This window comes from Helianthus annuus, chromosome 10 (genome assembly GCF_002127325.2).
Source record: "Helianthus annuus cultivar XRQ/B chromosome 10, HanXRQr2.0-SUNRISE, whole genome shotgun sequence".
Taxonomy (NCBI): Eukaryota; Viridiplantae; Streptophyta; class Magnoliopsida; order Asterales; family Asteraceae; genus Helianthus; species Helianthus annuus.
In genome coordinates, this window is record NC_035442.2 from 137,510,621 (window position 1) to 137,582,709 (window position 72,089).

General features: G+C 38.0%; 2 protein-coding genes across 3 annotated transcripts; both read right to left on the minus strand.

Moving 5' to 3' along the window:
* Nucleotides 1-11,704: 11,704 nt before the first annotated feature.
* Nucleotides 11,705-21,759, minus strand: LOC110885681 (pleiotropic drug resistance protein 1). 2 transcript variants are annotated; one of them, XM_022133385.2, is made up of 23 exons: nt 21,168-21,758; nt 20,914-21,034; nt 20,698-20,786; nt 20,499-20,583; nt 19,842-20,001; nt 19,669-19,745; nt 19,256-19,309; nt 19,065-19,155; nt 18,659-18,960; nt 17,454-17,735; nt 17,049-17,365; nt 16,736-16,896; nt 16,546-16,649; nt 16,320-16,470; nt 16,075-16,238; nt 15,302-15,634; nt 14,825-15,115; nt 14,649-14,732; nt 13,914-14,047; nt 13,605-13,832; nt 13,343-13,514; nt 12,200-12,454; nt 11,705-12,114 (listed from the first exon to the last, which is right to left on the minus strand). In XM_022133385.2, exons 1-23 carry the CDS (start codon nt 21,527-21,529, stop codon nt 11,857-11,859), a joined length of 4,275 nt encoding a protein of 1,424 aa, XP_021989077.1. In that variant the 5' UTR covers nt 21,530-21,758; the 3' UTR covers nt 11,705-11,856. The 2 variants fall into 2 exon arrangements, with proteins under 2 accessions (XP_021989077.1, XP_021989076.1); XM_022133384.2 differs by having other exon boundaries at nt 16,075-16,470; nt 21,168-21,759.
* Nucleotides 21,760-38,004: 16,245 nt separating this feature from the next.
* Nucleotides 38,005-38,518, minus strand: LOC118482703. The gene is made up of 3 exons (XM_035978322.1): nt 38,422-38,518; nt 38,203-38,318; nt 38,005-38,157 (listed from the first exon to the last, which is right to left on the minus strand). The coding sequence occupies exons 1-3, from the start codon at nt 38,516-38,518 to the stop codon at nt 38,005-38,007; spliced, it is 366 nt and encodes a 121-aa protein (XP_035834215.1).
* Between the last annotated feature and the right edge of the window lie 33,571 nt (nt 38,519-72,089).

The window sequence follows — 72,089 nt, forward strand, 5'->3', positions numbered from 1 at the left end:
AGAACAAAGTGGACTTTCAAACGGAATTATACTCACACGGAATCAGATCTTCACACGAGATTAAGGTTTTTCAAACGGAATTAGCACTTTGGTGCGAAATTACCCAAACGAGATCACCTTTTAAATGAAATTAGCTGTCTTTCAAACGAGATAGTAATTCCGTGCGGAATTACCTCAGATTTTCAAACGAAATTAGGTTTTTAGATCATTTTTGTCACTTTTACTTTGAATTTAGATCTGATTCTCTCAAGGGTTTGTTAAAACAGTGTTTTACACACAATATCAGAAAATCGGTCCATTTTGTCCGTTAAAATGTCCAAAAGTCCAAGAAAGTGTAGAAAAAGGCACTGATTCAGGTGTATTAACTCATAACTGGCTCTGATACCAATTGTAGGATCGTTTTGACGATCAAATGAGTCAATCAGAGGCAATACACAACGGTTTGAGTGGCGGAAACAAACAAACAGCTTTGAATCAGTAAGAATTGAGTAGAAAACAGAGAATTCACATTAAAACAGTCTTCTCATTCAAATATCAACGAGATTACACAGTGGAATTTTGGCAGCACTTCGTGACAGTGTTCCTAATTCCGTGCCAAATGAGAAGATCACACACATATATATATCCTGCTTAATTCCGCATGAAATCATACGTGTCAGTTCATGCGGAATTACATTTAGTAATTCTGTGCGGAATTAGCTAAGCACACTTCATGCGAAATTACATAAGCATCTTAAACTTTACAAATTTGACACTTTAGACCCTATACATTATGACCTAGACATAAGACGTAGGCTTTAGACATCGTGCACCAACAATGTCTTATCAAAACCTTTTTCTCGTGATCCACTACGTCCTTTCTAATTGCTTTGCCAAGGCTTCATGATCCGCTACGATAAAGTCTTATCACAGTTGGTGTAATTCAATATCTTGACTCCTTCGATTGCCTGAAAATTTTCCCTTGTTTCGGCTTCTTTAGTTGAACGATTCTGACTATGATAGATGATACCACTTTGACTTCCATCAGTTCTTCGATTCTAAATCTTCGAACACTAGAAAAAGGTAGGAAAGGTGCTATCGAACGATCCAACATTCGATTAGGCCTTGATATTACTTGTTGAATTACCAAACGATTATCACGCACAAATTGAACAAACTCCTTCGACTTTCTTTCTTTTTCATAAAAAAACTGAGAATTACGATGCCTTGTATAGGCTAACAAACTTGACCAACAAGAAAAACAATTTGAAACTAATTCAAAACTAATCTATACATATCTAAACAAACTAAATAAATTAAAATAATAAATAAATCAAACTTTACTACACTACCCTTACACTACAAGAAATACCGAAAATTGCGGTGACCACTTTAGTAGCGACGTCTTTAAGTCGTCTCTAAAGGTTCTATCTGTGTCCCATCCATTTAATCAATCCCCTGGTCATTATATCATAAGGTAATATAAGGGTCGATGTTTTAGTAAAGCATGTCGCTCCTAAAAGGTTATTAAAACCTTTGGTGGGCGACATACTCACCCATTCCCTCCCAAATTACACCATGCTCCCCCAAACCCTCAATTGATGCCGCACTAGTTTGTTGAACCACCTCCTCAGCGCCGCTGCACCACCTTCTTAGTAGCATCGGACCACCAGGTATTTTTCCTCTTCTTCTTTAGTCTTGAATCTATATATTTAAACCATGTTTCAGAACATTAGGCTTGGGTGTGAGTAGGTCAAAACTTCTATGGATTAACAAATCTATAAAAAATAAACATTCGATTCAAGTTTGTAAATGTGCCATAAAAGTAATAAGGTAGTAAACCAAGTTTTTAAGCTTGAAATGTTCATGGAATGATAGTCTAAGTGGGTCTCGGTTTGGGGGCTTGGCGTGGGTGGAGGATTAGGCAAAGAAAAATATAAAAGAGAAACAATTTGGGTTCTAGAGTTGTAGGTATGGAGCTTCAACGGGATGATTCTGGTTAATTTATTATTTTCTTTAGGGAGAGAGAGAGAGTGTGTAATGTAGAGAGATAAATTTGATGGAAACTAAGAGTGTTTTCCAAATTACACCACAAAAGATAATGATCATACAGCTGTTTGATTATTGAATAAATTTTAGAGTAAATTACAATTTAACCCCATGGTTTGTCTCATTTTCCATAATAACACCTTATCTTTTAGATTTTGCCTTATGCCACCCCGAGCCCAATATATCATCACACTCTATCTCCAGTCATAAGTCAAACGTTTGTTTGACCATCCAGCTTAGGGGTAAAATCATCAACCCATACCTACTCTCTCCCTTAATAAAAAAACCCCACCTTCATTAACTAATTTTAACTTCCTCTGTTCTAGATCTTTCTCAGATCTCTAGAGAAGCTTGACAACTTCATCTCCCTCAACATCAATGGCGTTTAGAGCTGCCAGAGACTCCAATTTTGGCAACATATTCGGCGGCTGCATCTCCAGCAACAACATCGGAATCCAGCGCCTTCTCGCTGCGACGACTTCTCCTGGATCTTCGTCTCCGTGTTGTCCATCTTCTCTGTCTCTTGCAGGTTCTGTTACGTCGAGGTTGTTGTTGCATGTTCCACATCATGATTAGGTGTTGGTGTGATTAGGTTTGAAGATTGGCGCACTGGTGTTTGATTTACACACGCTTTGTATCCCTATGCGGGGGCGAAAACACCTACTGGAAACAGTTCTTTCTTTGAGTTGCATTGGGGTTTCTTGAAAGAAAGTCTACTATGAATTCTACTATGAAAATGAATGATAGGTTGTTGTTTAAAAATGGTATTTTGTCTGATGAGTCTGCTGTGAAAATGGAGGATAGATCTTTGTTTACTATGTTGTCTATGGTGAAGGGTATTGGGTAATGGAGTGTGCGCATGTTTATGATCGTTTGGTTGCATCAACTGGATGTGTAGTTGGTTAGTTATTTGGGGGTTAGGAACGGGCTACAGGTTTTGTATTCGTTGGATGATTTGTGGAGGCCGTCGACGTCGCAAGTGGAGCAGTTGTGTGTGAAGTGGCCATACATGCTTTCTTTAGCATATCCTAGCCATCTTAAGCTAAAAATTAATGAATTAGTGGTACTGTTGATTCAAATGCATTCTAGTCTGTAGGTTTTTTTTGTCTAATACTATTTTGATCGCATACATTCCCTTCAATTGATTGATTCTTGGCTTTTTCTTTAAATATAGTATTGTAATATAGTCATATAGATTTAACTTTTGGCATGTGTTGTTAGTAATCTGAACAAGAAAAGAATCTGAAATAGAAACAAATAAAGCAAAAGAGATAGTAACAGTGAACCAGACTTATGCTTGACACAATTCCCTTAAACAGATTCGCGGTCTATTTCCAGGGTACGTCGGTTCGAAGCAGCAATAGCGCACTGCCGGACTTGAGCACTTGCCTGAAATCAAACAGGAAATGTTGCAGAGATTGAGAGAGAAGGAGATGTTGTTGGTGTGTCTAAACTAATTAGCTTTGATCTAGTTTTACAGTGACAGAACCATAACCGAATTTTGGCCATTATTGCAGCAAATTAAAACCAAATAATGGTCTTTAGTACATCAGTTTTAAAACTGATAATAATAATCGTTCATTTAAAACTGATAACTAAATAATGATCATCAATACTGAATAATCATTTCAGTTTTAAAACTCATTAAAAAAATAACAGTTATGAGTCTCGAGTGCAAAAACTGCCTCACACGGGCTCGGGTTTTCGAAGCTGCGTTCGTGTCCCAGGACATACAGGCATGCACGAGTTCAATCAAATTCCAGTTCCAAAACTCAATTTTTCCACCCCCCCCACCCCCCCGTGCGCACGTGCGGGTAGGACTTGTGGTAAAACATGTTATAAAGCTACAATTGTTTGGTAAATGTTTTACCTTATAAACAACAATTCCCTTTGTTCCCACACCAATGTGGGACAAGGTGTTTTACCATTTTAAGACTTTTATTCACACACACCTAAAAGTTCCAACAATCCCCCACGTGAATGGAGGGCGATCTCAGAAACAACATTATTCCAATTAGATTTCAGTAGTTGAGGTTTGCATACGGTGGGTAGGTGTTACCCTTTGAACCTTCACTCATTAAATGCACTTAGCCCACTGGCTCTGAGTAGACATCGATGTCTTTGAACTCGTCTGCCGTTTGTGTGGACAACAATACACTTCACACAAAACACTCCCTGACAAAGTCAAGTCCTTATAGTTATGTTCATTATGGTCATGAACATGAGCCTGGTTCTGCGAAAGCCATTAAGTATTGTGCCCCAACAATACCTTTCGAAGTGACCACACTTCTCTCTCACATAGGTGATTCACTATCTATGGTTACCTTAGTCGAATCGTTAAAAGTCATAGGCTTAGCCTCAAACTTATCACTTTTAGGAATGGACTAGGAAGTTTACTAAGCTTTGTAATAAACTACCTTTTTAAGTACGTAGGGTTATCCCCCACAGTGACCTCACTTATTCATACAATTAGGTTTTCTTATTGAACTCAGTTCTTGGGATCTCCAGTCTATTGAGTTAGGTTTCCTTCATATGAACTTAATTTTTCAAGGGCTTCAGTCCCATTCCCATGGACGATTTCTGAACTAACTCTCTACTTAGGCCTTTTGTTAGCGGATCTGCAATATTATCCTTTGACCTCACGTAGTCAACAGTGATAATTCCTGTAGAGATTAGTTGTCGTATCGTATTATGTCTACGTCTGATATGTCTGTTCCTACCATTATACATTGTGTTACGAGCTCTGCCAATTGCCGATTGGCTTTCAAAATGTATACAAATGGCCAATGCCGGCTTAGCCCATCTTGGTATATCCTCAACAAATTGACGTAGCCATTGTGCCTCTTCACCTGCTTTATCTAAATTAATGAACTATGATACAATCATGGATCTAGAAATAACCGTTTGTTTCAATGAGTTCCACGATATCGCTGCACCTCCAAGTCTGAATGCATACCCACTTGTTGCTCTGGAATCATTCGTGTCAGATATAGAATTTGCATCATAGTGTCCTTCTATAACTGTTGGATATCTCTTATAATGCAACCCGTATTCATGAGTGTATCTTAAGTAACGAAGCAACCGAATCATACAGTTCCAATGAATTGAATTTCGGTTTCTCGTGTATCTACTTAGCTTGCTCACAGCATATGCTAAGTCTGGTCTAGTACAACTCATAAGATACATCAAGCTGCCAATAATTCTTGAGTATTCCAACTGGTTAACAGGTTCACCTCTATTTTTGGCTAGATGTTGACTTGTGTCAATGGGAGTTCTAGCTACATTAGAGTTATTTGTATTAAACTTCTCAATAATTTTGTCCACATAGTGGGATTGACTTAAAACAAGTCCACTTTGGGTTCGTGTGATTTTAACTCCAAGAATCACATCCGCAAAACCCATGTCTTTCATGTCAAATCTTGCTTTTAGAATGTTTTTCGTAGACTTTATAATTTTTTCATCACTTTCAGTAATGAGCATATCATCTACATATAGACACAAAATGACATATCCATTTGACGTGTCCTTCACATATACACACTTGTCATATTCATTAATTTTAATCCAGCATCAAGCATGACATGATCAAACTTTTGGTGCCATTGTTTTGGAGCTTGTTTCAATCCATACAAGGATTTTACAAGCTTATACACTTTCTTTTCTTGCCCAATGGCTGTGAAGCCTTCAGGTTGTTCCATGTAAATTTCTTCCTCTAGATTTCCATTCAAGAAAGCTGTTTTCACATCCATTTGGTGAACTTCCAAATTTCGAATGGCGGCAATGGCAAGCACCAACCTGTTGGAGGTTATTCGCGTAACTGGTGAATATGTATCAAAGTAATCTATACCTTCTCATTGTTTATATCCTTTGATCACCAATCTTGCCTTGTACTTATCGATGGTTCCATTTGGTTTCATCTTCTTCTTGAAGATCCATCGATATCCTAGTGATTTACATCCTTGAGGAAGATCCACTAGTTCCCAAGTATGATTGTGTAAGATATAGTCTATCTCATTTTTTTATGGCCTCCCTCCACTGAGGTCCTTCTGAGGAATTCACCGCTTGTTGGTACGTTTGAGGTTCCTCTTCTACCATATAGGTAAGAAAGTAAGGGCCAAAGGAATTTTTAGTCCTTTGCCGTTTACTCTTTCTGATTTCAACTTCCTTAGTCTTAGATTGTTCTCGAGGTTCATTATTTGTAACCTCATCCTCTAGAACAATTTCCTCAACCGGTCTAGTAAAACTCGGTTCACCTTTACCTAAGCATGGGAACACATGTTCAAACCATGATTCATCCTTAGATTCTATTATGGTGTCGTTGCATATTCCAGGGTTCTTAGAATCATGCACAAGGAAAGATATGGACCAAAAGGACGAGTGTATCCTATAAATACACAATCCACTGTTTTGGGTCCTATTAGTAGGCGCTTTAGTGGTGTGACCACCACCTTGGTTAGATAACCCCACACTTTCAATTATTTATATGGTGGTTTCTTTCCCGTCCATAATCCGTATGGCGTTACATCTTTCTTCTTATTGGGTATCATGTTTAACACCTAATTTGCTAATAAGATTGCTTCCCCACACATGTTTTGGCTTATCCTAGAACTTATCATCATGGCATTCATCATTTCTTTCAAAGTGCGATTTTTGCGTTCCGTTATGCCATTTGATTGAGGTGGGTAAGGAGTTGTGAGTTCATGTATGATTCCATTTTTTGCACACACATCAATAAAAGGTGAAACATATTCACCACCTCGGTCGCTCCTTACGCTTTGAACAAGATAAATTTATCAATAGCCTCGTCCTTACTCTTAAGTAAGTACACATAGCAATACCTTGTACTATCATCAATGAACGTGATGAAGTACTTTTTCCCACCACGAGTAGGAATTGCTTTTAGATCACACATATCTGTGTGGATCATCTCGAGGGATTCGGTGATTCGTTCAACCTTTTTGAATGACGATCTCGTTTGTTTTGCTACTACGCAAGTTTCACATTTGTTATTTGAGTCGATATCGAATGTTGGTATCTAATTAAGTTTAATTAAACGATGAATGGAATTAAAATTAACATGACCTAGTCTACCATGCCAAAGATTAGAACACTCAAGCAAGTAAGCAGAACTAGTAGAGTTTTCTTTCATTCCATTCACAACGATTATATTTAATTTAAACATACCATTGAGGGCATAACCCTTACCAACATACACACCATTTTTGGTCAACACGACCTTGTCCGACTCAATCACCATTTTGAAACCAATCTTGTTCAATTGCCACCCCGACAAAAGGTTCTTACGAATTTCTAGAACATACAACACATTGGACAAAGTGAGTTCCTTCCCAAAAGTCATTTTCAAAACCACATTCCCCTCGCCTTTAATTTCGGTCGTGGCAGAATTTCCCATAAAAACCTTTTCTCCGTTAGTCACCTCCTTGATGGTGCTAAACCGATTTTTGTCAAAGTACACATGATGGGTAGCCCCCGTATCAACCCACCAATCCTTGTGATTTTGCCCAACCAAGTTAACCTCAGTGTCCAAAATCCAGAGGTCCGTGATCATAACAATGTGGTTATCAACCTCACGAACCATGTTCACTTGTCTAGCATTTTCCTCCTTTGGAAGCTTGCATTCGTCGGCCTTATGGCCTTGCTTTTGACAATTGTAGCAAGTTCCTTGGAACTTCTTCTTCCCAACTCCCCCTTTAGGACTAAGGTTGGAGCATTTCCCATGAACCTTCTTTCCACCCTTTCCACCGTTCTTGTTTCCCTTCGAAGATTGGCCATGTTTAACAACATTGGCCTTTACTGTTTCAGGACTATCAATCCTTTTCAGAGCAACTTTGTTATCTTCTTCAATGCGAAGGCGAACAACAAGATCTTCAATGGTCATTTCCTTTCTCTTATGCTTGAGATAGTTCTTGAAATCAACCCAGCTTGGTGGTAGCTTTTCAATCATAGCAGCAACTTGGAATGTCTCGCTGAGCACCATTCCTTCTGCATGAATATCGTGAAGAATGACTTGCAATTCTTGGACTTGGCTAATGACAGTTTTAGAGTCTTTCATTTTAAAGTCCAAGAACTTATCCACCACGAACTTCTTGGTGCCCGCATTTTCTGTTTAGTATTTGCGATCCAAAGACTCCCATAATTCTTTGGCAGTCTTGGCTTTGCAATACACATTGTAGAGCATACCATACCATTCAAGATATAATTTCGGCACAAGAAATCCGAATGAATACACGCATGAACAGCACTCACTGATTGAGCATCAATATCCCCTTCATCAACATAGGGAACAGTTTCACTAAAGAACCTTGCTAGGTTCAGCGTGGTCAGATAAAAGAACATCTTTTGCTGCCACTATTTGAAATTCACACCGGTGATTTTCTCTGGTTTCTCAGCATGCGTTGTGACTACAATAGGCAGTGGTGCAACCAAACTGGTTGTGACAGCAACAGTAGAAGTCATGATTGTAGAAACAGTAGTGTTCATGGGCTGGGATTCCATTCTGAAATGAAATACAGTGCAGGAACAATTAGTAAATTAATTTGTTTATGTTTGTAAGTAATCTGAACACAAAAAGAATCTGAAACAGAAACAAATAAAGCAAAAGAAATAGTAGCAGTGAACCAGGCTTACGTTTAACATAATTCCCTTAAACAGATTCGCGCTATGTTCCCAAGGTACGCCGGTTCGAAGCAGCAACAGCGCACTGCCGGACTTGAGCACTTGCCTGAACAGGAGATGTTGCAGAGATTGAGAGAGAAGGAGATGTTGTTGGTGTGTCTAAACTGATTAGCTTGATCTGGTTTTAGAGTGACAAAACCATAACCGAATTCTGGCCATTATTACAGCGAATTAAAACCAAATAATAGTCATTAGTACATCAGTTTTAAAACTGATAATAATAACCGTTTAAAACTAAAAACTAAATAATAATCATCAGTCTCGAGTGCAAAAACTGCCTCACGCGAGCTCTCAGAGCTGCATTCGTGTCTGCGGAACGTGCGAGCACGCACGAGTTCAACCAAATTCCAATTCCGAAACTCAATTTTTGCAACGCCTGCGCGCGCGCGGGTAGGACTTGTGGTTAAACATGTCATAAAGATACAATTGTTTGGTAAATGTTTTACCTTATAAACAACCATTTCCTTTGTTCCCACACCAATGTGGGACAAGGTGTGTTACCATTTTGAGACTTTCATTCACACACACCCAAAACTTCCAACATGTGTGTGCATGGTAATGGTGATGGATGATGATGATGACTGTAATATAATGAAACCATAAGGTCGCAAATTGCAATAGAAAAAGGTAGTTTAGTCATTTAGTCGCTTTTTGGATGATCAAACAAACTGTCCCACAGATGAATGGGACATAGTGTAATGATTTAATGGGCCTGGGCTGGCATAACACAAATCCAGAAGATAAGGTGTCATTATGCAATGTGGGACAAACCACAGAGGAGCAAATCGTAATTTACTTTAAATTTTATAAAGTATCCGGAAGATAAGGTGTCATTATGTAAAATGGGACACTCTAAATTTTATAAAGTATATAAGATAACTTGTGCCATTCACATTTAAGACTACTTGATGGTAATAGTGGAGCTTGACCAAATATTTTGAGGGTGGAAAGTCATGGGACCCAATTTATATATTTTATTAATATTTAGGCAAAATAATTGGTGGCGATCCTTTATAATTTTATGATTTTTGGACGAAAAATCAGAAATTTTACACTTCTAACCGAATAGAAACATTCGAGGGGCGGGTGCACCCCCGGTTTCCACTAAGCTACTCCCCTGTCGATGGTTATTAAGTCAATTATATAGATAAAGGACAAAACTTGAAATTTAGTAATTATTGCTAATTAAAAAAATGGTGATATGGGTTTGAATGGTGGTGGTGATGACATCATAAATTTGAGAAGGAGAAGAAAGTTAGCGGTGAGGGTTTCAAGGAGTTGAATGGAATGGCGATGGTGATTGAGTGGGTTTGCATATAGGTAACAGAGAAGGAGAAAAAGAGTTAGGCTGTCGGAGTCTTACCCGCCGGTGAAGATAGCCATGGAGTTGTTGGTGATAAAGGGGTGGGTGGTGGTGGTTTGGCAGGCGGGGGTTGCAGGTGGTAAAGGGGTGGGTGGTGGTGGAGTTGTTGAGGGTTATTTGTTTAATCAAGTCATTTACATAATTCGTAAGATGAATTGACAGAATTAACCACATGTGCCTTGCACATGATCATATTTAATAGAAAAAATTAACCAGGTTAGGGCTAAAGAACATAACATGCAAAATTCAAAAACATTAAGTACAAAACTCATCAATTTTAAAGACAAAGGACACCGCCTGAAATGTGGTATATAGATAAAGGACAAAATTTGCAATTCACTCATATATTAATTAACACCAAATTGACCTTATAGAGAGTCAACCATTAGAAGGAAAAGAACGTCTTTTTGGAATGTCAAAAATCGTGGTTAGTATGTAAACTTTTGGTACTATATATGTTAATGTATTTTTTATATATACTTTGCTAAATCAAAGTTTAATATGTATAATATTTGTTTCACTAATATCTATATTTTTTTACATTATAATATCTTTTACAAGAATGAAAATTGAAGTCATTAGACCTAGTATTTTTGTTTGGAGTTAAGTTATTATATGATGTTATATGTCTGTGTGGATGTAGTATGTATGTGTATATACGTGTGTGTCCTCGTGTTTGTACATAGGTATGCATGGGTGTATTTGTATGTGGGTCGATCAAGATGAGTTGGATGAATTTTGATAGTCTAAAAGTTGGATATGTTTGGGTCATTTTTGCCATTTGGTAAATCCAGTAGATTGGCGAATGATTTAGGTGTTAAATGTTTTAGCTTTTAGTTTAAATGGGTCAAAATGACTTGGACACACTCAATCGACCTAAAACATTAAACTTTAAGTTCGAACAGGGGCGCAAGATAGAAGGGACCGGGGGTGTCCGACCCCCGAACTTTTCGCTCAATAGTGTCCGGTATGTAGTTTTCTTATAGAGTTTTTTAGGTATATACGTTTTCGACCCCCCGGTTTTTTGGTATATACGTTTTCGACCTCACGGTCGGAAATCTCAAGCTTCGTCACTGAGTTCGAACAGGTTAAAATGGGATGGATAAACTTTAATAGATTGGTAAATTCTTTAGAAAAGTTTAAAAGTGTTTAAATGGGTTAGCTAATAGTGTAAATCTTATTTTGTAGGATTATTTTGAGGATTTATTTGAAGACTCCAGAGATTTATGGAAAGCCTTTATGGAGCTATTGATAAGAAGAAGGCATAAAAAAGAGGCAACAGAAATGACATGGACGAGCGTGAAGATTATGGTATTTGTTTAGAATTTGAGGGTTTCAAAACTTTAACTTAAGCAAACAAAATACTTTTGTTGTAGTTTTATGTTTAAAAGTTGATGTTTTATGTTTGAAGCATTGTTGGCTAGTTGAAAACTAAAAAATGGCAGGTGGTTGTATTCGTAGATCTGGAAATAGGCAAAACAATTCTTGTTTGGACTTTTAGGGGCGACTTGTGCTGACGTGTCATACATGGCTTCTAGCGACAACAATTTTCATCGCTAAAACTACACTAGTTGTCGCTAACATTAACAATTTAATATTATAAACACAATTTATCTAACAATAACCAATAATGTTTATTAGATATCTTGAAAAATATTGAAAGTACTTAATTTTGGTATGGTTCATACAAACAAACAATGTAATTGGTTATTCAATAATTAACTCAACTTTTATTTAAAACCATGTTCATTCTTCTTTCACTATGGAGTTTATCTCTTCTGAAAGTTAAAGCTTTTAATACAATAAGCAAATATAACGGCAAAAAAAACCATCAATCCCACGTGAACACCAGCTATGGCTCCAAGGAAGTCATGTTTGAATCCAAAATATCGACGCAAGTAACCTTTCACTGTCTCTCCATCAGTAAGCAAATCATCATAATCCCCGAACTGTGAAACAATAACACCATACAATGTCCATGCCATTGGATTTGCCCAATAGTACCATCTCCACCATATTGGAATTTTCTTTAAACACATAAATGAATAAATTGTTCTAATAAATACCATTACTTTGATAAAATGTTTATGTATTAGTAACTTAGAAACTTACAGGTCTTGGTATTATGAATCCAGAGAAAAGATTCCAGAGTCCATAAAACGCAGCAGCAATGATCGCAGCAATGTCAGCATTAGGAGTAATCGCAACGGTCATCATACCGTAGAATGTCATAAAGAGCAAACAAGTGAACATGAAAAACAAAAACCAAAAGAATTTTGCAGCTGTCCACTGAAATCCTATCATGGAATACACTACAAGACCATATACTGAACTTTGGATAAATACATATGGTATTTCCACCAACACCTGTGAAACAAAACAAGAAATAATTTTAAAGTTCATAAAATAGATCAAACAAATGAAAGTTCTCAATGGAACCAGTCCCTCTATCTTTCATGATAGAGGATAGGTCTGTCCCCATCCGACTCTCCCCATACCCTACCTATAGCTTACTATCAGTTGGATTTTACTGTGACGTGTGATGAGGGTAGTTGTAGACTTGATAACAACTATCGCGTACCGATGGAACATGAGATATTTGAAACCTTATAAACCTGAATGTGTAGCCTTCTAATAACACACACTTTGATTTTATAAGTTTTTAAGGATTATTGTGTTACCATATGGCTTCCTGTGTTACAAATTTTTAGATCCCTTGTGGTGCAAGGATATAGAGACTCATGCATATTCTCTTGCATTGCTTTTCGATGTAGATGAAATGTGTACGTCAAAGAGTAGGTTACAATCTATCTAACATCAATTGGAGAATGAGAAGTTATAAGCCTTAATATTATGTTGTAATATTATTCGACCATGAATTTAGGTAGAATTCTGTTATTAGACAAACCAAATACATTGCGTTGGGATGTTATAGTCAGGTAGCCTGCAGAAAAAATTTTTATAGGCCATCAACATGGATGAATACCTTTGTCGGGTTGGTACAAACATCCAACCTTATTCTATTGTTTTGCAGTCTGATTTCCATGGTATGTCAACTTAAATGAAATTATATGCAAAATCAAACACAGCAATATGTAGTAAGAAGTTTTCAGTATGCATTATCTTGAAATATTAGATGACCCAGCCAAAATTATCAACATCCTATACACCACTTTGAAATATATTGTACGACCTCTATTGTGTGGCGTTTAAATTTGTGGTCGGTATAGAAAATAGAGGAGTCACACTTATTACCTGAGCATAGGCATATGACAATGCAGAATACATTCCAGCAGCTCGCTCTCTATAAAACACAGTTCGTTCGATATCGACAACAGGCTGCACCGCAGATGCGTTTTGGACTCCTAAGAAGATGACTGATGTATAAAGAGCCCCCATCGAATTACTCAAATCCTGCGTGGTTTTCCTGAAATGTATAGTTTGTTTAATTAAGAGTTCCAAGTCGAAATATAAAATAAAACAATTGTAATCCATAACATCTTTGTTTGTGTATGACCTTTTACTACCAAGATCCCAGAAAACAGATCCAAAAAATAGTCCAATGAAAGTGCTGAAGGCGAAACGAACGGCAGTATATGGAGAGTTTCTCCAATATGATATCCGTTGTTTCCATAGACAAGCTAGACATTGAGTGAAGAACGTCCTCGAGTATTGAGTTGAGAAATTGAGATCGCTTGAACCAGGACGTGGTTGACTTAGGTCAGCGATTAGCGCTTTGTTTCTCCTGTGATTTAGTTTCACCAACAAGTTAGCAAGAAATAAACTAGTAGTGAGGATATAAGAGAATGCATTTGAGCCTACTCACGTATAAAGTTCTGAATTCTTGTAAAGTTCAGTAAAATCGACCCCCAAAGCTAATTCTTGGGAAGAAGTGGTGACTTCTAACATCCAAGTTGCAGGGTTATATCCATCTGTAATCTTACTCACCCCTTGGATACCCTATTCACAAAAATAGCCAGGTTTAACTTATTATGCAGCATAGATAGATCCTACATTGTTTGATTGTTGGATCATGATGATATAATAGGAATAAATTTTATTTAAAAAAGGAACTACTAATGAATGTTGTCCCTGGGGAAATGTGTCTCTTGAAGTTCAATATAACGCCAATTCAATTACGGAATTATAATACTAAACCAAATCTCAGAATTCCGATTGTAGAGCTATCTTGGCTTGTGATCAAATATATTATGCCTATTCCTTTTAAGCATAGACATACAATAATTGCCAATTTTAGTTATTGAGCAAATGACTTTGCCGGTATCACCCTATTGTGAGATCCAAATTAAAATACGTGCGCTCTTTTTTCAAATTCCCTAAAAATTATAGAAAAATCCTCGGGGTTTTTATTCATTTGTTACATCGTAATACTATACAATCATGAACTTCCTTCATTCCTGCTCAATCTTATAGAATTTCACTCTTTAGGGATTAGTTTAATTTTCAAATTTGTTGGCCAAATATACATAAAAATATTCTGTAACTGTGAATATTTTTGTAAAATATTCTAGGTTAATCTACTCATATGTGATTGTGTTACCTCAAAGTACTTGATCAACTCGGTAGATTGGTGACCAACAGGTCCAACATATATCTCTTGTCCTCCTCTTTTCATCAAGAACAACTGCTTAACATGATTTAAATTAATTATGAGTTAATAACCCATGTAACAATCTATGAATACATCAATTTTAGGAAAAATTAATCATAATGTACCTCATCAAAAGCTTCAAATATGTCAATGCTAGGTTGATGAATGGTGCACACAACTGTCCTTCCTGTGTCAACCGTGTTCCTAATGGTCCTCATTACAATTGCAGCAGCTCTAGCATCTAGACCCGAGGTTGGTTCATCCATAAATATTATAGATGGGTTAGCCACAAGTTCAACTGCTATTGTTAACCTTTTTCGTTGTTCAGTGGATAGCCCGTTGATACCAGGCAACCCGACCAATGCATTCCTCACTGGGTTCAGTTCCACAAGCTCCATCACCTCCTCAACAAACATCTGCAAACGTTGAGCTTTAATGTTCATCTTATTTTTAATTTTTCTTTTTCAGAATTCATTTAACATTTACTTTTGATTTTCTCCTATAACATGTTATATTTAACTTTTTTTTTTAAATCTAAATACACAGATTTGTGAAATAGTATCTAGATGGTACCCCCCCCCCCCCCCAATGTAAACACTGACCTTTCTCGCGTTTTCATCGACATCTGCTGGCAATCGTAGCCAAGCTGAGTAGATCAGTGATTCGTAAACAGTAACATGAGGGGAATGGATGTCAGTTTGTTCACAATATCCAGAAATCCGAGCAAATGTTTCCTGTTTCTTTGGATACCCAGAAATACGAATGTCACCCTCTATAATCCCACCAGTTTTTCTGCCCGCGAGTACATCCATCAAAGTAGTTTTACCGGCACCACTAACCCCCATAAGTGCTGTAAGAACACCAGGTCGAAAAGATCCACTCAAATTCTTAAGAAGCACCAATCTCTCGTCAGTAACACCTTGATCTTTCATTTCCTAAAAAAGTGTCTTTAACTTGAGATGGATTCAATGTTTATTGTTGTATTACATGATCAAAATACAAAAGACATGCGATTCACACCCTACTTTTTTATCAAGGCTTTGGAGAATGTGTAAAACATGTTCATATTTATAAGCACAAAAAGGCAAATTTTTACAGTTATATATCTTGAATATCTTTTTTCCATCTTGTATGCATGCAAAAATCTAACATTCATTTACAGTTTCAACTGTAAAAACCAATTACTAGCAACCTCCTTGCGCTTAGAAAATTATGAGTAACATATTGATCTCTACCGACTTGTTTTAAGTATTGGTAAGTTGTTTTTCTGACCATGCTTCACTTAATAAAATATACACAAATTCATAAGGTGTATAAAAAAGGGGTGTGCAAATTGCTTATTTTGTTGTAGTGTCACTAGCAAGTAAGAAGTTACCTGAGGCATATCAACCGAGTACTTGATATCATCAAATGTAATGGAATGTGGTTCAAACGGAAGTATCATTCCTCTCTTCTTGTTAACATTTTCTGCATTCGCCGTGGATGATAATTCTCCACTGTCTTCTTGTCCTGTGGTATTTGATTGTACTTTCTCGAATGCTATATAGATCATATCAAATGTCACAAAAGATCTACAACAATATTCTGACAGCAAATAGTTAAAAAGGTTCAAAAACTCACTACTGAGAAATCTCAAAGCTACAACATATAACACATTGTAGATTAAAGTGTAACCAAGCAGGGCCCCAACAGCAATCCAGTACCAGTAAGAGTCTGCAAACATTCCTCGAGAAGTAACTAGAAATTTCCCTAGTGTTGTATCCAAGAAAGGCTATGACAAGGAACAAACCATGTCAAGAAATAAGTATTGTAAAAAAACAATGTAATTTATGCATTAAATAGTTACCTTTTTAAACTTATGTCCTAGATATTCATTTACGACTATTCCATTCATCGCATACATCATTGGCGATGACCAGTATCCCCAAATCCACCATTTTTTTACATCCTCTTTAGAAAGAAAAACACTTTCATTAGTAGACTCAGACTACAAAACTAAAATTCAATGATACAATCATGTCTGGCCAGGTTATTACTTCTATTTAAGACGAATCCACCCAACGAAAATAGTAGGAGAAGTGAAAATGAACCAAACGTGTTTGCAACAATCATGTTGCGACCCGAAGAACCAATGAATCGGAACAGTGCTGAAGCCATCTGGTTACTTATTGCGAGTAGTAAAAAATGTTTAAGGAATCTGTAAAAGAAAAGAAGTAATTAACGTTAAAACTATTTACAATAAAACTACTATAAGTAAAAGTCATGAAGCAGCTAGCAGGTCGAAAAAAAAATTAAGGATAGTCAATTTGTAAATTTTGCTCCTTTTTGTTAGATTTTGCTAATTAGTACCTCCAGACATTAGGATCAAATCCAATAACATAGTAAGTGAGAATTGTCCAAATTCCGGCTTCAAGAAATGACACAGGAATCTTGACCAACCACGTTGGAAGAGCATACACCCACGTGGGATAGAAGAAGTAATCCCGTTGCTTGTAGAACACAGGTAGTTTTGCGATTGTCATTGGAATCTCAGCCATCCCATTGAACATGACCATGGTGACACCAAAGAACAACGCACCAACATATTGCCCTCCCTCTTCAATACCTTCTCTATGCATCTTAGTTCGGAAGAAAACAGTCATAGTGACAATTGCCATGAAAGTTAACTGAAATCGAAAACGTTGATTATAACTTTGATATACATCTCATCAAATTAATTATAATAAAAATATATTAATTCTAGTGCTATATTACTTGGACCAGTTTGAAGATGTAAACAAATGAGTTTCTTTTCATTAGCAATACTTCCCTATCAAAGCAAGCTTTCAAAAGCTCATTTGTGCTTAAACCGTACTTTTCTGTTGTAAGAGCGGCAGGGTGGCTTTTGCTTTTATCATACGGGGTTGCAAGATCATTTATTAGTCTCCTTCCAACATGAAATGATTCATATGCTTTAGCAAATTCCTTAGAAGTAACAAATCTGTAAGGTTCCTCTCTTGTTATCCAGTATTGTTCCTGATCTTTCTTTGATGTCACCTGCAACACAATTCCAACATTACATATGGTATGGACACGTATGTGGAAGAGAGGGGGCTCATGTAAAACGTTTTGGTCCACGGCTTGCCCATGGAAAGGTCATCTACATGACACACAACTAGGCCCTATTGGAAAATAATGCCCTTTGATAGAATAAGCAAACACAATAAACAACGAAGATTAAGAAGAACACACGGTTCAGCGACACTTTTATGAATCAGAAACAAAACTACACACACACATAAACCAATTACATAATCCCTATTTATATAGACCAAGTTTTAAAGCTATTAGGGCTCAAACCTATTAATAAACTTAATCAAATAAACATATATTTAAGGAAAATTACCAAAATAGTCAGTGTTGACCCTGACTTTTTCAAAATAGACACATTTCTTTTACGTTTCGAAAATAGACTCCGGCTAACGTTGCTGGCTAAACAAAAAGTACTAGCTAAGACTTAGGTGTCACTTTCTGATTGGTCTAAACACTTTAAGAAGTTATAAAAAGTGTGTCTATTTTGGGAAATCTTGGTAAACATTGTCTATTTTCTCGTGATTTTCCCCTATATTTATTATCGTAAACCTTATTAAAGAATTAAATTAAACAAATCAAACATGATCCCAACTCTAAACTGACTCAAACTCTTATTTTGCCCCATGCAAACCTGTGAACAATCGAGATTAGCCTACCAGGCTAAATCAGCAGGCCCGAATTGCGTTATTTGGATCTCTGATTTCTATCTTCTCCAAGTTTACAAAATGTTTACATTTTCTGTTTGTTTTGTTTCTAGTGTAATATTTGGATGCAATCAGGAATTTCAAAAAGTAAAAAAAGGGGGAAAAAAAGAGCATCACATACATATAACCCTTGCTTTGTATGTTTAAAGATAAATAAAATCACATGACGCAGAAAATACTTACTTCTTGCAAGAAATCAGCAACGTTTTTCCTCTCTGGGCATTTAAAACCCATGGATTCAAAAAATTCGAGCACGTTTTCGCGTGGACCCTGATACACAATCTTGCCATCACTCAGGAGTATAATATCATCAAATAAATTATACGTCTCTGGCGCAGGCTGAAGAAGAGATATGAGAGCAGTTCCTTCAAGAATATGAACATATTGTTTTAGGGAATTCACTATTTGAAAAGTCGTAGAACTATCCAAACCAGTAGATATCTCGTCCATAAGAAGAACCTTCGATGGTCCAACAATCATTTCGCCTGTTAAAATTCACCAAACTTGTCAAAAAATGACAAAACAACAAGTCTTCACACCAGTTCTTATACAAGTCTTTACGCTTGTTTCTTTAGTTATAAAAAGTTACCTGTTGTGACACGCTTTTTTTGCCCCCCAGATATACCTCTTATCATTCGATCACCTACCAAGGTGTCAGCGCACACTTCTAACCCCAATATCTGCTCAACAACAATGTTTTTAAACTTCTAGCTTGTAGGTATTCAGTTTTGTTTCTATATAGTTGCTTTCATCACATAAAACAAAATATATATAGCATACCTTGAGTGTATAATCTGTGACAACACTAGCTTCTTGACCTTTTGATGCCGCAGCCTAGATGATAAAGAAACAATCAGAACAACATTTTTAACTGTAAAACCACAGAATAAATTTGAAGGCCCTTAATTAAATTGTGTATATTTTAGCCCATTATAAACGTGTTTTCCTTTCTATCTCTACAACAAATCAGCTCATTCTACTCATTTTTTGGCATATTTTGACGATTTCCTCTACCCGAATGAACCATGATGATAAATCTATTGTCAATTAAGTTTTTACGTATTCTAATTTCAAAAACAATGCACGCTTATAGCTGTTATTAGCATGGAGAAAAGTATCAATAATACACACATAGTACACTTCTAGACATAAGCATGAACAATCTAATGGTTGGTTGTAGTGTAACTCCTGACCTTCATGTAGATATCAAGATCAGGATCGGGTTTGATGTTCGCATTTTTCTCCCTTCGTGACAACTCGACCAACATCTCTGTAAAATTAGACATCCCAATATTTATTGCGCTGTTGAAACGAACTTTAGATCAAAAAATATTGACTCTTGGAGAGGCAAATGTGATAAACTAACCGTAACGTGATCCAACTCCTTGGAACCGGCCAGAGAAAGCCAGTGTTTCTCTAACGGTCATTTCTCCAATATGAACATCATTTTGACTTATATAAGCTGAAGTTCTCATGGGTACAAACTCATGGAACTCATGCCCATTGTATGTCACCTTTCCTGAGACCTACGTTAATGAATTGTTTATTTTTTTTTTAAACTTGTTAGTTCAAGACAAAACATAACTTGTTAATGAATTGTTTATTTGTTTATTTATTTTTATTTTTTTTGAACTTGTTAGCTCAAGACAAAATATAACTTGAAAGATATTTGTTTCCTAGGGAAAGAATCACTAGGACAATTCATTCATATTTATACACACACTTGTGTGTAGGATTGTAAGAATGGCTGATGAATGCCTCTTCGCATAGTAGATATGGAAATTCAGGCTTAAAAACACTACTAAGAACCCTCTTAAACCATAATAGCATGAATAATTGCATATTACTGATCACTAATTAGAAATTTATTAGAATTTAAAAGTTTGTAATGTAAACAAATATTTAAGTTTCTTATACATTAATATATGTGCATTTTTTGTAATTGTTTCCTAACGCTTAAAAAACATGAAATACTTTGGTAAATTTTGTACAATCCATAAGATTTCTCAAATATTAGTGATACCTGAAGATCCTTAGCAAGATTCCCAGCCAATGCCAATAATAACGTTGTCTTCCCAGAACTTGGGGGGCCCAAGAGCAAAGTCATCCTGTATCATAATTACACGCCAATATAGCACAAGAGAAATTAGTTCCATAAAAACATTAAAAGCATTTAGAAATAGTTCAAGGCCGACAGTTAATTTTGAGTTCTCCAGTCTCACCTGGCTGGTTTGATGATACCGCTAACATCATCGAGGATGGTTATATGTTTTTTTCTGTTCGGAAGCAAATGGAACAAATTCAAGAAACCCTATTCGAAGGATGAAAAACCGTCAAATTTTTTGAAACAAGTTATTAAATGATTCATACTAAAAGACAAGATTTAAATTCTCGTTACTTATATATTCAGATCATATGTTCAATATTGTCAGTTTTACCTCAACAATATCTAGGTAGAAATTGAAGAAGCTAGGTAAGGCTCTACTTCCTGTATTAATATCTGCCTCCACACTTAAGTGCTCAAACCTAACTTCAATTGTTGGCAAATCAATCCCAACCCTGTAAAAAATTGCAATCAACCCATGGAACATAAAGCCAATTGATTCTTAATTTTTTTGGAACATATACACATACTCATTATAATAATTAACATATTAAAAAAGTATATTAATGAAAGGAAAAAGTTTGGCACCTATCAATTCTATTTCTAAGCCTCTTCAAGAACTTCTCATTGTCCTCATCCGCAGCATTCACAAGGCGATCAAGTAACCGTTTCCGTTCTTCCATTCCAAGATTATCCACATCGACTTCATTAGAAGGTCCAGTTGATCCAAGCAAAAGGCCTTTCTTCAAACGATCAAAAGTCGGTAGCTTTTCAATAGCGGCCCATTTAAGAGCTTCTTCGTCGTTTTCTTCACGAGCAGATTTTGAAAAGGCATCCATACCAGAATTCCTCCATACAGAAGTACTCGCAGCTCTTAAACTACTTCTTACTTGTCCACTAATGCTTGCTCGCAAGCTGCTACTTGCTTTGTATATATCACTTCCATCCATTCTAACCCACACTTACAAGACAGGTTAATCTATAACCTTTATATAAACAAAACTGATGTGAGTATGGAAAAGGTATGTTAAAATTGAAGGCGGACTTCAAGTTTTGTCCAAGAAAACATACTATTTGCATAAATCAGATAATAACAAACATGGTCTCATCTGATTGCTCAAAACCATGCAAAAGTGCACTTATTTGTATGGTGAATATGTGGATGTTAAAAGAATTATGAAGCTTTGCAGGGGTTTTATAGCAAGATTAAGGGGAGAGGTATGTAATTTCTTGGCGGATTTTAACCATAAATTAAAATAAAATAATAATAAATAAAATCTTAATAGGATACCCGTGGGGTCAGAACTAGCTAGGTGAGGGTTAATAAAGTGGACTATTCAATTCTTGGTGAATCCGGACCGTTGATTTCATAAATTCTAAGTCGCAGTTAAATCAAGTTTATGTCAATTTCTTTATTTTAACAATTAGATATGTAAAAAGGGTGGATTAATTAGTACATATGGAATTAACATATGTAGCGTACAAATACAAATAAGGCTAAAGGGTGTCGGGAAGAGTAGTCCTTGAAAATGCTCCGTCACGTATGTATCCATGTTAGCGGGTGTAGGGATAAGCCAGTTTATATATACACAAATATGTATGTATGTCTATGTGCTTGTGTGTGATAAAAAGAGAGAGCCCCATCGCAGGCAGCATTGGGAGGACGATGGCGACGATGACGGGCCCAAGGGGGCAGTTTTGCTGGTCCAAGTCGGGCCTCGACGATTAGGGGACAAGCCCCACACCATACAGTCTAGCTAGACAAATTATTAGGCTATAAGGTCTGGAGAAGCCTCATCCTTTGAGGATGGTCCTCCATATAAGTTGTCACGTCATCAGGGGGTCATCTTCACACCTTAAGGAATGGACTAGGGTGTGGACGATGAGTCTCCTCTTATTTATTTAATTATTTTTGTTAAATAATATGCGACTAGTAAAATTTCTCCGCGCATTGCAGCGCAAATTCAATTAGTATCGGTTCAGTTTAATATAGTATTAGTATAATAATAGAACTCGGTATAACAATGAAAAGCGATAAAAAACAAATATCAATACTGAATCGATATTATTAGGACAATATAAGTTGGAGTCGTTTTAGCAAAACTTATATAGAAAACAAAAAAATTAATATTAGTACCAATGTTTTAGTCGTTCAGACACTATTAGTTTGATTCGTCAATCAAATAATTGTATATATGTTTGTGTAATAATTGTAATAATAATAATAATAATAATAATAATAATAATAATAATAATAATAATAATAATAATAATAATAAAACATAACTAACTTATACAATTCAAATAGAAAAATATTAAATATTTTGGAACTAAAAGAAATTTTATATAAATTAACTAATTTTATAATTGTAATAATAATAATAATAATAATAATAATAATAATAATAATAATAATAATAATAATAATAAAACATAACTAACAAATTTCTTTCTTTTTTCGTCTATCGGGTTGTGAATAATTAACGATTGAAGAGTAGGTTAGGTATATTCAATCACCAAGATAATAACCGCACTTGTATTCCAGCCCCAAAAACCATAAAACTTGTGTCTAGATTGGTTCCTTGTATGACATTGTTGATGACTTTTGATTGGTAGATGACGTCAAGATCGTTATTCGAACCAGGAACACTAAAGAAAGCATGCGAAATCCACAGATCCCGTGACACAACGGCCTTTAGCATTATTGATGGATGTCCATGATCGCCCCGCGTAAATTGCCCTCACATCGAGTAAGGTCGTTATTCAAACTAGGAACACCAAAGAAAGCATGCCAAATCCACAGATCTTGTGATGCAAACAGCCTCTAATATTATTGTTGGATGTCCATAATCGTCTTGCGTAAATTGACCCCGCCATGCATTAGAGCAATTCTGCCACGACCGGTGGATGCAATCAATGCTTCCGAGCATTCCTGGAAAACCATGATATTGTTCGTGGAATTAATACAATTTTTTGACATCATTGGCATTAGGTTTTCGCAAATATTTCTTGTTGTACAACTTAACCACATGTTGGTGCACTTGTGTCTGTACTTTGTCTGTATTCGGTCACGATGTAAACGATGTCCTTGTCAGTCCTGTAAGTTGACCAAGTCAACCGTCCTCCTGGTTTGACTTGGCCAATCTGTTAGAAATATGGTTGTCTATGTCGAAGGATAAGGCATCGAAGGATAGTGTAAATCCTTCGATGCCCACGAAAGATATGCTTCGATGGAAACTAATAGACCTCGAAGGATACACCATCCTTCGAGGTGCTTGTGAATCCTTCGATGGCTTTGACATCGATAGATGATCCTTCGACCATCTATCGAATCCTTCGGACAGACAACCAATGCTGGGTATATATATACCCATGCAGTGTGTGTTTAAAGATAGACTTGAGAGACTTGTGAAACAGATGCACACCGAGAGATAGAGAGACTTGAGAGCATTCTGTCCGAAACACACACACACACTTTGAGAGTTTGCAAAACACATTTGTGAACATTGTGCTTGTAACCGGAACCTTTCATTCGCATTAATACAGTAGTGTTAATCGGTGAATCTTTGTGTGTTTGTGTTTGTGCTTGTTTCATCCCGGTTTGCTTGCTAGCTTGGTTTCCGCACTCGCTAGTGGGTTAGTATAACAAGGTTTAGGTTCGTCATCCTCCGAGAGGGACTTACAAGTGGTATCAGAGCTAAGGCTCTTTACCTTGTTTAAAACCGGGTTTGTTCAAGTTCTTGGTGTGTTTGGACACTTGGTTTAGCACTCGTTTTTGGTGGTTTTCTTGCATTTTTAAACATAAAAACGCGTTCTAAACCTTTCGGGAGTGTTCAAGGTTGGGTTGGGTAACTTAAAACTTGTTTTTAAGGAACTTTGTGATTTCCGGCCATATTTCCGGTCAAAATTCCGGTGACTGAGTTTCTGGATAAGGGTTTCCTTTTTGGGCATATTTTATTTCAAAATCAAAGTTGGTAGGAAAAGTACTGTCTGACCATACCTTTTGCCGAAAGTTGACCTTCACCAACCCATCACCTTTTCACCAACCTTTCACATCAGTGTCAGTGTGTCAGTGAGCATTCGAAAGATATCCTTTGACCTCGAAAGACCATCTTTCGATCAAAGACAGCTCGATAGATAAGCATCTTTCGAGTAGTCTTTCGAAGTCTAAGCATTATCTTTCGTTTCTGGAATCTATTCGAAAGATAGTTGTTCGAAAGATAAGGATTTATTTCGAAAGATAAGGATTTATCTCGAAAGATAAGGATCTTTCAAGTGTGAATCTTTCGAAATTTTGAATCTTTCGAAACCATTGCTCGAAAGTCAACAGTGATCTTTCGAACACTGTTGATCCTTCGAACAAGTGTTGATCTTTCGTTTGTAATCTGTTTATAGTTAACAAGTTTCTGTTTTTCAGATCTTTCGAACCAGGATCCTTCGGCTGTGTGTGATCTTTCGGGTGGCTATCATCTTTCGAGACATTGATATAGAATTTATTTTTCTTGTCAATCATGAATCCGAATTGGTAGAATCCGGCTCCAGACAGTGGAAAATATACAAGCTCAGGTTCCACTCCTTCATGGTGGGGTACCCCGGCTCCCGATAGTGGAAAGTACACATGCACAAGTCTATCACCTTCATGGGCCGAGTCTCCGGTATCTACATCTTCACAAGCAAATGCCATATCTTCAAGTCAATGGGCATTAGTATCGAATCAAACTCCGAGCATCCAAAGTATTCTACTGAGCGAAAGCGAAACCGGAAGTTTGAATCGTCCTCCAAAGTTGATGCATTTAAATGAATATCCGGGCTGGGTTGATAGATTCCGTACATACGTTCTTGGTCAAAACACCGAATTGTGGATACGTTTCACCACAGACTTCGATCAAGCTATAGAAGTTGCTGCTTCAGATACTGCTACGTTTGCAGATCTTCCTGAAGATCAACAGAAAACGTATGACCTGGAAAAGAAAGCATACGCCATTCTCACTCAGGCGTTGAGCAAGGATATTTACCATCAGTTTGTCAGTTTCAAGACAACTAAGAAGTTGTGGGACGGGTTGAAAACCAGAGGAGTAGGGAATGAAGCAACACGTCAATTGCGTCATGATCTGCTCAAGAAAGAGTTTGACTGTTTCACGTGCATGGATAAGGAGTCTTTGGGAGACATGACAAGCCGGTTTTATCATTTGCTTACTGAGTTGAATAATTTTGGTGTAACAACAACTCAAGCAGAAGTGGTGAAGAAGTTTGCTGATGCTTTGCCTCCTCAATGGAGCAGTTTCTTGGAAATCCTAAAGTATAACGGAGTGTTGAGAACTACAAATATCAACGACTTCGTGCAGCTTTTGGAAAACAAGGATCAGGAGGAAACATTAAAGGCGAAGAGAGTTCCACTGCCTCAAAATCCAGAAATGTATTATGGAACTTCAAGTACTTCGTCTGCAAGAACTGGTCCACATGCTCCACTGCAAACGGCGTTTGTCACAAGCACGGATATGTATGGCAATCCAGTGCAAGTTCCTGTTAAGCCACCTCCCACCACAGACATGTATGGAAATCCAATACAACCACCTCCTCCTCCTCCTGCTCAACAACAACGTGCATGTTATGGAGGAACACCATCTGCTGGTCAACAATCAAAGCCAAGTACAGTACAGCTCGACACTTCCAGCTTCTCTAAAGTCAGTGTAGAAGTAGCTAAGGAACACATGGAGCTGCTTAACACTATAGTGAGCGCGTACTGTGGGTTAATTGAAGGTCAGATTGGCAACATTAATCTGACACAAGAAGATTATCGGCAGATTGATAAAGAAGAGATGGACTTGATGGATATCAAGTGGGCCTTTGCGAGTGCTGTGAGAAGGGCAAAGGATTGGATGGAGAGTACTGGCAGAACTAGCTTGGAAAGTAAGCGAGACACCAAGTATGGGTTCGATAAACAGGCTGTAAAGTGCTTCAACTGTGGTGAACGGGGTCACTTTAAAAGGGAATGTACAAAGCCAGCACAGCACGGGAACCAAAACCCCTTCAGAAATCAAGGCAACCAGCAGAACAGAAACAATGAGCGTACATTGGTGCCTGTCAACAACCAAACCAACCGGGCACTTGCGGTTCAGGTGGATGAAGGTTGTGACTGGTCAATCCAGTTGGGTGGTGATGCTCCCGATGGAACAGCATGTTTTGCTCAAGTTGTGAAGGATGTAGTTCACACCAGTGGTGGAGAATCTTCCGCCAATGGTGGTGAATCTTCTGAGGATGAAGACTCTTCGGGTTATAGCAGGAGTTCAGATGAAGAATCCTCAAACTCGGGTGATGATCATGTGGGTGAGACATCCAATGCAGCAATCGATGCAGAGATTGATGAACTTTTGGAGGAAGCTGCAGCAGAAACTCAAAGAAGATCTATTCTGGTGGATCAAGCTGCTTTTACTTCGTCTTCTCTCCATTCAGCCTTTATGGCTAATGTCGACGGTTCATCAAGTCAGGTATGTGTCGATGAACCCACTGCTATTACTTGTGATGAATGTGATAGATTGCATGCTAGGTGTGCTGATTTAGAGAAAAGTATGTCTGAGTTGCAAGACAAACATGATGCTTTACAAGCTAGTTTGTTTGACTTGCAAGACAAACATACTACATTGAATGAGAATTTGAGTGACTTGCAAAGTAAGCATGAAGCTTTGCAAGAAAAGTATGATGTGACTTTTATCCACAATCAGAAATTGACTGTGGACCTTTCCAAATGCACTGAAGCCAATATGTTTTATGAAAACCATGAAAAGGAGTTTAAATCGGTAATTGAAAAATTAAAGAAAGATAAAACCGAGTTAACTAAAATGGTTTCCAGAAAACAAACTGACATTAACTTGTATATCTCTCGTCTTGAGACAATGCAAAAAGAAATGGCTTGTGTAAAAACGGAAAGTGAGGCAATCCAACTCAAGTTAGATAGTTATTTGAGTTCTAGCTATGTGTTGGATCACATCATTGAGGTGCAAAAGGAGAAAAGGGATGTCACGTGCATAGGCTATAAGAACTGTCCACCACCAGTGAGACATAATTATGATGCCATGCCAGATGAGGAGGACAGGGTGTTCTTTGAACCATCTGTGCCTCTAGATGTGAAAGAGTTTGCAGCAGGACTCGGATACCAGAAAGAAGTATCCTCAGATTTAGATGTGTCAGCAGATACATTTGTAACTGCTGAACAGAATCAGGATCCTCCAGTTGTGATTGAGGATGCTGATTCTTCTGATGATGAATCTGATGATGCTGTCCCAGCAAAGTCTGATGCGGTAGCCAAAAATGAGGACATACCTCTCGAGAATCATATTCTATGTGATCCTCCTGCAAAACCCGCTAAGACTGTTGCAATTGAGTCCTCGTCTGCAACAGAGTCGGAGAGTGTGAACTTGCTGTACACTCTTGTTGGTGATGATAAGATTTATTCAGACAAAGATTTTCCTATTAAGAATGTTAATCAATCCTTAATCAGTAAAGTCTTTGAGAATTCGACTAGTAAGTTTTTGGGAAAGATTTATTCAGACAAAGATTTTCCTATTAAGAATGTGCAAAGTGGCATTCAAACAAGAAACATGTTGCGAAACAAAAACAATGCAGGCTTGTATGCGGCTATTCGAGAATCCGGGCAACAAAATGATTGGTCTTTCGCGTGTTATGTCTCACAGGAAGAGCCAAGAACTTGGAAAGAAGCCTTGAAAGATAACGCTTGGGTTGAAGCAATGCAGGAAGAACTGCAACAGTTCCAGAAGCTGGGTGTCTGGAAACTCGTATTAAGAATGTTAATCAATCCTTAATCAGTAAAGTCTTTGAGAATTCGACTAGTAAGTTTTTGGGAAAGACAGGACCACGTGTTACAGTTACACAGTGTCCTCCTTTTCCAAAGGACGAAATTCGAAAACAATGTGGCAACAAGAAATTACCAACAGTGCAGAAACAGCAAAATCACACCAAGCCAAAAGGAAAATCACCGGCTCAAACTCAAAAGAAGCCAAATCAGAAGAAAAACAAGAGTATAAACTTTGTGAAATCTACGGGAACGGACAAAATTGAAACGTTTGAAAATAAATCTAACTTAGATTTTGTCAAGAAAGCTACTGTTTTGAAAAGAAATGAACAAGACAGTTCAAAGCCTAGTACCTCGGGTTCACAAAGTTCAACATCATCGGCTAAACGATCACATGATACTTCGGGGTTTGTTGAACGAAGATCATGTTTTGAGTGTGGAACAATTGGACATATAATTCGAAATTGTCCATATCTTCATAAACTAAAAGGAAAAGTTGATGTTCCCCGTGACCAAACTGACCGTAAGCAATCTGTTTCTGCAAAACAAGATCCCCGCCTTGTAAAAGAAAGGGAAAAGAAACAAAAACGCCAACAGGTCAAGAAAATTGAAAAGGCAATTAAAACCGATGTGGTTAACAAATCATCTGTTTCTGTCAAACCAGAAAATTCAAAAACTCCAGACAACCATAAAGTTAAAATTTTAAAGAACAACACTGGTAAAACAAAACAGACCTGGAAACCGAAAACGGTTACTGAATCAGGGGGAACATCACAATTCACCAACCATCAAAGACAAGAAGTTATTGTCATTGATGAAAATGGAAGACCCAAGACCACAATGGCTTGGGTCCCCATCTCCAACTAATCAGTTTGAGTTCATGTGCAGGGTGTTCCAGGAGGAACTGTCAGTAGTCATTGGATTGTTGATAGTGGGGCATCCAGGCACATGACAGGCGACATGAAGCTTCTCTACGACGTCAAATCTATTAGAGGAGGTTATGTTGCTTTTGCTGGAGATAAGGGTGGTTATATAACGGGTGAAGGAATGATATCTAACGGGATTGTCAGCTTTGACAAGATCAATTTTGTGCAACAACTTGATCACAATCTTCTTAGTGTTTCTCAAATTTGTGACACGCAATTTTCAGTACACTTTGATGCTAATGGATGTTATGTGCTGAAGCCCGGCTTCAAAATTCCAAAAGAATGGATTCTCTTGTCGGCTCCAAGGATAAATGATTTGTACGTCCTTGATATGAGCCAAGCTATTACTACGTCTGCACAAGCAACTTGTTTCGTTTCCAAAGCCACAGAAAAAGACACTATCTCTTGGCACAGACGAATGGGTCACATTCACTTACGCAAAATGAATCATTTGGTTTCAAATGAATTGGTAAATGGTGTTCCCCTCAAAAATTTCCATCTTCAAGACGTCTGTGTTTCGTGCCAGAAAGGAAAGCAAACAAAGAAGAAGCACCCTACAAAGAAGATCAACACGGTGGCAGTTCCTCTTGAACGCTTGCACATGGATTTGTTCTGTCCTGTCAAGCACAAGAGTATTCGGGGTGATCAATACTGTCTCGTGATAACTGATGATTATTCAAGATTTTCTTGGGTAGCTTTCATGGTACACAAGAGTGAAACCTTTGGCATTATCAAAAACTTGATCATTCAGATTGAGAATTTGTATAAGTTGAAGGTTAGGCGGATACGTAGCGACAATGGTACTGAATTTAAAAATCATTCCATGGCGGAGTTCTGCACTTCAAAGGGTATTCTTCACGAGTTTAGTGCAGCTTATACTCCTTAACAGAATGGCGTCGCTGAACGTAAGAACCGCACATTGATCGAGACTGCTAGAACAATGTTGGTAGAGTCGCAGTTGCCCATTCCATTCTGGACTGAAGCTGTGGCCTCTGCATGTTACACATTGAACAGAGTCCTTACAGTCAAAAGGCACAATAAGACCTGCTTTGAGCTTCTTCAAAAACGGAAACCAGATTTGTCTTATCTTGAACCGTTTGGAGCTCCATGCATAATCATCGATCCTAATGGAAAGTTTGGGGCAAAAGCAATTGATGGATACTTTCTTGGGTATGCCACCCCTAACTTACGAGTTTGGAATCTAGAGACTAAAAGGGTCGAGGAATGGTCTGAGGTCAGAGTACAAAGGCACACTTTGCCAGTCAAATGTCCTGGTCAACCTTGGATGTTTGAGTACGATGACTTTTTCAATTCGATCAATGTTGAAGCCGTTGAAGAAAGTGCTGCGGCAAGGATGTTTTTCGAGAGTGACAATGCAACAGTTTCACCGGTGGTTCGTCCAATTCTTGTCAATCAAGAACCATCTTCGGTGAACAATAATACTCTCGACAATGAGGATTTTCACGATGCTGCCGAATTGAACGAATCTTCAGAGGATGATGAATTTCTAGATGCAGATCAAGAAGCCCCAACAACAGCGGTTCATGGTACTTCAGAGGGTACTCCTCCAGTGGATACCCATAGAACAGCTGAGGCTACTGCATCATCCTCTTCGTCAATTCCGGGCCTTGATTTGGTTGTTGATCTTAATCTTAACAACCTGGGTATAAATATTCCAGTTCGAGAAAATCCTGAAACAAGGATTCATAATACCCATCCTCAACAAAACATCATAGGAAATGTGCAAAGTGGCATTCAAACAAGAAACATGTTGCGAAACAAAAACAATGCAGGCTTGTATGCGGCTATTCGAGAATCCGGGCAACAAAATGATTGGTCTTTCGCGTGTTATGTCTCACAGGAAGAGCCAAGAACTTGGAAAGAAGCCTTGAAAGATAACGCTTGGGTTGAAGCAATGCAGGAAGAACTGCAACAGTTCCAGAAGCTGGGTGTCTGGAAACTCGTATTAAGAATGTTAATCAATCCTTAATCAGTAAAGTCTTTGAGAATTCGACTAGTAAGTTTTTGGGAAAGACAGGACCACGTGTTACAGTTACACAGTGTCCTCCTTTTCCAAAGGACGAAATTCGAAAACAATGTGGCAACAAGAAATTACCAACAGTGCAGAAACAGCAAAATCACACCAAGCCAAAAGGAAAATCACCGGCTCAAACTCAAAAGAAGCCAAATCAGAAGAAAAACAAGAGTATAAACTTTGTGAAATCTACGGGAACGGACAAAATTGAAACGTTTGAAAATAAATCTAACTTAGATTTTGTCAAGAAAGCTACTGTTTTGAAAAGAAATGAACAAGACAGTTCAAAGCCTAGTACCTCGGGTTCACAAAGTTCAACATCATCGGCTAAACGATCACATGATACTTCGGGGTTTGTTGAACGAAGATCATGTTTTGAGTGTGGAACAATTGGACATATAATTCGAAATTGTCCATATCTTCATAAACTAAAAGGAAAAGTTGATGTTCCCCGTGACCAAACTGACCGTAAGCAATCTGTTTCTGCAAAACAAGATCCCCGCCTTGTAAAAGAAAGGGAAAAGAAACAAAAACGCCAACAGGTCAAGAAAATTGAAAAGGCAATTAAAACCGATGTGGTTAACAAATCATCTGTTTCTGTCAAACCAGAAAATTCAAAAACTCCAGACAACCATAAAGTTAAAATTTTAAAGAACAACACTGGTAAAACAAAACAGACCTGGAAACCGAAAACGGTTACTGAATCAGGGGGAACATCACAATTCACCAACCATCAAAGACAAGAAGTTATTGTCATTGATGAAAATGGAAGACCCAAGACCACAATGGCTTGGGTCCCCATCTCCAACTAATCAGTTTGAGTTCATGTGCAGGGTGTTCCAGGAGGAACTGTCAGTAGTCATTGGATTGTTGATAGTGGGGCATCCAGGCACATGACAGGCGACATGAAGCTTCTCTACGACGTCAAATCTATTAGAGGAGGTTATGTTGCTTTTGCTGGAGATAAGGGTGGTTATATAACGGGTGAAGGAATGATATCTAACGGGATTGTCAGCTTTGACAAGATCAATTTTGTGCAACAACTTGATCACAATCTTCTTAGTGTCTCTCAAATTTGTGACAAGCAATTTTCAGTACACTTTGATGCTAATGGATGTTATGTGCTGAAGCCCGGCTTCAAAATTCCAAAAGAATGGATTCTCTTGTCGGCTCCAAGGATAAATGATTTGTACGTCCTTGATATGAGCCAAGCTATTACTACGTCTGCACAAGCAACTTGTTTCGTTTCCAAAGCCACAGAAAAAGACACTATCTCTTGGCACAGACGAATGGGTCACATTCACTTACGCAAAATGAATCATTTGGTTTCAAATGAATTGGTAAATGGTGTTCCCCTCAAAAATTTCCATCTTCAAGACGTCTGTGTTTCGTGCCAGAAAGGAAAGCAAACAAAGAAGAAGCACCCTACAAAGAAGATCAACACGGTGGCAGTTCCTCTTGAACGCTTGCACATGGATTTGTTCGGTCCTGTCAAGCACAAGAGTATTCGGGGTGATCAATACTGTCTCGTGATAACTGATGATTATTCAAGATTTTCTTGGGTAGCTTTCATGGCACACAAGAGTGAAACCTTTGGCATTATCAAAAACTTGATCATTCAGATTGAGAATTTGTATAAGTTGAAGGTTAGGCGGATACGTAGCGACAATGGTACTGAATTTAAAAATCATTCCATGGCGGAGTTCTGCACTTCAAAGGGTATTCTTCACGAGTTTAGTGCAGCTTATACTCCTCAACAGAATGGCGTCGCTGAACGTAAGAACCGCACATTGATCGAGACTGCTAGAACAATGTTGCTAGAGTCGCAGTTGCCCATTCCATTCTGGACTGAAGCTGTGGCCTCTGCATGTTACACATTGAACAGAGTCCTTACAGTCAAAAGGCACAATAAGACCTGCTTTGAGCTTCTTCAAAAACGGAAACCAGATTTGTCTTATCTTGAACCGTTTGGAGCTCCATGCACAATCATCGATCCTAATGGAAAGTTTGGGGCAAAAGCAATTGATGGATACTTTCTTGGGTATGCCACCCCTAACTTACAAGTCTGGAATCTAGAGACTAAAAGGGTCGAGGAATGGTCTGAGGTCAGAGTACAAAGGCACACTTTGCCAGTCAAATGCCCTGGTCAACCTTGGATGTTTGAGTACGATGACTTTTTCAATTCGATCAATGTTGAAGCCGTTGAAGAAAGTGCTGCGGCAAGGATGTTTTTCGAGAGTGACAATGCAGCAGTTTCACCGGTGGTTCGTCCAATTCTTGTCAATCAAGAACCATCTTCGGTGAACAATAATACTCTCGACAATGAGGATTTTCACGATGCTGCCGAATTGAACGAATCTTCAGAGGATGATGAATTTCTAGATGCAGATCAAGAAGCCCCAACAACAGCGGTTCATGGTACTTCAGAGGGTACTCCTCCAGTGGATACCCATAGAACAGCTGAGGCTACTGCATCATCCTCTTCGTCAATTCCGGGCCTTGATTTGGTTGTTGATCTTAATCTTAACAACCTGGGTATAAATATTCCAGTTCGAGAAAATCCTGAAACAAGGATTCATAATACCCATCCTCAACAAAACATCATAGGAAATGTGCAAAGTGGCATTCAAACAAGAAACATGTTGCGAAACAACAACAATGCAGGCTTGTATGCGGCTATTCGAGAATCCAGGCAACAAAATGATTGGTCTTTCGCGTGTTATGTCTCACAGGAAGAGCCAAGAACTTGGAAAGAAGCCTTGAAAGATAACGCTTGGGTTGAAGCAATGCAGGAAGAACTGCAACAGTTCCAGAAGCTGGGTGTCTGGAAACTCGTAGAGAAACCTGCTGGATACAAGAAGATTGGTACCCGTTGGGTTTTCAAATGCAAAAAGGATGACCGCGGAGTTGTTATCCGAAACAAAGCACGTTTAGTCGTTCAAGGTTTTCGTCAGATAGAAGGAATCGACTACAACGAAGTGTATGCACCTGTTGCACGTCTCGAAGTAATTCGAATCTTTCTAGCCTATGCGTCCTTCAAAGGGTTCAAGGTTTATCAGATGGACGTGAAAAGTGCATTCTTACATGGTGTGGTTGAAGAAGAGGTATACGTCGAATAGCCTCCAGGTTTTGAAGATCCTATCCATCCCGATCGGGTTTGGTTGCTCAACAAAGCTCTTTATGGTCTTCATCAAGCACCGCGAGCTTGGTATGCAACCTTATCACACTATCTGCTGGAGAACGGTTTTCGTAGAGGTCTTATCGACTGTACTCTTTTCATCAAAGAACAAGATGGAGATCTTCTTCTGGTACAGGTATACGTTGATGATATTATTTTTGGTTCTACTAATGATGTCTTGTGTAGGAATTTCGAGCGCATAATGCAGGATAAATTCGAGATGAGTGCTATGGGGGAAATGACCTTCTTTTTGGGCCTACAAGTGCGACAAACTGAGTCTGGGATATTCATCCATCAGACTAAATATGTTGGTGACATCTTGAGCCGGTTCCAGATGTCTGATGCAACGCCCATTGGTACCCCATTGCCAACTAATCACGGAATTACTCCTGACTTGAAGGGTGAAGCTGTTAGTCCTTCAAACTATCGCGCAATGATCGGATCTCTTATGTACCTCACAGCATCAAGGCCAGACATAATGTACCCAACGTGCCTGCTTGCCAGATATCAAGTTAATCCGAAGGCCTCACATCTTGCAGCTGTCAAAAGGATTTTTCGTTATTTGAAGGCTTACCCGGACACCGGTCTGTGGTACCCTAGGGATAATAACTTTGAATTGGTCGCTTTCAGTGATTCTGATTTTGGCGGATGCAAAATCGACGGCAAATCCACAACGGCTGGATGTCAGTTTTTAGGAAATCGCCTAGTCACATGGCAGTGCAAGAAGCAGACATGCGTCGCTACATCAACATGCGAAGCTGAATACATTGTTGCCTCAAGTTGTTGCTCCCAAGTTCTTTGGATCCAACAACAATTGCGGGACTACGGTTTTGAATTCCTAACTACTCCTATTTACGTTGATAATTCTGCTGCTTTAGATATCACTAGAAATCCTGTGCAGCACTCAAAGACCAAACACATCGAAATCAAATATCACTTCATACGTGATTGCTTTGAGAAAAGGCTAATCGATGTTGTTAAGGTCCACACCGATGACCAACGTGCCGACTTATTTACCAAAGCATTTGACAAATCAAGATTTGACTTTTTATTATTGGTAAACGGCATTAAGGTCAAGCAAGAGTAAAACCAACATCAGAAAATCATTTTTATAAATACCTTTGTGTTTTAAATTTGTCTTAGTTTTTTTTATTTTAGGGGGAGTAAATCCAAAAATCTGAAAATCCAAAAACATCGAAAAATTTCAAAAACACAAAAACAATAGAAAAACAAAAATGAGTTTCCTGGCGAGCAAAAGAGAAAATGATAGTACATCAGTGGTCTATCCAAACCTCTTTAAACCTTAAATGAAAAACGATAAGCAGCTCTATATAAGATGTATCGGTAGGCTCACAATCATTTTAAAGTGTGCAGGGTGATATAAATCTTAATCGACTGAAGACCAGGTGGGAACCATTCATTGGCATATGGTCTTAGTACCGAAATTTCGTTTGATAGATTGCCGAGGTTCTGAGATATTCGGTCATTATGCTGCTTATCATCTGTGTATCATGGTTGTATCTTTTACCGAAAAATAACGGGGACGCAAGTCTAGATCTTCCATGATACTATACATACGTGTACATATTACATACTGCATTCGACCTCAATAAGTGATAAACAATCACATGTCCTATCAAATAAGTGATAAAATATCACATTTATCCGGGAGTCAAGTTCGTCTCTCTGCTGTACGGAAGTACTGACCTGTTCACGAACTTGCTCCTGTGCCCTCATGCATATGAAAATCAAGTTCCTCATCAATAAGTGATTATATCACATAGGGCTTGTTTTCAAATCAAAATAAGTGAGAATCTCACATCATATACGGTCAAACAGATGATAATCAGTATACTCACCGGTAAGATGAACTCTCGTGCATACCTTGATACGGGAATGTGTCGTGATGTGGATGAACACCGGTCGGTAAGTATAAATCATACCTTAATGTATCTCCTAAACATGATTACATCTGATAAGTTGAGCTTAAGTGGACAACAATACCGATAATTGTTATAGGATGCTTATCTTAACGTTAACTAACTGAACAACAAGAGCGTTTTGGCATGACCGTACACTGATATGATTCTCTTACCCTCGAAACTCGCAAAAAGAATGTCTGTATATATTTATTTACTGCTTTCAGTCTTTACATTTGAAAATTTCAAAAATACCAAAAAAAGATTTTATTTCTATTTTATTTTCGATCGTACGATGTTGGAGCTCGAGTCTTCGTTACCTGAAACCTGAACGAAAACCGAATTGACTAAATCTTCATAAACGGTCAAAATTTGCAAGTTTTGAAAGTTGGAAACTAAAATTGATAAATTTATTAAACTTTCAAACTGTCGGACGGTGTTTGATTGTGACATGGTCATACGTGTGTCATTTGTTTATGTTAACTATATTCCAAGCAGTTGTTCTCATTACGCGTTTAGATTTCTTGCATGCGCAGATTCTAAAGGCAAGGAGAACATGGTCGATGACAAAGCTTCGGAATGAAGACACGACGTGAAGGCACTGATCGAATTGCCGCTGACCATCATCAACACCACAAGGATCTCACTTCATAAAGAACAAGTATTTCACGAGCATAACTCAAGGGGGAGCTTATGTTAAGTGGGAGTTTGTCAATACACTTCCTACATGATACGGGTAGTTTGTTGATACACTCTCTGCTTTCAAGACGTGAAGACCTTGAAGATCCTCCGGCATTGAAGACTTGAAAGGACATCAGAGTCTTGAAGACATGAAGATCAAAGATGATCAAGATCGAGACAAATCTGCAAACATCGAAGTTCGAGACAAAGCTACAGCCAAGGGGGAGTTTGTTGGTGCACTTGTGTCTGTACTTTGTCTGTATTCGGTCACGATGTAAACGATGTCCTTGTCAGTCCTGTAAGTTGACCAAGTCAACCGTCCTCCTGGTTTGACTTGGCCAATCTGTTAGAAATATGGTTGTCTATGTCGAAGGATAAGGCATCGAAGGATAGTGTAAATCCTTCGATGCCCACGAAAGATATGCTTCGATGGAAACTAATAGACCTCGAAGGATACACCATCCTTCGAGGTGCTTGTGAATCCTTCGATGGCTTTGACATCGATAGATGATCCTTCGACCATCTATCGAATCCTTCGGACAGACAACCAATGCTGGGTATATATACCCATGCAGTGTGTGTTCAAAGATAGACTTGAGAGACTTGTGAAACAGATGCACACCGAGAGATAGAGAGACTTGAGAGCATTCTGTCCGAAACACACACACACACTTTGAGAGTTTGCAAAACACATTTGTGAACATTGTGCTTGTAACCAGAACCTTTCATTCGCATTAATACAGTAGTGTTAATCGGTGAATCTTTGTGTGTTTGTGTTTGTGCTTGTTTCATCCCGGTTTGCTTGCTAGCTTGGATTCCGCACTCGCTAGTGGGTTAGTATAACAAGGTTTAGGTTCGTCATCCTCCAAGAGGGACCTACACCACACACTTGCAAAAGTTGTACAAGCATTCTCGTGCAGTTCTTTCGAATATCTTTAAATACTCGTCCCACGCATCGTTGCCATCCCATATGCCATTTGGCGAATTGCCGTTGTGCATTTCTGTAAGGTGGTGAAACCCCTTTTGCCTCTAGCATCGAACCGTAATGTAAAAAAGGGGGTCAGTTCTCAATACGTCATTGGCTATCTGTAAGAACAATGGGCTACTCATTCGGAATTGACGCCTAAACATTGCGGCCGTGTACAACGGTTCGTCGGCAAAGTGATCGGCCACCAATCTATCGTGGGCTCCTACATGTACATAATAACAACGCAAAAAAAACAACGACAAAAAAAATAATAAAGACATAAGAATATAATAATGACATAAAATTAAATACAAATATAAACTGACCTTCTCGGTCTCTGTTGATGGTTGCTTGCCTAGTCTGTGGTTGTGACGTGATTTCTTCCCCTTCTTCCTTCTCAGTGATCATCTGCGACACCTGCATTATGCCGTTTACAAAAAACTGATCTCCTTCCCACGAAGATGACAAACACCACGAAGATCAAGAGATTGTGTACTTTTTAGAGAGGTTGAAATTGTATAAAATTTTGAGAGGTTTAAAGAAAATAAGTTAAGAATGTATGAAAGTAGGAGAGAGTTTGACTGCGATTGGGTTAGAAATAGGTGATTGTGTTATTTATATCGAAAATAATAATATTATTTTTTTTTGTATTGTAGCCATTAGCGAACGGCTAACTTTTTGAAAGTTTGGAGCGTCAGGCTCGGCAAGGGGAAGATGGAGACAACGAGACGGACCAGTGGGGGCGGTGTGGATGGTCCTCCACAGGGCTTGACGTCCCATCAATGTCCCTCACACCCGATAACCTTATTACTTGACAGTTTTTAACAATATTATATTTACGCTACAATAAATGAAATATGGTAGTAATAATAGTAATTACTAGCAAGTTAGCATAGTTATGTTAGTTACTTAGTTATTTGGATGCTTAGCATGTTAATTCTATTTGTATTTTATCATAACTTTAGAAATGTAAGCTCGCAGACTGTAACGGGAGTTTATAATATTCAAACTCCGCATATTAGAATTTCAGAAGATCAGGCTTGTGCTCGGTTCAAGTCTAGTGTTTTGAAATAGAGACTCATAACCTGTTATGTAATCTCAAGTTGGGACAAATCTATGGAAAACTTGAACGAGCTCTATTTCCACTCCAACCTTAACAAACTGATTTCCGGAAACTTAAAGTGATGTGGTGGATCAAGGATTCAGTGTAAAAAAAATAATAGAAAAAATAATAGAAAAAACACATTAGCTGATGATGGACTAGTTATTACATAATTTAGGCAAATTAGATGGTGTGGAAGAATCAACTAAACACAATCTAGCTAGTAATGTAAAAAAAAAAAAAAAAAAGAAACCAAAAAAACTTTTATGTACCAGTTACATAGTTTCTAATTAAGGTTTTTTTTCATTTATAAGATAAAATGGGAAGAGCCACACGTGTTAACTTTTATTGAGAGAACTTAGTATTTCCAGTAAACTGTCATTTTGGTCCTTGGGATTTGGACAGTTTTGTCACTTTAGTCCAAATCTCAAATCTTTTGCATCTGGCTTCCTGTGGTTTCAGTATTTTTCCATTTTGATCCAAAACTGAAATCCGGTCAAATTCCTCAAATTAAATCCTAATGTTTTGTTCTTTTCCTCAGGGGTAATTTGGTCATTACAAGTATTATTTTAACAAATTATTAATTAAAATAATTAAATTAATTAATTCCATTAGCTTATAAAAGAAGCACAGACCCAACCATCATCTTCTCCAAACCCAACTAAGAACATCAATTCAGAAACCATAACTCACAGATTTGGGCAACCTAAACATCTGAAACAACAAAAATTGAATGTTGCAATGCCACTTAGAGTTTGTAACTGTGTTACGTATGAGATCGTGAATCAGACAACGGCGCCAGTTTTTGCCTCTTTGTCCCCATAGAAAAACACACACACAGATCAACACATGATTGTTAACTTGTAAATGCGTCAGAAGAAACCCATCATTCAATTCGGTGAACAACAACAACATTATTCCAATTCAAAAAACCCCAATTTCAAAACCCAAATCAAATTCTCATCTAATTACAACGAACTTCAACACCCACAAACCAATATGCAAAAAGCTCTGTTTTTTAACCATCAAAATCAACCTAACCTCATGAAAAAACCACCACAATAGAAGAACCCTCAAGTCTTTAATCTGTTGTTCACCTTCTGAAGCTCTTTTAGCCACAAAGGCAATTGCTTTAAAGCTCTTGAAGCTTAAAACCCCTTCAAGAGTTGTTATCCTCCTCTGTTTTCCTTCGATCTACTTTTTTTGGATATTTGTTGCCATTAGTCTTCTATATGTTCTTAATCTTGCTTCAATTTGATGAAATCTCCGTCAAATAGAAACCCTAGATTCAGATTTCTGCAACCTGAGAGTCCGAAACAACATAAATGGAATGATGTGATGATATATAGGGTTTGTAATTGTGTTAGGTGTAAGATCGTGAAGCAGAAGACCGTCGGTGGAGAAGGAGATGGTGGCTGTGGTGAGAAGGACGTGGTGGAGGCGGTGGTGTTGAGGAGGGGAACGGTGGCTGTGGTGGAAGGAGGTGGTGGTGGCGGTGGCGGTGGTGAGAAGGTAGTGGTGGCGGTGGTGAGAAGGAGGAGGAGGTGGCGGTGGTGGAGTTCATGGTGGCGGTGGTGTTAGAGAGAGGCGAGAGTGGTGGCGGTGGTGAGAAGGGGTCTTTGCTTATAAAGGATTAATTATTCTATTTAATAAATTGTTATAATAAAACTCATAATGACCATTTTGCCCCTGAGGAAAAAGAAAAAAAAAACAGGATTTAATTTATGAAATATGAGCTGATTTCATTTTTGGACCAAAATGGAAAAAAAATGAAATCACAGGGACCCAGATGTAAAAAGTTTCAAATTTGAACTAAAGTGACCAAAACTCAGAGACAAAAATGACAGTTTACTCTAGTATTTAATATGAAAAGTAAACATGAGGAGAAATATCTTTTTTACCCTTTTTGTATCTTTACTAACTATCAATTAATTATAAAACTGTTAACGAATTAGTTTTAACCATTAGACTAATCGATCCGATTAGTGTGCCACATTATTTCCTATGCTTGTTAAGGAAATACAATTTGTATCGGATCCACCTTCTATATATGTATGCGTGTAGGGTTCGCAAAAAATCTGACTTGAATGGGACTTGATGGGCAACTTCCATGCAGATTAAGAGTTTCAAAGAATATTTATATACAGATTTTAGAGAAAAAAATATGTTCAAAATAAACAGTATCGCATCTGACTTAAATCTCTAGCTAAAAATATATAACTGAGGTTGTAGATTGGGCATGAGAGATAAGGAATGAAAATATTAAAAAGATAGGTATTACAAAAATGTTTCTTTGAGCTTGATGGTTTTTTTTTTAATGGCAACGCTTACATACTCACAAATTACACCAAATAAATCACAATCTATTCATTTCTAAGGATTGAACTCAAAACCTTCCACTAAAAATAAGAGTATCTACCAAATGAGTTATTAATTCTAGTTGTTAATAAGTCGCTAAGTATTACTCATTCTTTTAAATGAACATTAAACATGGTGAAGAAAGTATTAGTCATTCTTATTCTTTTAAATGAACATTAAACATGTTGAAGACTTTAAGTGTCTCAAGAATAAATATATGGGTTAGGCTCGGGTTTACTTATTTCAACCCGGAATCGTTTCACCTACTCTGTATTGTATAGCATATTAATCCTTTACTATTTTCACATAAGAGTTTTATCATGAGACAAACTTTTTACTATAGGTTTCATATTTCACTATTTCAGTCAACTTTGATACCTTTTTGAATCATAGATGTTTCACAATCATATTAAAATACTCAGCGTATTACTCTAATACTATATAAAGTATTTCCTTGAGACAAAATCGTAATTTCCCCAAATTATAAGACGCCACAAACATTTTCCGTAGTTGAAGACGGAAAGGCAATTCCATCCCTACCCTCCTTTATTCTACATCCCCTCACCGCACCAAAAATTGAATACGGCGATCAAATCGTTCCGCATCCCAGCCTCAAGCTGTCAGAGATGCACTTGAAACTAATGAATGAGAGTTCAAATCGATTAATTGGTACTTGTATTGCACTCGCTTTGGGTTAGATTCTAGAAAAGGTGAAGAACCGTCGTTCTAGGGTTCCGACCACTTGATGGTCTCCGGCGATGGTGGCACTCGACAGCAAAAAATTTAAGGAACTCTGATGTCGTGAGTGTCATGTAAAAACCTAAATAACCTAGGTAGCTAGGGTAAGTTAGGTATCGAATCCAGGGGAGTATGGTAGAAAGTGTTTGTTAATTAAGCACTAAAAATCTAATTGCAAAAATGTAAAATCGACTGTTGAGTGTTTTGAAATAAATTAAGACTAACTAAAACGAGTTTATATCAATGAGAGAAACAATGGTTCCTCTGAATTTTAGATTCAAAATGGATTTCAATTATGTGTTTAATTGTAACAATCGCAGAGACATAATTGTATAACTCAATTAATAGATTGTGATGATTCAAAGACTACTTACTTCGATTGCAAAACAATGGAAGGTTATCACATGAACATCAATTGAAATCACCAACCCCAATCCATATCAAATATATCCCAATTACTAGAATTCTCAAGAATTGAATGAATTAGATCTAAGGTTTGGAATAAAAATTAGTGGTTTACAACCAGTCAATTGAATTAAAGGGTAAAACGCATCGAATGCTTAGATTACCAAGTGCACAAACGATAAAAACACAAAATCTATCCACTTACAAGAATCCTCCACCTGGAGGAAACCACAAAAGAATTAGTTGCTCATGTTGGTGATTCGATCTTCAGAAGTTTGATTCATGGTTGATTTCATCTTCAATCTCTTTGATTCGGTGAAAAACTATGATGGAAGAGGTGAAAACTCGTCCCAAACGTGCTCCTTGGTCAACTATTTTCGTCCCCAAAGCTTGATGATTGATTAGGGTTTTCAAAAACCCTTTTATACCTTTGAAAAGTCAACATACGCGGATCTCCCCAGACTCCGCCATAACTTACGGCCCTCCTGCCGTAGGCTATGGCAGGCACATTCTGTCTCCTTTGATGCTTGGCCGTAAGCTACGGCTAACCTGCTGTAGCTTATGGTGGGTTCTTCCATGTCCTCGTCTCTTCACTATTCAACTTTCATCAAATGACTTTTAGGCCCCCAAACTTCATTCTTCCACATTCTTCATGCTTCCAAGCTAACTTCTAAGCCGAAACAAGTCCCGAACAATGCCTTTTGCTTTACTTATTATCTTCGGGTGTTCCACTTCATCTCCAAGCACTTTAGTTCCCTCGATTTAAGTGATTAATCTGCAAAACCACAATTTCTCGTAGTTATTACATTCAAACAATATAATCTCCTAAAACACAATAAAAAACATAAGATAAAAACATTTATGCTCGGGTTTTACCCTCTCCATCACATTCCTACACTTATCCTGGCTTATCCTCAAGCAATCATCACAACATTAATCACAGTATTAACAAATCACTTCCAAATCCCTTACCGATTTAACAATTTAAGATCCCAAGTCATACCCGTCCCATAGACTGACACAGTCAAGATTAACAATCTGACAAGTAGATGGTGCACATTTGAAACAATTCAAGACTTGTCTAACCAAACCAAACATGCTTATGGGTCTAAACACATGCCAACACACCCCTCACAATAAACCCTCATCTCGGTTGTATCTAGACTAGCGTATAATTTGCTAGTATATATATCACTCTAAACCGAATATGAAACTCTATACTCATAAGCTTGTATGACAATCACACCTCCAATATAACACATAACATCGCACATATCAAAAGGACTTACGGGTTTTAGGCTCGGGTAAAGGTAAGGAATTTTTTGTTTTTTTACGTGGCTAACAGAGAAGAATAGACCAAACCATGACAATCTTTATTCACACTTAACTAACTAATGCTTTGGGTTATTTTCGACCCAAATATATAATACGGACATAATTCTTTTTCTTTTCTTTTCTTCTTTTCTTTCTTTTTTTATAACAAATATCTAAACACACAAATTGTCATTCACGGTTGGTAATTGAACATATCACATTGGGTGTAACAAATGAAGGGTATATGGTTCAAGATGGGCTACAAAGGTTGGTTGGATAAACAAGTAAAGGTGTAACAGAGAAAGAATCCTAATGCCTTTATCATCTATGTGCATATGCCAAATCCACAGTCTCAGCATGTATCAAATCACACAAGTTCTAAAACAGCGTAACAGACGGCTTACTCTCAACAAATGAACATTTATTTCAATTCATACTAACAGTTCTAGTAGGCTCAAACATCTCACAAATAAAAGGGTAAGGGTTACCGTCGTGTAGCATGTGTATTTCCTAAAGCATGTTACCCCTAGTTAGGCATCTATTTTCAAATCTCCTCTAAAAACATCTGTTAGAAACACTCTCATGAAACTTAAAGGAACAGCCATGACAAAGGATCTATGTTAGTTTAATATCAACAAGAAACCCTTTAGCGATTGAAAATTTTGGTTTTCATGTCGTTTAAGCATGTTTGAAACAAAATTTTTCAAAATTTTCAATTTTTCACCAATTCAACTAATATCAATTTTCACCAATTCAACCAATTTCAATCATTCAAGCAGCTTATATCACCAATACTACCAACCCCCTCTCGGGTTACCGCATCCCCATACTTGGGATACATTGTCCCCAATGTATGGTCATTTTTATAGATCCAACCCGAGACTCCCAACTAACAATCCATGAGCGACCAATAACCCAACCAAACTAACAATTAAACATAAATAAACCACTCCCAACACACAAGTTCACACCACCAAATACTAAAATAAAGATACAATGCAAGATAAGATAGAGAGACACATGGACCTGATCAGTCAATCAGAGAGTGTCTGAAGTAGTGCGGTTGCTCTGATCTAACAGGGACGTAAGCATCTCATGGATTCTTTGCAACTCTAATCTGTTCAACTCTCTGTGATGGATGTTCTGGACATATATCACCTGGGATGTTGCCAAACATCCCCACACTTGAGTAATTGCATCCGTGGAGATTTAAACGTGGTAACCTACAAGAACACATACACACACCAAAACAAAACAAAACAAAACAAAACAAAACTACACTACTCTACATCCTCGGGCTGCCTCCCGAGAGCGCTAAGTTTATGGTCTTCAGCCAGACCGTACCTGATATGCTCAAGGTGGTTCAGATGAATGCTTACCTCCCAACTTCTCTAAATACAATTCCATCCAGTTGTTCGGGAAGTTTGCAGCTTCACGCTAGCTGGGGTCAAATTTAGCTTCATTGCCCCACGCAATCCCACCATCGGGTGGTTTATTCTCTTTGAGTTGCCTTCTCACATTCACCTTTATCATAAGATTTCCATTCATCTCAATCTTGGACCTGTAAAACTCAAGACCCTTCTCATATAATCTGTCCTCACTCACACATGGAGTATATTGAGGAACACGCTCATTAGTAGCAACTGTTGTATACAATTCATCAACAATATCATAATGGATTTGGAAAACACATTAAAGAATAACTTACGATTTTCATAGCTCATACTAATTAACCCCTCTCTACAATTGATTTGGGCATTAGCAGTATGCAAAAATGGATGGCCCAAAACTAACTGTGGTTGCTCATATGTCCTTGATGGTGCATAGTCTAACACCATAAAATCCACCGGGTAGTAGAATTCGCCCAGTTGGATCATCACATCCTTCACAACCCCCCGAGGTTGTTTCCAACTCTCATTAGCAAACATCGCTATGCTATCGATTGCATGTAGAGGACCAAATCGTACTGCTCATACAGGATACCTGGAAGGACACTCATTCCCGTTCCATAATCCAACAGAGCTTTGTGGATCTTAAATTTCCCAACTCGGATTGGAATGAATGGTTCTCCTTAGTTACTTCCATGTCCTTCCTCACTCATTTCACGTATTCCTGCAATCACTTGAGAAATAGAAGAGGTTAAAAATTTATCACTAGATTTACTTTTGTGAAAGATACTTAGCCCGCTGATTGGCACATTCTTCACACTCTCGGGGTTGGTTTGAGTGTCACTCGGCAACCTCCCATTCTGCTGCCTTAGATTAGCTAACTCCCCAGCTAACTGTCCCATCTGTGTTGTCAAAGATGGATGGCCTTGTCACGAATCACATCTTCTGTCTTCTCGCTTCATCCAACGGATTTCTCTTCTGCTATAACTACCCTCCTAAAATATTCTTGGACACCCCTAAATGTCCTAAAATATACCCCGTACGCGAGAAACGGACCCGAAATAACCCTATACTTAGAAAAATCAAGAAAAATGAAGTTCAGGAGTCGCTCGCGGGGCGCGACAGCCTTAGCTGGGTTTGTCGCGGGTCGCGACTGCCTTTGTTTGTCGGACAAGGCATAGTGCCACGTGGCACATGACTCACTGAGGCTACACCTTTGACTCGACCAAGCTATAAGCGACATGCGTCTTGTCGTGGGCCGCGAAGGCCGTGGCTTAAGTTTACGCGGCCCGCGAGCCGCCCTAGTCCAGCCTATAAATAGTGGTCAATCAGTTCATTTCAACTCGTTCAAAATTCAGAATTCTCTCTCAATTTCTATATAGTAGAAGTAATACCCGGGTATAATACCCACTATAAAGCGAAGCTCTGCCTCGTTGTAAGTACTATAACCCTGCTATTACCCTACACGATCGATTTAGGATTCCATAACGCATGTCGGCTTTGCCCGACCCAGTCGTTGGAATTATGTCTCGTGTTACACTCGATTGATCTATGATCCCGTAATGCATGTCGGCTCTGACCGACTCAGTCATTGGAATTCTGTCTCGAGTTGTACGGTTAATGTGAATTGGGTTATTTTGCTAACACATGTGCATTGTTTAAATTTAATAGAAAATAACCAGGAGAATCACCAGAAAGCCTTAGTTTTACCTAAGTCAACAATGTGAGTACATCTGCTTTTTGCCACCTTTTTGGAAATTACTTTGTGAGTCCAAATGTTTTACCAAAACCTCAAATGTTTAATCTACGCTTAACAGTAATTGAGTATTTGTGATTCTACAATTACTGCCGATATGTTGGGGTTTTGTATACAAAATATGAAAGATGTTACCATTGGACAAAGAGTTTGCCAATGGGTAATATGACCCACAGGTCAGGTTGACAGTACCGAATAAGTAACTGAGTAGATATAAACAAATGTAATTGCGGATGCCCTCATTACTGTAAAGTGATAAAAATTGTTTTGATTAAACTGGGATACAGTCGCCAGTATTTCTTGCTGATAAAATGTTTTTAAAACGCGTTTCAGGTAACACAGTGTGAACGCGATTAGAAGCCAGCTGAAGAGCACTGAAGGCTTGGAAAAGTGGCTATAAAAGTTACCTAAATAGGAAGAAGTTTTTGTTTTCAATAATTAGGGTTTATCCCTACAAATGTATTGTCAAATGAACTTGGGTTTATCCCAATAAATTATTATTATAAAAAGTTTGGTGTTTTACTCTGATAACAATATTTCCTAACTACGGTCCTGATGTATTCCGCCGCCAAATTAATAAACACCAATACCACTGATACTGTCCTCGCGGCGCCCACTCCCGGGGTAGAGGTAGGGGGTTGCGACATCTGCATCTCCTGTTGCATGGCTTTTAGCATTTCCATGATCTCACTATTGCCCTGACCATTACCGTGCTGGTAGTTTCTTTGATAACCCTGATTGTAGCCCCCTTGATAATTATTCTGATTACAGGGTTGGAAGGGTTGGTTACTACCTTAAAAGTTTGGGTACCTATTCTCACCCCTTGAACCTGGTTCACTTCTTGTTGTCTACCAACTATGCTAGGGAAATTGTCTACTATGTGTCCTATCTCCCCACAATGACTACACATGTTATACATTTGATGTTGCCCTCCTGAACCAAAACTAGCCATTTGCTGCTCTAACTTCACCAACCTATCATCCTCACTAGTATTCATCTCACTCACAACCCTAATGGTGGGATCGTTGCATCTTCTCTGAGATTGGGCCTTCCTCTTTGAAGTGATTGCTCGCCTCTCCAAATACTCCCAGTCTACCTATTCATCATTAGTACCAAATGTGCCATAGGTTTCAGTTAGTATAGGTTTCAGTTAGTTTGACCCCTCTGGTGAACCAAAATGTCAACTACTAATGCGTATTTACTATAGGTTTCAGTTAGTTTGACCCCCCAAATTTCCGTGATTAGATTTGTGAGATAGCATTTACGAGATGAGAAGAAAGGAAGTTATGGAACCAGGAGAATAAGAATCGACAGTGAAACCGGAAGTTTATGTTTGGGAGTGATGCTGATAATTGTGGAGAAGACAAAGCTGTAAAGATGACAATAAAGTTCTAATTTCAAGTTTAGTCCTTTATGTTTTAATATAGTTTTAAACAACCCTTACTGTTTTAGCTACAAGTCTACAACATCATACATATGTATATATCTATAAGTATTTAGATGGTATGTATCTATAAATATTTAGATGGTTGTCTAGTCAAGCAAGTTTAATATTAGTGATGTACATAATTATAATTATATAGTAATATATAATAGCATATATAAAATAATCATCTTCTATATCTTATCTATATAACTATCCTACGTTTATGTTTATTTTTTAACTCCGTTACTCTTTTGTTTTATTTAGTTATTGCATATATGTATTATAAATCACTTTATTTAATTCAAGATCTATAAAAAAAATTATTTGTACTCTGTTCAAAAAATGTTTTAATAAATTTTGAAAATAATCCATTTTCAGTGGTTTCAAAATAGGGAATCGTAAAAGTTACAATTAACGTTTTTGCTCTTTTATATATTTTTCTAAAGCGACAACTAACACACGCATCTAGTTTACACATAGTTTCACTCCACAATCTATAACAGGACTAGAACTCTCAACCTCTTAGGTAGGTGTCATCATTTAACAAGTTAAGATACCATTGAGTTAAATACGTTTTGGTTTTTGTTCTATTATATAGACTTATGAAAAATCAATTTGTGTTATGTTGTTTACCAAGGAACGTAAAGATAACAAAAGCTACTGTGACCCCAGCTATAATGCTCTGGTTCCGCCACTGTGGAAAAGCACTAGTTTCACATCATCTGGAGTGAATCCCTGACCCACAATTATGTTGCACCTCACATAATATGCCCCAAGATGCATGTAGGGTTCTGCACATAGACATGATTGCACCTCACATAACTAAAAGCGAGTTTATATCAAAGAGAGAAACAATGGTTCCTCCGGATTTTAGATTCAAAATGGATTTCAATTATGTGTTTAATCGTAACAATCACATAGACATGATTGCATAACTCAATTAATAGTTTGTGATGATTCAAAGACTACATACTTCGATTGCAAAACAATGGAAGGTTATCACATGAACATCAACTGAAATTACCAACCCCAATCCCTATCAAATATATCCCAATTACTAGAACTCTCGGGAATTGAATGAATTAGAACTAAGGTTTCGAATAAAAATCAATCGTTTACAACCAGTCAATTGAATCAAATGCTAAAAAGCATCGAATGCTTAGATTACCTAGTTCACAAAAAATAAAAACACATAAAATCCATCCACTTACAAGAATCCTCCACCCAGAGGAAACCACAAAAGAATTAGCCGCTCATGTTGGTGATTCGGTCTTCAGAATCTTGATTCATGGTTGATTTCATCTTAAATCTATTTGATTAGGGTTTTGAAAACCCCTTTTATACCTTTGAAAAGTCAACATACGTGTATCTCCCCAGACTTCGCCGTAACCTACGGCCCTCCTGTCGTAGGCTACGGCAGACACATTCTGTCTCCTTTGATGCTTGGCCGTAAGCTATGGCTTATGGTGGGTTCTTCCATGTCCTCATCTCTTCACTATGCAACTTTCATCAAATGACATTTAGGCCCCCGAACTTCATTCTTCCACATTCTTCATACTTCCAAGCTAACTTCAAAGCCGATACATGTCCCGAATAATGTGTTTTGCTTTGCTTATCATCTTCGGGTGTTCCACTTCATCTCCAAGCACTTTAATTCCATCAATTTAAGCGATTAATCTGTAAAACCACAATTTCTCGTAGTTATCACCTTTAAACAATATAATCACCTAAAACGCAATAAAAACCATAAGATAAACACATTAATGCTCGGGTTTTACCCTCTCCGTTAACTCAAGGGTCCAATTTAATGGATTTGTACTCCAGTGGTGATGACGATGTCGGTGTAGGGTTCCGGCTATTTTCCATTGACCGAAAGATAAGTCCAGTAAGTCTTCAATTTCAGTTTCTCCGGTTGCTTATGTTCTATACATCATTGTGTTGGGTGTTTTGCTTTTTTATGAATTTACCTTGGACCTGGGTTTGGTAACGTTGCCAATTTTGCTTTATGTATTGTTCTTTGATTGCCTGATTGTTGAAGGTTGACAGTATCATTTCCCAATTGGTTTTTTTCAAATAAGAACAGTACCCTTCCTCTACGATTCAGGCAAGGATTAAATCAAATTTTGAAACATGTGCTTTTTGTCAACCCATCTACAAGTAATTCTCATATGGTAGCACATGATGTTTTTAGGTCCGGTAATTCAGAGACATTTCCGGTGTACCGAGCACTAGCAGAACGTTATTAAGAGATCGGAGGTTTCATGATGGATTGTATGGGCGAAGTCGACAAAGACGTTTTCTGGCACCAGGGTTACAAGGTATCCAATTTTGATTTTTAATTGAGATGTAATGTAATATAACACGAACTCAATAACATATAATATCTAATTATTATCCAGTTGATTAAGTATCTCTTGGTTAATTTGAAGTCGTGGTTTCAAGATGAAGAAGCATTTGCGAGGTAATATTTTTTTATTACTTGCTTTTGAAGTGCAATTTGGTCGACTCGTATACATTAGGTTTAAAATGTAGATGAGTTTGAGCATATTCTATTATAGGTGTGCCATGGTTCAACTGGTTTTCTTTTAAAACTCAACATAATTCAGAAACGAGTATTAATAGAGAGATGTGCAGAGCTTAAATTAGTTGCTGCAGGCTATGGTTTAGAGGAAGCTTGGATATCTTATTGGGTACTTTTATTAGTGTAACAATCAAATTATAATTTTCAAATATCTACATATATTAATATCTATATTATTAATGTAAATATGGTAAATACTATTATTATTGTTGTTGTTGTTGTTGGTGTTGTTGTTATTGTTGTTGTCATCGTCGTCGTCTGCTTTCAGATTCTTCTCTTTTGTATCGGATTGTAGTTTTATTCTAGCATTAGTTTATATGAACATATACTTATTATTAATTTTTTGATATTCTTGCCACATATGCTAGCAGTTATGTAATTATGTACCTGGTGCAATACGTGTCATCTGTTTGATTCTAGTTAATTAACAAGGTACCCTTTTTAACAACTTTTTTATGGTTTGATAAGAATTTATTATCTTTCAAACATTACAAATTTGATGATATAGTCAATTAATGGAGATGAAAAAGATTAGCCATCTATAGATTAGTAAGATCATATATACATCCATGTGTGAGTGCACGTTCTTGTAGGTTTTCTCATGACAATAAACAGACTAAAAGAGAAAAGAGTAAAAAAGATCACTTTTATGGTTTTTCTTATAGGTGGCAAGATGATTGGTATTTTTTCACTCAATTTCTTGTCAAGCTTTGGAATGCCTAGGTCGTCATTCTGACTCGTTTCTAAACCTTACCGGGTTGTTTGTATCGTAGGTTGTATGTAGTGCTTTTGATGTAATATGCCTTAGGGTTGCTCAAGATATTGTTGGAGAATGCAGGGCCTGTTTTTAGAACCAGTGGAAGGTATTTCAGATGACAAGTTACAAACACAAGTCTTTTAAGTTTCAACCAAAATCCTCAAGTTAAGTTACAATACAAAAGTGGATGACATCTAAACTTGGACTTTACGTCTTGAAAACAACACATGCGCCTAAGATCCATCTCGTTTCCTGAAATACATGTAATTTTGAAAACATCAACAAAAGTTGAGCGAGTTCATGTATTTCTGTATGAGTTCGAGTATTCTTGTAAACATCTATAAGTATGCCTTCTGTATGAAAGCGTCTATGAACAGATCAATTAATGATTTGCAAGGTCATTAATATGTGTGCAACGGTGTAGGAAGGCTCAACCCTTTTATACGTATTTCGTATCGGGCCATCCGGCGGGAACGACATAGTCACCACATGGTCCAACCCGCGGGCTCATGGGTGGGGCTCACAACACCCAATAGATCTATCACTCATGCCCCTCGGTCCTTAAACAAGGATTAATGGTCTTAAGTTAATCGCCTACCTATTCACATGATCTAACAGTTCATTCCTTAGCTAACCATACCATTTGTAATCATTGAAATATTGTAACATGTATTTCACCCCCGAAGTTATAAAACTGAAAACAGTTAAAAGAAAAGGGGGACATGAACTCACTGATTTGTGTCCTGTCTCATGTATACCCAAAGTATGTATCCTTACGTCGGACTACAACCTACACACGTGTTATGGTTTATTAGACGCCTGGGTCGTGGCACGACTATTAGTCTTGTTTGTTATGACTTGGTATCTTTGTGTTACATCTTTGATGTACTTGTATTATTCCAAAGTGTATAATTACTTGTTAAAATAATATATCATGACTTGGTACTTCACGTATTTATACATGTATGTTATCCCAAGGATGGGTATAATTATACTTGTGTATTTTTGCCAAGTCTTGGTGGCGTATTCCGGTGTGTATTTGTACGTACGAGGATACGTATTTTCTTGTATTTATTAAGTATTCTTATACTTAATTTTTATATTTAAATTTCCGGAATACTATTTTTGACCAATAAATATCACCAATTTATATTCTTAAAATATATATATTTTAAGAAATCTTTTGTAGAAAATTATCTATAATTTTTCCTTGGCAAAAATGATTATATTTTCATTTAAACCTCAAAAATAATATATTTTCAAGATTAACTTAGAAAATATCTATAAATCCATTTTCACCCAAAACAATATACTCACAATTTGTTTAAGAAAATATATATTTTCTTCCTAAAATAATATACCTTCTAATTGTACAAGAAAATATATTTATTTTTCTCCATCCAAAATAATATATTTTCTACTTAATAAAAATATGATATATTTTTGTAATACTTGTAAAAATCATATTTTTGTTTCTTTGGTTTCCAAGATATCGTTTAACTTATTTGTCAAGATATATATATATATATATATATATATATATATATATATATATATATATATATGAACTCAATTTCCGGAATATTTATGTAGTTCATATTCCTTTCTTTGGTTTGTCCAATTTTTGGGTATAAATTATATATTTGTTTTCTTGGAATTTTAGTAATAATTTGTATTATAATTCTTGGTATTTTGGTAAGTTATATTATTTCAAGTCCTAAAATAACATAACTATTACAAATAATATACAAGTAATCACACAAATTGTGACATCTAAATATATATTTTTCCTAAATACATATTTAGTCACTTTTATTTATCAAAAACCAACCACCAATATTTGTAATTTTTGTAACAAAAATTATGGCTATTTTTATAAGAAAAACCATGGTTAAAATATACTTATAACACTTGCTTAAAAATATTATTCTAAGTGTTTAAATTCTAGAAAAAATTTGCCATAGTTTTCTCTTATAAATGAAGGTTTCCATGCTTTCAAAATATATCATTTTCTTTTAAAATCATCATCAATCAATCAACAATTCAAACAACACTTACCATGTGCCAAAATCATGCATTTTACACTACTTCATGAACTTGAAATTTTGTAAAAATTTGTAGTAACCTAGTATGTTGGTAACTAAGCTTAGTTACCCTTTAAGGTGTGGTTATTTGTTTATAAATATAATTCTTGAAAATATTAGACTTTCACAGCTTTTAAAATGATTTTTCTAAAAATCATTCTTTTGAATTTTTTTTTTGTTAACAACATATTTCTACACTTGATTTACCACTAAAAACATGATTATTTTCTTTAAAAATCATGGTTATGTAAATCTTGTAATTAAACTTGGTTTCTTGAGAAAATCATCTTTGAAATCATCCATGTAATAGACTAATAACATGTATTCATCATCATCTTACACAAAATCATCTTTGTTTTCAAGTTCATGGTGAACATAAAGGATGATCATTTTGATTTACCCAAGTTTCATCCTCTCACTTGCTAGATCATATGTTTAATCACAATCTAGCAAGCTTCATATGATGTTTAACATCATAAACACAAATAATCAACAATCAAGAAGCACATATACACTAAAACAACAATGATTCTTATGATTTAGAGCTTTATGTTGAGTTATGTTCTTATTCTTTCATGATCTTTGTGATTAACCATTAACATAATCTTTTAACCATCATAACAAGAAGTGAAATGAGATTATAAGATTCTTACTACTAGCACAAGGCTAGGGAAGAGATCAAGAATAATGAAGGTGATAAACATGGTGGTTAAAAGCTCTTAAGAGAGGAGCTTCAACTTCCAAAGGCACCAAGCACCTTAATCAAGCTCCTTACACCTTTGTAGCACTTAGGAATGGATGAATGAGACTTGAAAAATTGTGGTGGTGTGTGGGTGATTCTCGGCCGAGACCAAGAGGAAGAGAGGGAGAGAGATAAAGGTGTTGGTTTGTTGTGAGAAATGAGATTATATGGGTCTTGTGGTTATTAATAACATCTTCCAACATTACATAAACTCTTGGGTAAAATGTCTCTAAAGCATGTAACATATCCAATAAACAATTGTTAGAAAATCATGGGTGGGTCCACCCCCATGTAACCGTGAATTGAGGGGGGGGGGTATTGTTTGGTTTATAATGGTTAGTTAGGTTAATTAGTTAGATTCTAAGTGTAGTTTAGTGGTATATGTGTGTTATGTGATTACAAGATGTATTATGATGTTCGAGGACCATAACTAGCTCGGAAATGATAAAACAGTGCTTCTGGTGAAAACTTGGTGTTTCGGGTAGTGTTCGGTTGGTTACCGGTTCATTAAGGTGCTAAATTACGCAGTTTAGTGTGCTTTATGTTCCCTTTTGTGACAGTTTTAATTCCCGACACTTAGGAAAGTATTCTGGACCATTAAACCAAAATTCTGCATTGTATATTGTTGTTAAAAAGCTGAAAATTGCTGAATTTTATTGTTTTCTGCAGAATTCTGCAGTTTTAGTATGTTTCGGGCACTTTCCGGCGCTTAAATCATCATTAGGAAGGCAGTTTTGTAATCCCTACTTTCCTACACACTATTCTAGTGTAACTCTTGGTTTCGGGGCTCATTCTGTGTCTTGACATCACTTCTGCCTGAGTACTGAACTCCCGTCAGTACTTCTAGTTGTCTGATAATTGTGCTAACTTTGTTTCATGCACTAATTGAACTATATAGTGTTGCATGCAATGATAGTAAATAATATTGCAATATGTAATGCACTTGTATGTATATGACAACATTCAAACAATTATTCATGTCATTAACTAAATCAGGTACATTCATTAATGCACAAATTACTGTTTAGCATTGTACGGAATATGTGGAAAATTGCCAGTTGTCACATTCTCCACCCGTTAAAAGAATTTCATCCCGAAATTCAAGCTGTGTTATCGGTTGTAGGGGAGTTGTGAAACAAATACTGATATTTTGATTTGATTTGGTCTTTACGCTCCCAAGTAAACTCTGAGCCATGACATGAATTCCGACGAATTTTGACAAGCTTAATGCGACTTCTTCGTATCTGGTGGACTTTCCAGTCCGTAATCCTCGACAGGTTATTCAGTAAATTGAAGTTTGTCGTTAACGTGAGTCTCATCTGCGAGAATAACTACCGTCTCTTGGAGTTTCTTGAGAGTTGACACGTGAAACGTGCCATGAACACTACTAAGTTCTTCTAAAAGCTTTAGTTTGTATGCAATGGTTTCGATCCTTTCCAGGATCTCGAAGGGCCCAATGCTCCGTGGGTTCAACTTTCCATGTTTACCAAATCGTACCACGTCTTTCCAAGGCGAGACTTCCAGTATAACAATATCACCAACCTCAAAGTCCCACGGTTTCCGCCGCTTGTCGGTGTAACTTTTCTGTCCATAACGGCTGACTTGATGCGGTCACGTATCTGAGCAAATCTTGTCTGTGTTTCTCCTGAACTACTAGTAAATTTCCGGTCTCCGCCCAACACAGCGGGCATCGACATCTACGTCCATAGAGCTTTTAACAGGGTGGCCTATCTGCTGGTGTGATAGCTATTATTGTAGGAAAACTCCACCAAGGGCAGGTGAGTATCCCAACTTCCACAAAATCCATCACACATGCACGTAGCATATCCTCTAAAATCTGAATCGTCCGTTTACTTTGGCCGTCTGTTTGAGGGTAAAATGCAGTACTAAGGTTCAACTGTGAACCAAAATCTTGTTGAAACATCTGCCAAATCCTTGGCACAAAGCGACCATCTTGGTCGGATATGATAGATACAGGCACTCCCTGATGTGCCACAGTCTCTGTGAGAGGTATTTCTGCTAACTTCTTTGCGCTGCCATTCTTACTGATAGGTACAAAGTGCGCAGACTTCGTGAGTCGAACGATAATCACCTAAATCATATTGTGTCCTCTTTGTGTTCTTGGTAGCCTTGTAATGAAGTCCATGGAGATCTGTTCCCACTTCCAAATGGGAATCTCAGGTTGTTGCAGTAACCCTGACGGGTTCTTGTATTCTGCTTTAATTTTGGTGCAAGTAAGGCAGTTACCCACATATACAGCAATGTTGGCTTTCATCTTGGGCCACCAATACCAATCTTTTAAGTCTGGGTACATCTTGTCAGATCCAGGACGGATCGAGTACCTCGACTAATGAGCTTCGACCAGAATAAGTGCTCGTAGATTGCCGAAGGATGGTGCCCAAATTCGTTCCATGAAGTATAATGTTCTGTTTTCCTTTTGAACCAACTTCACTTCCATGTCATGCAGTGGTCCGGCTCACAAGTTCTCTGGTTTAAGTGCTTCCTGCTGGGCTTCATGAATCTGAACGGTGAGTTCAGTTTGTATTCTCATCTCTAAGGCTTGCACCCTTAGAGGCTTTGCGCGTTCTTTGCAACCCAAAACGTCGGTTACAATGTTCGCCTTACCCGGATGTTATCTAATCTCATACTCATACTCATAATCATTCAACAGCTCAACCCATCTACGCTGTCTCATATCCAAGTCCTTCTGATCAAAAACGTGTTGCGAACTCTTAGGGTTTATAAGGATCGTGCACGAGCACTATACAAACAATGAAGCCAGATCTTTAATGCGAAGATCACCGCACCTAGTTCAAGGTTGTGCGTCGTGTAGTCCTTCCCATGCACCTTTAATTGATGTGACGCGTAAGCGATGACTTTGTCCTGGTGCATCAACACGCAACCAAGACCTTGTCAAGAATCATCACATTAGACGACAAATCCATCGGTACTGTCACGTAACGATAAGATAGGTGCATTGCAGAGTTTATCCTTCAACGTCTGCAAAGCTGTTACTTGTTTTCTCTCCTCAATCAAGCTTCTTATCTTTTTGGGTTAGGGACGTTAGCGGCTGAGGAATACTTGGAAAAATTCTCTATGAATCGTCTGTAATAGTCTGCTAACCCCAAAAATTGTCGTATCTTAGTTGGCGCCTTGGGGGTTTCCCAGTCCTTGATCGCTTCGATCTTAGCAGGGTTAACATGAGTTCCATTCTTATTCACCATGTGACCTAATAATTTCACCTCGCGAATCCAAACTTCGCACTTTGACAACTTTGCATATAACTGTTCTTTCTTCAAAAGCTCCAAGATAGCTCGCAGATGTTGCTCATGACCTTCCTTGGTGTTTGAGCGAATAAGGATGTCGCCAATAAATATAATCACGAACTCATCCAAATGCAGCTTACGCACTCAGTTCATGAGATCCATGAATAATGACGGTGTGTTCGTTAAGCCAAATGGCGTGGCAAGGGACTTGTAAAGCCCGTAGCGAGTCCGAAAGACCGTTTTAGGGATACTTTCTTCTTGTGTCCTCAACTAGTGATATCCTGTCCTTAAGTCCATCTTGGAATAGTAGCTGGACCATTGTTGTTGGTCAAACAAGTCATCAATTCTCGGTAAGGGGTACCGATTCTTGATGGTTGGTTGTTTATCTCCCTGTAACCTTTTCACCATACTTTCTCCTCATTAACTCACCTGAGTTCCTTTCAGATCAAGCTGTATGCACATACGAAGGATGTCGTCCTTCTTCCTAACAAATAACACTAGAGTTCCCCAAGGTGAGAAGTTCGGCCTGATAAATTCCCTTGTCCGGCAGCTCTTGCAGTCGCGCTGAAAGCTTCTGTATTTCGAACGGGCTAACCCGTAAGGTACCTTTGCCACTGGTGCCGCTCCTGGCACTAAGTCTATTCGAGACTCTACTCGCCGCTGTGGAGGGAGTCCAGGTCAGTCTTCGGGAAAGACTTCTGGATATTCCTTCGCAACGGGGATGTTTTCTAATCTTGACTCCTTGGTTTCCTTGTTGACAATATGAGCAAGGATGGCTATGAAGCCTTTTCAGAGACGTCTCTGCGCTCTCAAAGCCAATTGTGAAAGGTCATAACTTTCTATCTTATGAGGCCCAGCATTCTCGCATCAACTGTATGAGGGTCGTGTACTATAAGTGTTTCATCATTCGCAAGAGGGATACGAACGACTTTCTCATGACAAACAACTTCAACTCCGTTCTTGGATACCCAATCCAAGCCGACTACAACATCAAAACTTCCTAAACCAACTAGTAGCATGTCAATAGAAAACTTTCGTTTTCCAAGTCCAAGTGTACAGTGTAACAACTCTCATCAAAATTATTATTTACTATTATAATTTGTTCAGTAGGAAACCCTAATTGAGACCCCCAAGTAATCCTGCATAAACCCTAAAAATTTCAGAACAATCAGAATCAGGATCAGGGCCCCTAAAACTCAGGGGGGGTATTCCCTATTGACGATTATCCTAATAATTTGCTGTCAAAATCGAAATTTAACATTCCGTCGACTCAGCTAGGCTACAAACACACGAGGCTACCCTATAATAGGGTGGTACCCCTCGCGTCACGCGATGCATCTACGTAGGCCCCTCACGTCACGCGAGGGTGCCAAATTTTCAGTACAAATAGAGGGGTGTGGGACTTGCATTTTGGCATTGGAACGACGTTAAAACTCAATTCATACACTGAGTTATAGTCTGTTTACTACAAAACACACACACAGCACGAAACGCTGCCGCAAAACAGGGTAATAACTCGATCGCTGCTACAATTCAATGTCCGATCGATTAAAACTATCCAACGGATGTTTAAGTGCTGCTCAAATTGGGTTTATACTTTGTCATTCATTGCTAATTCGATGGATGTTTAAGTATTGCACTTTGTCATTCGTTGTGAGGGTTTAATCTCGTGAGTTATCGTAAATGCTGTATTAGTTACTAATCTAGTTCGTGTGCATTGTTATTTAAATTAGGTTATCAAGCTAATCAGTAGGCTAAACTCTGCCCGCATAAATCTGCAATGCGAGTCATTCTCTTTTTATCAACTGTTTTACAATACTCCAAATTATTTTCAAAAGTTATAATTACAGGGATTAAGTCGTGGTTATCTTAATCACTGGCTAGTGGGGTATTGTGCACATTACTAATTTCTCACGGGTTAGGCTAATAAATCGTCACCGTGATAAACGTCACTACTTGGGGAAGGACCCAATAGTGGTATGACCATCGTCAGCAAGTGAAAAAGTGCCAGATAAAAATAAGATAGAAGCCATTGTAATCGCTCTTATGCTGTAATTTATAACTAGGTGTCATTTTATCAAAATGAATGATTCACTCAGTATTTCCCCGCTGACAAAATATTTTTAAAACATGTTTCAGGCGACCTGCTGTAAATCAAGGAAAACCTGCTACGGAGCACTAATCAGCTTGAAGAGGTGGCTCAGTTAAAATGAATAAACATGTTTTAAATAAATCAGGGAATTTCCTAGTAAAATTTCCTCTATTGTAAATTACGGGGTTTATCCCGAATTATGAAATAAAATAATCAGGAAATTCAAGTTTTAAAAGATCTTGTTTTAAAATCTTCCGCTGTCACATCAATTAAATACCATGAGTTCCTATCCCGCGGCTCCTGACCGGGTCAAATCAGGGCTGGGGCCGTGACAGGAAAAGGTGCTATCAGAGCCACTGATTTAAGCCAATTAAGTATTTAGTGAATACTTAATTTTACTGATTGCCATTTTTGTGATTATATGTTTTATTATTTGAATATTTGTTTACAGTATGGGTAAGCAAAGACTTTCAGACATTTATCGTCAATTAGATAATGCACCAAAAGATAAAGGATCATCATCCTCAAAACAATCAGTAGATACTAAGGAATGAATATTTGTTCGTAAAGCACAGTTTGAGAAACCACTTTCTCCTAATAAAAGAAGTTTTATTATTAGGAAAAGTCAAGAGAAAAGAAAGAAATCACAACCAAAAGAAGTGAGGGTTAATCAGGAAACCCAGGAAATAGGCAATAATCCACCATGGGAAGACGAATTAGATGAAAAATGGGCAGATCTCTATATGTTAGCCACTATAGCAGTAAATACTAACCTTTAAACTATCAATACCCTTACCCAGTATTAGCACTCATCCAGAAACTCTCAAGAAAATTTTACCCAGTAAATAAATAAATTTACAATAAACTCTAGTATTTTTTAATTTTAAGTTGTCCTTTGTATTAAATTAGTCCTACAGTATGCAATAATACTTGAATGTTTATCTGTGAAATATTATTATAAAATTTTAACTTAGCATTTTGTGTTCACATATACTAAACAGCATGAATGAATTATCCTACTCCTTAGAGAATCTCAATCTCTATCCTGTAAAAGTGGAAGTTTCCAACGACTTTACTGGTTACTTTGCCGATATGGAGGAACCCATGGAATTTCAAGCTCCACCTCCGGAGAAACCAAAGCCTAAGAAAAGGAGAAGATTTGTAGGTTGGATACAGGTACGCAGGAGGAAACCAACAACTACGAAAGTTCCTAAAATAGAGAATCCTATGGATAAAGGAAAAGGGATCGAGATCGGGGAATGTTCTAGGACAGCAGGAACAGAAATTGGGGAAAGTTCTAGGCCAGCAGGAATAGAAATTGGTGAAAGTTCTAAGCAAACTGAAGAATTACCATTTCAGGAAAAGTTAGATCACCTACTGGCAAGCTGTGATATCATTAGACCTATCACCAATAACCTCTACCCTTTTCCTGCTGAAACTCAACTTCCTATAAACTTAGAACCAGCCATTCCAGACCCTCTGATCCACACTCAACCTTTAGGAGAAATGGATGAGTGGTGGACTAACGACTTGTTTCAAAACATCGTTAATAACCCTTATACCTTTTTCCCTCAGTTCGACCCAGAACTTGGTCCAAACCCACCAATGAGTAATGAAAACTTAGCCGAACTCCGCCATTTTGGCGAGGAGCTGGTGAGTGCAGAGAATAGGATCCGAGAGGTGGGAGAACAAATCTCCTGAAAGTACGACGAGAGGGAACGTCGCTTCTAAAATGCCAGCTGACAAGGGATAGTGTGGTTGGGAGACTGTGTTTGTATAATAACATTAGTAATAAAAATATAACTCTGTAAAATAACTTAAAAATAAAACTTTTGTAAGGTAACAGTGTGTACGGATGCATAATATAATATATAAAGTGGAAGTCGAGAAATCGACAATTTTGGCTATACGTGTGTTGTAAAAATTTGTGTGATTATGTGCAATTGTTTTGTTATATTTAGTTAATAATTATTGTATGCTAATTATTTATATAAATTAATTATCGGATGGCAAACACTAGTAATGAACCAGTTAACGAAATTAACCAATCAGAGCAAAATCAGGAAGGTCAATTTATGACTAGGCAAGATATCGAGAATATCGTTGCTCAGGGGATAGCCAATGCTATTCTAGCAATTCTGGCTGCTGCCCAGAAACCTGTTGAACCTCAACAGATTATTCCTAGTAAACGTACTCAAGAAGATAACTTCAGTAATAGTGTAAACGGAGGCGGCAACCATACTAATCACGATAATGATCCACGGCAGGCCCCACTTCTTAAGAAAATGAAAGCTGCAACGCCTGGTTGCACGTACAAAGAATTTCTTGCTTGTAAGCCAGCAGAATTTGCAGGCAATAAAGGGGCGAATGGGGCACTGCGTTGGTTGGAGAAAACCGAATCAGTACTTATGATAAGTAAATGTGCTGAAGAAGACAAGGTTATGTATGCTTCGCATCTTTTTAAAGAAGGGGCGCTAGAATGGTGGAATACGGTACTTCAAGCCAAAGGAAGAAATATGGCCTATGCCATGAATTGGGAGGAATTTAAGCAGCTAATGGAAAGAAAATTCTGTCCCGAATATGAAAAGGAACAAATGGCAAATAAGTTCCAGAACCATCGGATGATGGGGGTAGATTGTCGAGGGTATACTTCAACATTCTTCGAGTATGCGAGAGTGGTACCAACCCTGGCTTCGCCAGAACCGGTGCTTATTTCCCGCTATATTTGGGGATTGATTGGCGAAATCCGTAATATTGTTAAAGCTGTGAGACCTCGCACTATTGACGATGCGGTAGAATTAGCTAACACCCTAACTGACGAACTGGTATGCACAAGTGAAGAAAATCGGAAAAAGGAAGGAGCCCAAAAGATTACCCAAGGATTTGGTGTGGGTAACCGTAATAATTTTTGGAGAAAAGGAACTTGGCAATCTTCCACTGTTCCATTTTGCAATGCCTGTAAAAGGAAGCATTTTGGAAGATGCAAGGGGTATTGCAATTTCTGTAAAATTCCATGGCATCAAGAAGAAGATTACAGGAAGAAGAAAGCCATGGTCTGCTATAATTGTGGAGAGGCTGGACAACTTAGGCCAGACTGCCCAAAATTGGTCAAACCAGCAGACAACAAAGCCAAGACGGTCGACAGAGTTACTAAGAAGAATGCGAGAGCATTCCAGCTGACCACTCAAGAAGCAGAACGCATTCCAGATGTGATAGCTGGTACGTTCCTAGTGCACAACGTGTATGCAAAAGTATTATTTGACTCTGGTGCAAACCAAAGTTTTATCAATACTTCATTCTGCCAAGCTCTTAAATTACCGTTGACCAATCTTAGGCAGATTTTTACAGTCGAAACGGCAGACGGAAATTCTGTTAACATAGATAAGGTTTTGCGAGAAGGAAAGATAGAACTCTTAGGCCATAAATTTTCTGCAAACTTTTTACCTATGAATTTAGCTGGATTCGATGTAGTATTAGGAATGGATTGGTTAGTAGCCAACCATGCTCGAATTCTCTGTGACAAAAATTCTATAGAAATTCATACACCTACTGGAGAATTAGTGGTGATTACAGGAGATAAACCACAAAAGCCATTGAAATTCATTTCAGTAATGAAATTGGCCAGTTATTCAAGAAAAAAATAAGTAGTGTATATGATTTCAGTAATCATTAACACGAAAAATAAGGAACTTAAGGAAATCCCAGTAGTCTCAGAATATCTCGATGTATTACCAGAAGAACTACCTGGATTACCACCCGACAGGGAAGTAGAATTTAGGATTCTTCTAATTCCTGAAACTACACCGTTAGCTAAAGCACCTTATCGATTAGCACCCACTGAAATACTAGAATTGAAAAAGCAATTAGATGAATTACTGAGCAAAGGTTTTATACAACCTAGTTCATCCCCGTGGGGAGCTCCAGTATTGTTTGTGAAAAAGAAAGATGGGTCAATGAGAATGTGTATTGATTATAGGGAATTGAATAAGGTTACAATTAAGAATCGATACCCATTACCTAGGATTGATGATCTTTTTGATCAACTCTAGGGAGCTAGGTATTTTTCTAAGATAGACTTACGCTCCGGATACCATCAGTTGAAAATACAAGAAGAAGACATACCTAAAACTGCTTTCAGATCTAGGTATGGTCATTATGAGTTTACTATCATGCCCTTCGGACTAACGAATGCACCTGCAGCATTCATGGACATGATGAATCGGATCTGTAAACCGTATTTGGATAAATTTGTAATTGTCTTCATCAATGATATACTTATTTATTCTAAAAGTCAGGACGAGCATTGTCAGCACTTGCATGCACTCTTAACTTTGTTAAGAAGGGAAAAGCTTTACGCCAAATTCTCGAAGTGCGAATTTTGGCTCCAAGAGGTGCAATTTTTAGGACACATGGTAAATCACGAAGGTATTCATGTAGATCCATCCAAAATAGAAGCAATTACCAAATGGAAGGTCCCGCAATCAGCTATGGAAGTTAGAAGTTTTATAGGATTAGCCGGATATTATAGGCGATTCATTAAAGATTTTTCTAAGATAGTCGTGCCATTAACTAAGCTAACCTGTAAAACTGTTAAGTTTGAATGGGGACCCAAACAAGAAGAGGCTTTTAGGATTTTAAAGCAAAAGTTAACAAATGCTCCAATTCTAGCCTTGCCAGAAGGGAGGGAAGATTTTGAAGTATACTGTGATGCTTCAAAGCTAGGATTAGGATGTGTACTAATGCAACGCAAGAAGGTAATTGCGTATGCCTCAGGGCAATTGAAAAAGCACGAGGAAAACTCTACTACTCATGACTTAGAGTTAGGAGCTATAATTTTTGCCCTTAAAATTTGGAGACATTACCTGTATGGAACTAAGTTTACGATCTATACGGATCATAAAAGTTTAAGGTACATATTTGGGCAAAAAGAATTAAACATGAGACGAAGGAGATGGATGGAAATCCTAAGTGACTACAACTGTGATATTCAATATGACGAAGGAAAAGCAAATGTAGTCGCAGATGCTTTAAGTCGTAAGTATCATGAAAAGCAAAAGCGAGTCCGTGCTCTTAGATTAAATCTACAGTTAGATTTAATGGAACAACTGAAAAAGGTTCAAGAAACAGCAATCAAGGACGAGGCTGAAGGAATGAAAGGAAGAATAAAAGAATTAGAGCAAGGAAATGATGGAATTTGGAGATTCCATAAGAAAAGAATTTGGGTACCTAAGCAAGGAGAATTAAGAAATAAGATTTTAGAAGAAGCTCATAAATCTAGGTATATCATGCATCCTGGTAACAATAAAATGTACCAAGATTTAAGAAATAATTTCTGGTGGATAGGAATGAAAAAGGATATAGCTGCATATGTTTCTAAATGTCTTACTTGTTCACAAGTTAAGGCAGAACACCAGAAACCAACAGGTCTACTACAACAATTGGAAATGCATGTATGGAAATGGGAACTCATAACAATGGACTTTGTTACTAAGTTACCCAAAACCAGAAAAGGTAATGATGCGATTTGGGTAATTGTGGATCGATTAACCAAATCAGCTCATTTTCTCCCCATGAAGGAAACTTTTAGCATGGAAAGGTTAGCCAAACTATACGTAGACGAAGTAGTATCCTTACATGGAGTTCCACTCTCCATTGTATCGGATAGAGATAGTCGTTTCACTTCCCATTTCTGGACTAGTTTCCAGGAAGCAATGGGAACCCGACTAAATTTAAGTACGGCATATCATCCACAAACAGACGGACAAAGTGAAAGGACGATACAAACTTTGGAAGACATGCTCCGGGCATGTGTGATAGATTTCGGTGGAAACTGGGACGATCAGCTATCCTTAATCGAATTCTCCTATAACAATAGTTATCATGCAAGCATCGAAGCTGCCCCATTCAAAGCAATGTATGGACACAAGTGTAGAACTCCAGTTTGTTGGGCAGAAATAGGAGAAAGTCAATTATCAGGTCCTGAAATTGTACAAGAAACTACCGATAAGATCATTCGGATCAAGGAAAGACTGTAGACTGCTAGAGATCGCCAAAAGAGCTATGCTGACAATCGACGCGAGCCACTAGAGTTTCAAGTTGGAGACAGGGTACTCTTGAAAGTTTCTCCTTGGAAAGGAGTAGTTCGATTCGGTAAGAAAGGAAAGTTAAGTCCAAGGTACGTAGGACCATTTCCCGTAATCCAACGAATAGGACCCGTTGCTTATCGTTTACAACTACTAGAAAAACTAGCCGGAGTACATGATGTGTTTCATGTATCCAACCTTAAAAAATGTTTATCTGACGAATCCCTGGTAGTGCCTCTCCACGATGTGGAGGTAAATGAAAAGCTGAAATTTGTGGAATAACCACTGCAGATAGAGGACAGAAAAGTCAAGTTTCTCAAGCACAAACAACTAGTGCTAGTCAAAGTCAAGTGGAATTCAAAGAGAGGACCAGAATACATTTGGGAATTAGAATCAGAAATGAAGCGGAAATATCCTCATCTATTCTAGTAAATCTCGAGGACGAGATTTTTATTAAGGTGGGGAGGATGTAACAACTCTCATCAAAATTATTATTTACTACTATATTTTGTTCAGTAGGAAACCCTAATTGAGACCCCCAAGTAATCCTGCATAAACCCTAAAAATTTCAGAACAATCAGAATCAGGATCAGGGCCCCTAAAAATCAGGGGGGGGGGGTAATTCCCTATTGACGATTATCCTAATAATTTGCTGTCAAAATCGAAATTTAACATCCCGTCGACTCAGCTACGCTACAAACACACGGGGCTACCCTATAATAGGGTGGTACCCCTCGCGTCACGCGACATATCTACGTAGGACCCTCGCGTCACTGAGTTATAGTCTGTTTACTACAAAACACACACAAAGCACGAAACGCTGCCGCAAAACAGGGTAATAACTCGATCGCTGCTACGATTCAATGTCTGATCGATTGAAACTATCCAACGGATGTTTAAGTGCTGCTAAAATTGGGTTTATACTTTGTCATTCATCGTTAATTCGATGGATGTTTAAGTATTGCACTTTGTCATTCGTTGTGAGGGTTTAATCTCGTGAGTTATCGTAAATACTGTATTAGTTACTAACCTAGTTCGTGTGCATTGTTATTTAAATTAGGTTATCAGGCTAATCAGTAGGCTAAACTCTGCCCCCATAAATCTGCAATGTGAGTCATTCTCTTTTTATCAACTGTTTTACAATACTCCAAATTATTTTCAAAAGTTATAATTACAGGGATTAATTCGTGGTTATCTTAATCACTGGCTAGTGGGGTATTGTGCACATTACTAATTTCTCACGGGTTAGGCTAATAAATCCTCACCATGATAAACGTCACTACTTGGGGAAGGACCCAATAGTGGTATGACCATCGTCAGCAAGTGACAAAGTGCCAGATAAAAATAAGATAGAAGCCATTGTAATCGCTCTTATGCTATAGTTTATAACTAGGTGCCATTTTATCAAAATGAATGATTCACTCAGTATTTCCCCGCTGACAAAGTATTTTTAAAACATGTTTCAGGCGACCTGCTGTAAATCAAGGAAAATGTGCTACGGAGCACTAATCAGCTTGAAGTGGTGGCTCAGTTAAAATGAATAAACATGTTTTAAATAAATCAGGGAATTTCCTAGTAAAATTTCCTCTATTGTAAATTACGGGGTTTATCCCGAAATATGAAATAAAATAATCGGGAAATTCATGTTTTAAAAGATCCTGTTTTAAAATCTTCCGCTGTCGCATCAATTAAATACCACGGGTTCCTGTCTCGCGTCTCCTGACCGGGTCAAACCGGGGCTGGGGCCATGACATACAGTCCTTAATAACTTCATCCTCTACAGTCCTTAATAACTTCATCCTCTTCGGCTAATTTCCCATTCACTACATCTATTGAATAGAGGGTGTCTAGCGTACTTGCTTCTACACCAAGTAGGTTCTTAAGTTCCATAGATACAAAGCTAAAGTCGACGCCAGTATCAATCAAAATGGATACATAGTGTTGGTTAATAGGGAACGTACCCGTCACAATATTCAGGTCCTAGCACGTTTTAGGAGCTCCATTCGTGAAACTCTTCCTCGTGCTTGGTCCTTCTTAGGGCAGTTTTTCCTAAAGTGCCCTGTGTCACCACATCTGAAACAACCTGGAACTCTATCATTAACGTTACCGCCTTGGTTGTTGTGGTTATCTCCTTGGTTGTAGTCACCGTTTCCTCCCTGGTTGGGGTACCTTGCCCAACAGGTATCCTTGTTGTGTCCCTTCTTTCCACATCTATCACACTTAGGTTTCGAGCATTGACCTTCATGGTGAAACATGCATTCGTCACATCTCGGCTTATTCCCCAAATAAACCTTTCCTCTGGCCTCATTGGTGGCCCAAAAAGCTTTCGTGCCACGAGGCGGATTTGCCTCCCTTCTTTTGTTTGCGTTTGAGTTGTCATGACTTGCTCGGGTTCCTTTCTTCAGGCTTGAAAACCTTCTCTTTGTTCCACCCAAAGAAGACTCCACATGCGTCTTCTTCCCAACTGGCTTTTCATTAGATTTCTCCACCATTACTCTGCCCTCGATAGGACCTAGGGCAAGAGTTATCGCCTGAGCGATTCCCATTATGGTTCCTCTTAGTCCGCCGCTGTATGCAATGTTGCTTGCTTCGTACTGGTCGATTGCTTTAGAGACTTGCTGGTTTACTAGAGCTTCAAGCTCAGCTCTTGTTGCAGGTAAAGGTTTCGATTGGGTCTGACCCATGTCCCTTTGTTGTGGTTCCATGAGCTTCGCATGCATAAAACATACCGATGAAATTAGACATTTATTTTAGAATAAATATTGTCGTCGATAAGTGAAATCAAAGCTCATTAGTCGTGCACTATAAGCATAAGGGTAAGGTAATTCCTAATGAGGCCTATGCAAATCTTCCCACCATAATCATCTCATCCTTGAAATGAGTCACAACAGAATCTTGCTAAGGGTACATCGACCCTTACATACACCATAACAACTTGTTGCAATTAGTCTTGCGTAGAAAACCTCCTCGGAGTCACCTTACTCTAATTGTCGCAAGTCATCCAGTGCTATACAAAATTTGGTGAGGCCTTCCCTTCACCCTGTTTCTATTTTTCCTTCAAGTTTCCGACTCTTCCATAGTCTTTATTTTTACAAAAAACGGGCACACTTCCCAAGGATGGGGTTGTGCATTACCACCACGGGTAGGAGGCGATAGTGGAAATGCGGAGGTAAGGTTGTGAGGGTACGTGACTTCATCCTTGTGTCCGAATTCTGTTTTGTAGCAAACGTAGAGCGGTTCCAAGGTGTGAATGCACTACCCTAACGATGGGGTGCACTTACGGGATAAAGAGCGCGGAGGCACTGATAGAGGTGTAGATCGAGAAGAATCTTCTTGCCTGTGTCTTTCATGTGCCTAAATGGAACAACAATCTGTTGTGAATATCGAGTGGTTACTTTCGCCCTTATAATATGTGTCCTATACTCCATGGCTCTCGATTGTCCAATATAGGGAGGACCCCTTTGCCACACTAGGCTGTGCGACGCATACATTGAGTTGGCTTGGGCTCCAGGAGTCCCAATATGGTTGGCACGGTCTTCATGAATGCTGAACATAGTGTGGTAAAAGTTACACTACAGCTCGCGCCATGCTACCTCCTTGGGGTAAAGCAGATATCAAATGTTGGGGTCTGTCGTAGTAACTACAATGGATAAGTTGGGTTGCTGTAGGTTCCATAAAGTAAGAATCTCAAGGTGTTGAGAAAAACCTTTTCTGAGTGTTGACCATCTTCACTTGATTAGATACCGAGTCCCAAACGACTCGTACTACAGGTAGATGTGTTAGGTGCAAGGCAGGCATAGGCAGACTTCCTACCCTTGTGGAGTATTATAGTAACCATCTCAGTTAATGTTCCACTAGATGGGTGGGGGGTTTGAATAACTTAGGAATTCAAAATAGATCGTGATCATTTGCTTGACCCGCAGAGTCCATCAGGATTTCCATGCACTACAAGTTGTTATTACGTGGGCCCCCGTAATAATAAATCGTCTTGCATGGTCACCCTAATTTTCCCTCGTTCAAAGGAGCTGATCAATCAGAAAGGGGGCACTACTGTCCTCATACCTTCAACATGGAAAGGACCTTTATGATGGTCCATGCGCCAACGTCCGTTGTTGTTATGCGCGAAATGGCACAATGCTTAGACAGAATAGGAACACGGAGGGTTCCTAGTAATAGCAGCTGGAGGGGCACCTTTAAGATGAGTACTTCATTCTCTTTGCCTGGAAAAGAGTGTCGTCAATCAGGTTTTTGTAAATGCCCCAGGGACCTCGTCCTACTAATAAGGTTGATGTCCAAGGTTACCTCCTCCGCCTCGCTGCCGCTACCATAGTCAGGCACCTTCGCGTTCGAGAGGGAAGAACAGCCATCTTCTACGGAATCAAGCTCAGGGTCTTCGTTTGGTAACTACGTCAGCCACAAGCTTCACAAATAACGCGAGGTCGATAGTAGCATTGTGCGAGTCAAGAACAGTAATAGAGTTCGAAGTCGAAGGTATCTCGCTCCCGTCAATAATCCCATACATATATATATATGCACATATAATAATAGATAATAATGCTACTTAATATATACAAGCAAATAAATACAATATGTCACATATGACTCTCGGTTGTTCTTTCGGGGGGGGGGGGGTCATTTTGTCTTTGGCAACTCTATCCCACATGGACTGACTGTACCTCAACTGGCACATTACTGAGGGTATTCCCTTCCCTACTAATGTCCTTACTTTGCCTTTGCTTCGTCTTTGCTTTCTCTTTCCTTTGTCTTTCCTTTGAAAGATGTTCGACTCATGGATCTTGGCGCTTTTTGTAAATGCAATGAAAAATATTTTGCGAAGTTTTTCGTGGGAGAATCCTAGTGATTGTAGTCTAGACTCGAGAAGGAATCCTAGTTCACTACAATCGAGGCTCTGATACCAAACTGTCACACCCTGACTTTTGCGGAAGCGTAGTGATGTGTGACATGTTCAATACCATTGCATTCAATTATAGTAAACAACTATATGATTAAAACATGACGTTCATCCATTCATAAGCTTGAAAAGTTACAAACACAAGTCTTTTAAGTTTCAACCAAAATCCTCAAGTTAAGTTACAATACAAAAGTGGATGACATCTAAACTTGGACTTTACGTCTTGAAAACAACACCTGCGCCCAAGATCCATCTCGTTTCCTGAAATACATGTAATTTTGAAAACATCAACAAAAGTTGAGCGAGTTCATGTGTTTCTGTATGTCTTCGAGTAATCTTGTAAACATCTGTAAGTATGCCTTTTGTAAATCGGTATGAAAGCGTTTATGAACAGATCAATTAATGATTTGCAAGGTCATTAATATGTGTGCAACGGTGTAGGAAGGCTCATCCCTTTTATGCGTATTTCGTACCGGGCCATCCGGCGGGAACGACATAGTCACCACATGGTCCAACCCGCGGGCTCATGGGTGGGGCTCGCAACACCCAATAGATCTATCACTCATGCCCCTCGGTCCTTAAACAAGGATTAATGGTCTTAAGTTAATCACCTACCCATTCACATGATCTAACAGTTCATTCCTTAGCTAACCATACCATTTGTAATCATTGAAATATTGTAACATGTATTTCACCCCCGAAGTTATAAAACTGAAAACAGTTAAAAGAAAAGGGGGACATGAACTCACTGATCTGCGTCTTGTCTCTTGTATACCCAAAGTATGTATCCTTACGCCGTACTACAACCTACACACGTGTTATGGTTTATTAGACGGCTGGGTCGTGCCACGACTTTTAGTCTTGTTTGTTATGAGTTGGTATCTTTGTGTTACATCTTTGATGTACTTGTATTATTCCAAAGTGTATAATTACTTGTTAAAATAATATATCTTGACTTGGTACATCATGTATTTATACATGTATGTTCTC

Excerpts from the sequence above, each read along its gene's own strand:
- LOC118482703 (XM_035978322.1), bottom strand. The coding sequence starts at position 38,518 with ATGCAGGTGTCGCAGATGATCACTGAGAAGGAAGAAGGGGAAGAAATC. Across the intron at positions 38,319-38,421 it reads CATCAACAGAGACCGAGAAG|GAGCCCACGATAGATTGGTG; the intron begins GTCAGTTTATAT and ends ATGTACATGTAG. Across the intron at positions 38,158-38,202 it reads TCTTACAGATAGCCAATGAC|AGGCAAAAGGGGTTTCACCA; the intron begins GTATTGAGAACT and ends GTTCGATGCTAG.
- LOC110885681 (XM_022133384.2), bottom strand. The coding sequence starts at position 21,529 with ATGGATGGAAGTGATATATACAAAGCAAGTAGCAGCTTGCGAGCAAGC. Across the intron at positions 21,035-21,167 it reads CTTAGAAATAGAATTGATAG|GGTTGGGATTGATTTGCCAA; the intron begins GTGCCAAACTTT and ends AATTTTTTACAG. Across the intron at positions 13,515-13,604 it reads TGGGATCTTGGTAGTAAAAG|GAAAACCACGCAGGATTTGA; the intron begins GTCATACACAAA and ends TATACATTTCAG.